Below are 72,089 nucleotides of genomic sequence, written 5' to 3'. Positions count from 1 at the left end.
TTAACATGTAAACTTGCCTGATGAAGGGGGTCTCCCTGCTTTGAAAAACTGAAAACATGATTAAATATAATTTTCTGGTTAATAACATAATCATTTCTCTATTTCTTTGCTTTTTTTACACAAAAAATGTTTAGCATTACATAACATATTACTATAAATAATAAGTACAGTATGTACGGACATTTTCAACATGCTCATTAGGTTTTCAGTTACAATTTCTCTAAATACTAGAGTGCACATCTTTAGTTCAGAAGTAGCGTGGTAACCAAAATAAGACTGATTTCGGAGAACAAGATCTTCACTTTTATTTTTGAGACATTGCTTTTTCCAATAGTGCAGACAATTACAGTACATTCTGAGTTTCTAGAAAATTACAGATAATAACAACAGAAAAAAGAGTCCTGAGTCACTGAAGATGAACTTGGGCACTTACAAAATGATTGGTAGAGATTAAAAGACCAACAAAAAGCTATCATTAAATTCGTGCAGTACAGAAGAACCAAAGATGAGTAAATTGAAGCAATGGAAAACTAATAACCGTAATATAGAGTGAAACCTCTCCAAAATACCACTCCCTTACACAATCCAGATTTTCTGGCATAGATTTCAGTTTCACCATATATTTTAGATACTGACAATCTCCTTTGAAAAGACCACCCCCTAGAGAAGACAACCTTACACTGCATTTTTGAGTCAAAAAGAAGTTTCGTTGTATTTTAATATATTTTTGTCTCAATGGATTATTGGCTGTAGTAGTGCTAAATGTGCAGTATTGCAAATAATGGAATTGCATTCCAACTCAAGGAAAAAGCAAATCTTCATTAGGAGTTTCACTCTTTGCTCAGTTTGGATACAATCCTGCTTTAGAATGGAATACAATCATCATTCACAGAAATATATTTGAATTTTTCAGATGTATTCTGCTTGTTTTTGCATATATATTGCTGCATTATTCATTACTTTGAATTCAGCACCAAATGGGCTTTGTGCTGTTAATGGATCCTATTTTGACTTTATTCTGATTCTAATTATGACTTAAAGGGGTGGTCTGAAAACAAATTAATTTTCCCTCTAAATCTCTTTCTATTTACGTAATTCCATAATCTAAACTATTTTCTTATATATTTTAATTAAAAATCTGTTTCTCGCTAACTACACTTTTTAACTGTTTTTTTTTTCCTACTACCTTTTTGATGACACTTTGAGAATCAAGTGCATGCTGTGATATTCAAATGAAACAAGGGGGGAGGCAGATGTTGCAGTCATTGCCTCAGCCTCTGCCCCCACCCTGAATCTAAGTGTTATCAGTGACCTTCTTTCAATGGCTGGGCTAGTCCCTGTGTGATGTTCACTGTGCGATGTGCAAAATGACAGTATACTCTCTTGTGGCTCAGATCAGAAGTAATAAGTTGGCAACTGATTATGGAGCACCCCGCAGGGCCTTAGGTTACTCGGTACCGGGCCGGTCAGGCTTTCAAAAGGGGATGTCACGGTGGCAGTGACCCAGTCCGTGGCCCTGGGCGTCCAGTAATTAGAGGATAGATATGTGGTGTTTAATTGTGATGCCTCCCGTGGTGTTCGGCAATGGGTGGCCGACGCTGCGGTTTTTGTCCTCTGAGGCTGATGGTGACGCAGCAAAGATGGTTCTCCCCACGGGTAGAGCGGGGCCCCAGGGCAAATATATTTGATTGTTCAGATGGTGGTGAACGTTGGGGTGCAGAGAATAAGTGAAGGACAGAGAGGTGCGGTTTTCTTTACCTTTTATTTGAAAGTAGTTGCAATCTGGGGTACCACATACAGATGAGGGATTGAGTCCGGCTCGCCTGGAGGCATTCAGGGGATCCACCCTGCCAGGTGGGGTTGGGGACCTTCCTTCTGCGCTCTGTTTTCAGGTCCATGCTGCTTGTAGCTAAGCTGCGGCCCTCTCTTGCATGATGACATCTAACCAGTATGACTGACAGCGTGAGCCTATATCATGGGTACTGTCCTTTTCACTGTCAGCCCCGGGCTCTTTGTCTGCTGCCGTGCCTTCAGGTATTCAGTGTGTCCAAGGAACTTGTAGTCCCCTGTATTCCAGATTCGGCTGTCAGGGTGTACTGCTCCTGCTCAGCCAAGGACTCTGGCGTCCTTTTTATATCAGCGCTTCGCTCTGGGGTCAGCTACCACTGCAATATTTGTAATGTTTGTAATATCAATACTAGAACTAAAGGAACTTTTCCAGAACAGATTGTCTGTTTACACCAAGTACAGGCGCTGTGCACACCCTTGGCCCACCAAATATTTAAGAGCACTTTAAAACTTACCGTGTATACTCATGTATAAGCTGAGATTTTCAGCCCATTTTTTTGGGCTGAAAGTCCCCTTCTCGGCTTAAACACGAGTCATATACCTGGGGGGTTGGCGCGGGAGGGGTAGCGGGGGTGTCACAGATCATACTTACCCCCCTGGCATGGTCTTTGCAGCCCCCCCGCTTCTCCACGGTCACGTGGTATCGCTCATTAAATTCATGGATATGCGCATAGTCATGAGTGTAATGAGTGGTACCACTTGACCGCTGAAGGCAGGAAGAGAGACCGAGCAGAAGCGGGGCGGCAGAGACCGCGCCAGGAGGGGGTAAGTATAGCGATATTCACCCGTCCGGGGTCCATCGCTGCTCACCGCTGTCTGTTGCATCCTGTCAGTGACGTTTAGCCAGCAGAGGGCGCAGTGACGTGGTTAGTGCGCACCGTGCCCTCTGCTGCCTGAACGTCACTGACAGATGACGTGGCAGACAGCGGTGAGCAGCGATGGACCCCAGACAGGTGAATATCTCAGGTGTCGGGTCCTGAGCAGGAGAGGTGAGTATGGCATTTTTTTTTGCAGCAGCATATAGGGGCATAATATATGGAGCATCTTATGGGAGCAGCATATGGGGGCATATTCTATGGAGCAGCATATGGGGGCATATTCTATGGAGCAGCATATGGGGGCATAATCTATGGAGCAGCATATGGGGGCATATTCTATGGAGCAGCATATGGGGGCATATTCTATGGGGCAACATATGGGGGCATAATCTATGAAGAAGCATATGGGGGCATAATCTATGGAGCAGCATATGGGGCATATTCTATGGGGCAGCATATGGGGGCATATTCTATGGTGCAGCATATGAGGGCAGCATATGTGGGCATATTCTATGGGGTAGCATATGGGGGTATATTCTATGGAGCAGCATATGGGGGCATAGTCTATGGAGCAGCATATGGGGGCATATTCTATGGAGCATCATATGGGGGCAGCATATGGGGGCATATTCTATGGAGCAGCATATGGGGCATATTCTATGGGGCAGCATATGGGGGCATATTCTATGGAGCAGCAAATGGGGTCATATTCTATGGGGCAGCATATGGGGCAAAATCTATGGAGCAGCATATGGGGGCATATTATATGGAGCAGCATATGAGGGCATAATCTATGGAGCATCATATGGGGCATAATCTATGGAGCATTTTATGGTGGCATAATCTATGGAGCGTCTTATTGGGGCATAATCTATGGATCATTTTATGGGGGCATAATCTATGGAGCATCTTATAGGGCATAATGAATTGAGCATCTTATGGGGGAATAATCTATGGAGCATTTTATGATGCCATAACCTTTATGGAGCAATATATGGGGCATATTATTCTATGGAGCATCTTATGGGGGCATTATTAACCTTTGTGCAGCATTATATGGGGTGTATTTTGTATGCAGCATCTTATGGGGCCCATCATGAACAGTATGGAGCATTATATGGGGCTCCTGATTCATTATGGATATTCAAAAACATTTAACCTACTGATGTCCCAATTAATTTTACTTTTATTGGTATCTATTTTTATTTTTGAAATTTACCAGTAGCTGCTGCATTTTCCACCCTAGGCTTATACGCAAGTCAATAAGTTTTCCCAGTTTTTTGTGGCAAAATTAGGGGGGTCGGCTTATACACGGGTCAGCTTATTCACGAGTATATACGGTACTTGTGTTACCCCTATCTTCACCCCCCTCTTCTTCTTTGGATTAATGAAGCAACAGGAGGTCAGCATCGCAAGAAGATGGAAGGCGCCAGACCTGGACCTGCGACACTCATCGGACCGGACCGCCCCTGAATGAGTATAATAAAAGTTATTTATCATATCTTGCAGGTCAGATCCAGGGCTTGTCTACAGCATTATAGAATGCTGTAGATAAAGGGGGTGGCCATATCTTATATTGGCCAAAACTGCTGACAGGTTTGATTTAAATGTTTGGCCACCTAATGGTGCACCAAGCACCAAGCACCAAACACCCCACCTCAAATCAACTCCAGGCCTTTTATCTGCTTAATTGAGAATGACATAATGAAGGGATTGCTCACACCTGTCCATGAAATAGCCTTGGAGTCAATTGTCCAATTACTTTTGGTCCCTTTAAAAACAGGGTGGCACATGTTAAGGAGCTGAAACTCCTAAACCCTTCATCCAATTTTAATGTGGATACCCTCAAATGAAAGCTGAAAGTCTGAACTTCAACTGCATCTGAATTGTTTTGTTTAAAATTCATTGTGGTAATGTCTAGGACCAAAATTAGAAAAATGTTGTCTCTGTCCAAATATATATGGACCTAACTGTACTTCAGGCTGCATCCTCGTTCATCAGGGAATGAAGAGCAACTGGAGGGAATCATTATGTCCCTTCTTAAGGGGGATCCCCAATCCTGGGCCTTCTCCCTGCCGGACGATTCACCATCATTAGAGTCCGTGGACGAGTTTTTTGCGGCTTTGGCGCTAGTGTATGGGGATCCTGATGGCGTCGCCCTGGCGGAATCTCGACTCCATAGGTGTAAACAGGGAGCCCGGGTTGCTGAGGAGTACTGCTCAGAGTTTAGGAGGTGGGCCAATGACACTCAGTGGAATGACCCTGCACTTAGGAGTCAATTTGTGCAGGGTCTGTCTCCAAAGTTGCAGGATACTCTGGTGCAGTACGCCGCCCCCAGGTCATTGGAGGCCGCCATGTCCCTTGCCATCTGGGTGGATAGATGCCTTAGGGAGAGACATACACAAAATGTGCCCCCTGTTGTCCTCGCTAGGGAGGAGGACCCACCAGTGAGGATGGAGGAACCCAGACAGCCTGGTGTTGTTGGTACAAAAAAGGGGGTGTCTGCGGCTGGTTGTGGTGGGGGGGTATGCTTTTCCTGTGGGATGCCGGGCCATTTCATGGGAGCCTGCCCAGTACGTGCCAAGTCTCCAGACGAACCCATGCAAGTAGGAGGAGCTAGTTTGTGTACGGAGCTGCCTACGGTTCGGGGGGTGGTGTCGGCATGTTTTTACTGTGGGCAGACTGGTCATGTCCTGAAGGCTTGCCCAACCCGTGCCAAATTGTTATCTGTGCCATCTGTGAAGCCGCATTCCCCTGGTCGCTTGGAGGGAGGTGACCAGGGAGTGTATATTTCCTCCATTTTGCCCTCCCAAGGTACTATGTCAGCAGAGGTGTTGGCTGGCGGCGTACCGGAGGTGATACCGGTGCTTGTGGACAGCGGAGCAGGACTTAGTCTGGTGGATGCTCGCTTTGTCCAGTCTCATGGCCTGAGGTGTGGGACGCTTGCCCAACCTATAAGCGTCCAGGCCATAAACTCTGTTCCACTGAGCCAGGGGAGCTTGACCCAAGTCGTAGGAAATATCCATCTACATATAGGACATCATTAGGAGTCCTTGTCATGCTACGTCTTGGAAGGAATGCCAGTGCCTATCGTTTTAGGCCTCCCTTGGCTGAAAAAGCACAACCCGGTAATAGATTGGCGGACGAGGGAAGTGGTCAGCTGGGGGCAGTCGTGTGAGGGCTCCTGCCTAGGGACTACTGTCTCTGCCGTCTCTCTTCAACTGACCCCTTTCTTTCCAGTAAGAGCAGCAGATGTGCTGCAGGAGAGCAGGGGCATGTCTCAACCCTCACCATTAGCCAACCCTGGGAGGTGCAGACCTCGTGGTGGAAGGGGTTGGAGGGTGGTGTACCACGTGGGGAGTTGCGGGAGTGTGAGTGTGGTGACACAGGGGGACGCCTCTGTTGTCAATCCCAGAAAGAGTTTACCTAATGGTGACAAACGAATGAGTGGCAATAAACAATCAGGTCCGGACCTCTGTATGAACGAGCATGTATGGGTGGCCACCAAAAAACATCTAGTGGAAGTGTGTTGCGGAGTCTTACCAACTCGAGTTACCCCCAAACATACACATACACAACTCGTTCCCCAGGTCGGCGCTTCGGAGATGTCTGGTGCCTCCAGAACATACATTGCCAATATTAACGGTGTTCGTTTGTCATCAACCTGATGTGCAGGTAGTTGCAGGGGTGAACTCTGGATCTGGGCGTCCCCTCTGTAGGTGGTTCCCTGATAAGGAGCGGTCTTGAGGGTCCAGAGGCCCCTCATTGAGGGAGGGTACTGTCATGATCCAGGTTGGATGATGACAGTTAAAAGCACATGTACCTTTTTTTTTCCTTAAGCTGTGTGCTTAAGTTTGGTTTTGCCCCCGGTGGCCATTAGGATTATTACACAGTGGTGTCTTTTGTTCTAGTTTGCCCCCGGTGGTGGTTAGCGTTATTACACGGGAATCACTAACAGGTGTGATTCCTCTGGCTTAACTATAAAGGTGTGTCATGTGCTCTCACTGGTGTTGGTGATAGTTTTCATTTCCAAACAACCTTGGTGGAGAAAGGAGCTAGAGAGAGTTCTTTGCAGCACAGTCAGAGTCCTGGTGTGGAAGGAGTCAGAGGGGATTTCCTTGCAGCTCTGACAGAGCTTGGTGGCAGCTATTCAGGAGGAAAGCTGCTTTCTGGTGGTGGACTCTGTTGCTGGGAGCAAGAGCAACAGAGCAAAGCTAAGTGGTGTTTCCCTGTTTGTGCTTTTCCTTTATGTGTGTCTCAGTGCAGTGGTGGGATTAATCTCTGCACCGGCCATTTCACTAGAAAGGGGTAGGAGCAGGGCGAGCTAGGGTTTAAAGGTATCCTGATCGGCGTCCGGTGCGGAACCGACCTAGAGATCGGTAGGAGTGTAGAGACACTGACTCAGGGGGAGTGCAGGAGGTCTCCACGTCCCCGTTCCCAATCGCAGGGCCCACCATTGAAATTGTTTCCCTGATGTTTCCCCTTATTATTTAAATTTGCCCTGCTGGAGGCGGTGTATCCGGTTTCACGTGTATTTCTGAAATTCGCCTGCTGGAGGCGGTATATCCGGCTGCACGTCTTATTATTTAAATTCACCCTACTGGAGGCGGTGTATCCAGGGTCGCGAGTGTCATATAAATTCGCCCTGCTGGAGGCGGTGTGTCCAGTCTCACATCAACCGTTACACAGGGCTGCAGCAGTGATATCCTGTTTGCAACAACTGATTGCTGTATCCAATCACTGCCCTTAGTGGTCTTGTGTTGTCTATATCAGCATTATGGCTGTTAAAGCCGGTTTGTGGCTTCAGTGGTACTGTGTTCTAGTTGCGGCATCAGCATCACAGCCCTGTCAATATAGACCATCAATACCATGAGAAAGTGCCTGTGACGACACAGCATTCCTTCTTAATTATGCCAGATGTAAATTCTGTAGACTCAGAGTAATAAACTGTTGTCTGAAGTATGGACTCTTCTTGTAGGAAGAATATTTACCTCTAATATTATCGCCTACAGTTTATTGTTTGTTATCTTTGCAAAACAGTAATGCATGGTCACTGAACAAATTATGTTTGCTGGTATGTTGATTACTCATTGTCCAGGCCAGCTAGTTTGTTGCCAGTGAAAAAAGAAGAGGAAAAACTATGCAAATAGATTACATAATCGAACAATGCAAGTTTACCTCATTCACGTCTCTCTCTGACCTCTGGATGATGGTTGAAGGACATTTGTGAACAATTTAAAGAGACTTTTTCCTCTGGTCCAAGAGACGCTTCAGGATTTCAGTTAGGGGACGATGCTCTCAGCTGGAAGAACACAGGACTTCTTCATTGACCACCACTGAAACCCCAGAAACGGCTTAAAAATCAAGGTTGGGACAATCGGGTCACCTGGCCACATACCTCAATGCTTTTTGTAAGCTTGATGGTACCTCCCCTCTGTGGGGGCCCTGCAGGGAGTCACTGATAGGGGTAGTCAGCACTGGAAGCAGCTCTAATCCTGGCTAATTAGTGGAAGGGTGAGACTCTGTAATCCCTAATTGCTGGGAGTTTTCTATATGCTATTGCGTGTTGGCGGTTAACCCCTTTCTGACATCGGGCATAATAGTAAAGCCCCTGTTACACTAAATTATGTCCCAGCGATCCCACCAACGATACGACATGATGGGATCGCTGGGACATCGTTAGGCTAATTGCTGGTGAGCTGTCATATAGACAGCCCAAGCGATCAGGATCAGCGACTCCTGGTTACCCGACGTTTATCTTGGAAACCAGCGTGTATGCCGGTTTCCAAGGTAAACAGCGGTTATCCAGGAGCCGCGGCTCCTGGATACCCGACGTTTACGTTAGAAACCAGCGTCCAGCGTCACTGATCGCTGGTCTCTCGCTGCCACACGCAGCGATGTGTGCTGGGCAGCGGGAGACCAGCGATCGAAAAACGGCCCAGGCCGCTCGAGCACGATCAGCGATAACCGGCAGGGGGGGCCGGTCGCTGATCCCTGTCACACCGTCACACACAGCGATCTCGCTGGTGAGATTGCTGATGTGTCACCAGATCAGCGATCTCGCAAGCATAAGTCAATGTTGGAATCCCTCCATTTGATGTGGGCTCTGGTGCTGAGCCCATATTTTTCTGGCACATGTCAGCTGTTTTGAACAACTGACATGTGCCTTTAACAGCCGCGGTAGAATCGCGATCCACCCGTGGCTGTTAACTAGTTAAATGCTGCTGTCAATCTCTGACAGCAGCATTTAACTCACGCTTCCAGCAAGCGCACCATAAATCGTCACGTGATCGTGGGTCACTGATGGGTTGGCATGACAACCAGAGGTCTCCAGCAGACCTCTATAGTTGTCACTGCCGGATTGCAATGAGTGCCGCCCAGGGGTCAGCGCTCATAGCAAGTGAGCAAGTCTGCTACATACAGACAATCTGATCATTGCCTGTTTGTAGCAGAGCTGATCGGATTATGGCAAAAAAATTTTTTTTTTAACAAACTTTGGATTTTTTTTTTCACCATTTAAATAGAAAAGAACCTAGACATGTTTGCTGTCTATGAACCCAGAATAACCAGGAGAATCATAATGGCAGGTCAGTTTTAGCATTAACTGTGGGAATGCACTTATTTTTGCAATTTCACAGCACTTGGAATTTTTTCCCTGTTTTCCAGTACATGATATGTTAAAATCAATGGTGTGGTTCAAAAGTACAACTTGTCCCGCAAAAAAACAAGCCCTCATATGGTCATATTGACCTAAAAATAAAAAAGTTATGGCTCTGGGAAGAAGGGGAGCAACGAAAATACCTCCGGGGGTTAGGAGGTTAACTAAATTATTGCCATACTGTTTTACCCTCACCTTGTGTTGTCTGAGTGGTGTTCTGCCCACGGGGAGAGAGCACAGGCATTCAGTGGTATAAGCCCTTGTCCATGCAGTCTTTTTAAGACAGCCAGTCCAGAGAACGAGAGCACCCACTAACCGTGTGTCTTTTACAGCACCCAATATATGAAATGGCTGTGTATATCTGGCCTACTGAAGATAGTTCTTTTTGTGAAACTCTGGACCTGCAAATCAAGTAAACAGCTGTTTTATTATATCACAGGGAGAGTGACAGTCTTACTTTTTGATATGTTACCACAGACCAGCAATGAGCAGGGGAGAGGTATCACTGGAGCAGCAGGAAATTCAGCAGGTAAGTAATGCTTATTTTGACATTATAAAGTATTACTAACATGTGTCCCATTTATTTTAAACACAAAATCTTTTAAAAAATATATTTTTTGGAAATTAAAAAAAAAAAATAGTGTTCAGGGGTTGTTGTTATCCTTCCTCTGTCCAAAGACCTGGCAAGCTACGTTTTGTTGCTAAATTAAATAATATTGCATTGTAAAGTGTCAAAAATTATAAGTATACTTAGACAATAAACAACACTACAGTGTGAATAAATCTGGATTGTATAATTGCAGTGGAAGATACCTCCAAATGTCCATAGTTGATCGTCTGAACCTTTCTAAAGCCCCTGTTACACACTGCGATATCGCTAGCAATATCGCTGTAATGTCACCAATTTTGTGACGTTGCAGCGATATTGCTAGCGATATCGCTGCATGTGATACTTACCTCCGACTGGCTTCCCCGCTGGTTATCGCTGATAGCGCAAGAAGCTGCTGGATCATTTCTCGTCGGTCACTTCCTGCTGGGCTTCCTGTGGCGCCGAAGAGCAACGCGTGGAGCCGGGCGGGAGGACGCAGGATCGCCGCGTCTGACAGGTAAGTAGCGATCCCCGTCCCCAGCGATGTCGCTAGTGAGATCTGCCTATGTGGCAGCTCACTAGCGACCACCTAGCGATGCACCAGCGATCCTGACCGCGTCATATCGCTGGTCGGGATCGCTGGTGCATCACTAGGTGTAACAGTACCCTTACTTGCTATTTTATTATCAATGGTACTTTTCATTCACGCTTACTGTAATGTTGTTAGATGAAGGATAATATTTTATTTTAAAGGGAAGCTATAATCAAATAATGATCTATTGTTTAGATCGGATTTATATGCTACATGTATTTTTTTCCTATCCTCTAACTACAGTGTCTAACAGTTATAGTATTTTTTTTCCAGTTCCTGTGTGATGAGGAGGGGGACAGCAGGGACAGATCTGCCCCTGAAACAGGCGTCACTGATGACGCTTTGTTGCAGGGAGGAGGCTGGCGCTGCTTCAATGACTGTGACAATGCCGCAGCCTCTGCCCCCTGCTCTGGTGGCGCTTTGTTTGAGTATCCCATCAGGAACCGGAATAATCAAAAGAATCATCATCACACAGGAAGTAGAAAAAAATAAAATAGCTGTTGGACAGTATAGCTAAGGAACAGTAGGAAATGTTTAAAGCAAGCATATAAGAAAATAGCTTATATTAAAACATCAAATAGGTAGAGCGTTAGAAACAAAATGACGTTGCCTTCCGACCACCCCTTTAAAGTATAAAAAAGCCCCAGTGGCAAGTGTGATAATTGCAAAATTTTTATTTTTTAATACAGATTGTGACAAGTAAAAAAATATGCAAAAACATTTTCTTTTAATACATTAATCACATAATTTTGATTTAACCCTTTCATGACATATTCCAACACACTTGGAATTTTTTTCCCGTTTTCTGGTACACTATATGGTAAAATGAATTATGTGTCATGATTCAGGTCGGTGTTTGCTTTCTCCTTCCCGACCTGATCAGGCGGGGGTTAACCTTCTCTGCTTGACTTCTGACCTGCCCATCCGTCTTCCGTTCCTGTTTTGGATTGTTCTGTCTGACTCTGATCTTTGGTGTATTTCTGGCTGTGCTTTCATCTTGTCCACTTTTTACCATGTTCCCGACCTACTTTTTGACCTCTAGCTTGCTTCAGACCTTGCTCCTGCCTTCCCCTCTGACACTGCTTTCCTGGCTGTTGCTGTCTTGGCTTGTACGACCTCTCTACTGCCCCCTAGTGGAGTTTCCTCAGGTCTTCGCTTGAGGTGAGCTCCTGTTACCTCCCTTCCTCGCCCTCTGGTGGTTGTCCCTGTATTGCATGACATTATGTAGTTCAAAAGTACAACTCGTGCCACAAAAAACAATCCCACATACGGCCATATTAGCAGAAAAATAAAAAAGTTTGAAAAGTTATGGCTCTTGGAAGAAGGGGAGGGAAAAACAAAAATCAAAATACTGAAAATTGCATGGGGGTTTAAAGGGATTAAACAATAGGTCATCCTCTGAAGATAGCTTCTCTTTAATCAACCAAATGCAAAAGGCTTGAAGCTGCAACATGTAACCTCTTCATTGCCACTTAAACAATAATGACTTACTTTGTAGTGGACAATCCTGCCAGCTATGAAAGAAAACTCAAAGAGTCTGCCTCATTAATTTATCTAATGCCATAGACAAGAAAAGCTGTAAAATTATTGAAGGAAATAAAAAAGTGACCCCTGATTTGCAACCTTGCCAACCTATACACTCTCAAATTCAAAGTAGGAAGAATAAATCTTCTTGACTTACACACTTGAGGTGGAAAACAAAAGTTCACAAAGTTTTATGTGTTCAATGAAATTTTCTGTAACAATTAATTAGGGTTCCAGGAAAAACCCTGGTAACTTATTTCTAAGAATTATATACAGTATATAATAACATGCGTTCATCGCAGATCTAAATTGGATATCTTTGGATGATGATCACAGTACAGCCTCAACTCAGAGCTACGAAATAAGATTGACATTTTGCAAACTACGTCACACTGTAATCGTATGAAATACACATTTTTATCATATATAACCATAGCTAAACTAAATATCACACTAAGTGCTATTCTTCATTATTACTTGAAAAAAATAGCAACATCCATTTTTTCATAAATACCAGGAGTTACAATTCTATATTCTAACTTTTCTCCAAGGCCTAAGCCAAGCCTAGGAAAGGTAAGCATGATAATGTAGGTTTCCTTGTAAAGATGTCATGTTGTCACTTGCAGATGGCTTCAAATAAATAGATCAAACTGTGTGGTAAATGCCTCATTTTTTTATGTAAAAATTCATATACTCTATATTCACATACACCTTGGTACACTCAAAAGTGCAGTTGTATTTGTTTGTATGCCAAAGCAATGCAGACACAGTAGCCTGTGCCTGTATGTTTAATTTATTTTGTCAGTTTCTTTTCTAGAAGTGCACATTTGGGGGCATGTGATTGACTCCATATTCACTGAGCACTCTTTTTAGCTGTCATAGGCTGTTTTTAATAGGTACTGAATTTAATCTTTAAAAGTGTAGGTCAAGACCCAGGAGAGGACACTCTGAAAGTTTAGCATAACAAGGCTCTGTCAGTGGTTGTCCGGCAGCTCTATAAATGTCCACCATGGACAGGCTTAGAGCAAGCCTCTCTATCTGGCCGGGATCACACATTCGAGGAATACGGCCGAGTCTCACATGTTAATACGCGGCACTGCCACCTGCACTCAGGAGCGGAGCATGCAGCTCCATGTATTGCTATGTGGCCGCACGCTCTGACCCGAGTGCCGGTGGCAGTGCCAAGTATTAACATGCGACACTTGGCCGTATTCCTTGCATGTGTGATCCCGGCATTTATCAGAGGTCTTTACCAGCCCTGGTCTTCACACTTTAAGCTTTATACATTCAGCTGGACCCCTGGGGCCATGGAGTCGGCTGCTGACAGTTGTGCAAGGTGACAGGAGTGGTTAATTTAGCCAGGTTAGAACCAGGAGGCCGATCAAAGTACAAAAGCAGAAAACAGGACAATCTTATACTGTATATAAAGCTGAATGTGTCTGTGTGTTTCTGTCACTCCCCGAGACCCACAAACAGACCTGGTGGTGGAGTTGGCATACTCCTGTCCCCACAATGCACTTTCCAGGTCATCCCCCCAGTCCCATCACTCTTATTCCCTTTTTTTGAGGTCCACACCATCAGGCTCTTCCGTCCCCTCTCCCTCAGGGTAGCGGTCATATACCGGCCCCCAGGCTCACCCACCCACTTCCTTGACCACTTTTCAGCCTGGCTGCCACACTTCATGTCCTCAGAACTACCAACCCTCATCCTGGGAGACTTCAACATCCCCATTAACAGCCCTAATTCCACATCTGCATCAAAGCTTCTATCACTAACCACCTCTCTAGGCCTCTCACAGCTTTCAACCTCTGAGACACATAAGGACGGTAACACCCTTGATCTGGTCTTCTGCCAGCTCTGTTCAATCTCCCACCTAAACAACTCACCGCTTCCACTCTCTGACCACAACATTCTCTCCTTCACGCTCACAAATCCTCGCCCACCCCAGCTCATTCCTACCTACCACACAGTCAGAAATCTACAAGCTATTAACCCTCAGACACTTTCAGATTCCCTACACTCATCTCTGTCCCCAATCTCCTCTCTTTCCTGTCCTAATCTGGCTGTTCATCACTACAATGACACTCTTAGAAGCACCCTTGACCAAGTAGCTCCCCTCACCCTCAGAACCTCCAAACACAGAGTAAAACAGCCCTGGCTCACATCGCAAACTCAACTTCTCCAGCGATGCTCCAGGAGTGCTGAACGCCTATGGAGAAAAACCCGCACACCAGAAGACTTCATACACTTCAAATTTATGTTAAGAACCTATAACGCTGCCCTTCACCTTGCCAAACAGACCTACTTCACCACCCTGATCTCCTCACTAGCCAACAACCCCAAGAAACTTTTTGACACTTTTCACTCCCTCCTCAGGCCAAAAGCACAAGCCCCTATCACAGACATTTGTGCTGATGACCTGGCCTCCCACTTTACAGAAAAAATAGATAATATCCGTCAAGAAATCCGCTCCCAACCACCAAGTGCTGTGACTCCCATCCCTTCCTGCATCTCCCCTGGCTCACTCTCCACATTTGATCCCATCACAGAAGAAGAAGTCTCCAGACTCCTCTCTTCTTCTCGTCCGACTACATGCACTACCGACCCCATTCCCTCACATCTCCTCCAGTCTCTCTCTCCAGTCGTCACAACCCACCTAACTACAATCTTTAATCTCTCCCTCTCCTCGGGCATTTTCCCATCCTCCTTCAAACACGCCATCGTTACTCCATTACTAAAGAAACCTGCTCTCGACCCATCCTGCACAAACAACTACAGACCAGTCTCCAATCTCCCCTTCATCTCTAAACTTTTGGAACGCCTAGTTTACTCCCGCCTTACCCGTTACCTCTCCATTCACTCCCTTCTAGACCCTTCACAGTCCGGCTTCCGCCCCCTACATTCGACTGAAACTGCACTTATCAAAGTGACCAATGACCTTCTGACAGCAAAACGTAACGGTGACCACTCTCTGCTCATTCTTCTTGACCTATCTGCAGCTTTCGATACTGTTGACCACCAACTTCTACTCTCTAGGCTCCAGTCACTAGGCATTAAGGACACTGCACTCTCCTGGTTCTCTTCCTATCTCTCTGACCGCTCCTTCAGTGTTTTGTTCTCTGGCTCCACGTCATCTCCTCTTCCTCTTGCTGTCGGGGTACCTCAGGGCTCAGTCCTTGGCCCCCTTCTTTTCTCTCACTACACGGCCCCAATTGGACAGACCATCAGCAGATTTGGCTTTCAGTACCATCTTTATGCTGATGACACACAACTATACACGTCTTCCCCCGACCTTACCCCCGCTGTACTACAGAACGCCAGTGACTGTCTGTCCGCAGTCTCCAATATCATGTCCGCTCACTATCTGAAACTCAACCTCTCCAAAACTGAACTTCTTCTGCTCCCGCCGTCTACTAACCTCCCTAAATCTGACATTTCCCTCTCCGTGGGTGGTACCACAATAACACCCCGGCAGCAGGCGCGCTGTCTGGGTGTTATGTTTGACACCAATCTCTCCTTCACATCCCATATACAATCCCTTGCCCGCTCTTGCCGCTTACACCTAAAGAACATCTCTAGAATCCGCCCTTTTCTCACTATGGAAACAACAAAAACCCTCACTGTTGCATTGATCCACTCTCGCCTGGATTACTGCAACGCTCTATTAATTGGCCTCCCCGTCACTCGACTATCCCCTCTCCAGTCCATACTTAATGCAGCGGCCAGGATCGTCCATCTGGGTAATCGGTACTCGGACGCGTCCGCTCTTCGCCAGTCCTTACATTGGCTGCCCATTCATTATAGGATCCAATTCAAAGTACTTGTTCTCACCCACAAAGCTCTCCACAGTGCGGCACCCCCTTACATCTCTTCTCTCATTTCTGTCTATCGGCCTAGCCGATCGCTGCGCTCTGCAAACGACTTTCGACTAACCTCTGCACTAATCCGTACCTCCCACTCCCGACTCCAAGACTTCTCCCGTGCTGCTCCTATCCTCTGGAATGCTCTACCCCAAGAAATCAGGACTATCCACAATTTGCATAGTTTTAGGCGCTCCCTCAAAACACACCTGTTCAGAGCGGCCTATCACATTCACTAATCAAAGTCATTCTCTGTGTAAGTGTGCGTGTGTAGCCCATTCACTATCTCCATCCATCCTTCACTCCCGCAAGATGGCTGGACCTTCATTGTAAATACACCATTGTAAATACACACCTGTACTCTGTATCTCCCTCACCTCTTTGTAGATTGTAAGCTCTCACGAGCAGGGTCATCTTATTTCATCTTATTTTGATTTAATTATTGTATTGTTAGTGTTGTTACTTATGACTTGTGTTTTGAAACTGTTAAACTGTAAAGTGCTGCGGAATATGTTGGCGCTATATAAATAAAGATTATTATTATTATTATTATTTATGTACTGTATGTATGTGTGTATGTCCGGGATTGGCATCTGCACCGTCGCAGCTACAGCCACAAAATTTTGCACAGTCACACGCCTGGATCCCGAGAGTGTTATAGGCTATGTTGTGAGGCGAAATTTTAACCCTGCACGTTCCAATTCACCAAACAATTTGGCCTATTATTCTTATCATTTCTATGGTGTTATCGTCCTTTTGTAAAGCTGGAATTAACACAATTTATTACCGTGCCAACACAGACCACCCTCTGACACAGACTGCAGGGAGAGCACAGTATCACACAGGAGAGGATTAGACACCTGGCTCAGCAGTCAGTATCACACAGGATAGGATTAGATACACAGCTCAGCAGTCAGTATCACACAGGATAGGAATAGATACACGGCTCAGCAGACAGTATCACACAGGATAGGATTCAATATACAGCTCAGCACACAGTATCACACAGAATAGTATTAGATACATGGCTCAGCAGACAGTATCACACAGAATAGGATTAGATACACGGCTCAGCAGTCAGTATCACACAGGATAGGATTAGATACACAGCTCAGCAGTCAGTATCACACATGATAGGATTAGGTACACGGCTCAGCAGTCAGTATCACACAGGATAGGGTTAGATACACGGCTCAGCAAACGGTATCACACAGGATAGGATTAGATACACTGCTCAGCAGTCAGTATCACACAGGATAAGATTAGATACACGGCTGAGCAGTCAGTAACACACGATAGGATTAGATACACAGCTCAGTAGAAAGTATCACACAGGAGAGAATTAGCTACACAGTTCTGCAGACATTATCACACAAGATAGGGTTTGATACACAGCTCAGGAACAGGATGTGCCAAAGGAGAGGATAGTTTCATTCCAAGAATTCCAATCATTCCATCTGATTTGTTTTTTGATTTTAAACGCCTCCAGTTTCCAGTTCAACTGCTATTTGCAATGTCAATTAATAATGCTCAGGGACAGTCCATGAAAGTAGTAGGGATCGATTTGCAATCTCCATGCTTTTCTCATGGTCAACTTTACATGGTCTGTTCAAGAGTTGGAACTGCCAAAAATCTGTTCATCTTTGCACCGAAAGGAAAAACCAAAAATCTTGAATGAGTTGAAAATAAAATACTATCAATACTTGGGTAATCGTTTAGTTAATTTGTGTTGCATATCTGTAGTGTTGAATATATGATGTGAAATGTTTTTATGTGCAGCATAATCATTATAATTTGTTATAACTAACCACAGTTGGTTACAATGCCCAGGCAACGCCGGGCTCTTCAGCTAGTCTTCCATAAAAATGCAGAGGTCAAAATCAGGAGGGAACACAAGGAATCAAATCAGAAGGCAGAAGAATAGTTGGGAAACAGGCTAATATCAAAATAAAAATATCACCGGCTAATAGGGGCTGGACTGAAGATGTGAACCTTCAACCAGGGTTAGTAAAACTATATTTGGCTGCTCCCAGCATTAAGTGGAGAGTATTACTAGGGTTGGGGCTCTCCAATAAGTCAAGGCAAGAAGCTGATTACTCCATCTAGACAGCACAATTACCCATAGTGCCAGACTTGACAGCCCTACAGGTCCCAGACAGATTAGTCTCAGTGGATGGACAGGGCCTGCACTGCCAGAGTTTCTCCCTGGCTCCTCCACCATGAGTGCTGCTAGCAGAATTAATACAGTAGCACCTTGTGACAGGAGCACACCTGTCAGGAGCAGGGCCCAGAGGAGATGTGATATTTAGGTTCCTATCTAGAGGGTCACTTTGTCGCTGGCAGATGGGTTGACACAATTTGATCAAGCTGTGCGCTAAGTACCTCAATAAAATCCAAACAACAAGCATATGCCAGGCAATTACAAAAAAATGGAATAAATTTTATTAAATCTCAAAGACAATACATTTAAAAATGGTGGCGATACAAAATAGAAAAGCTGCAAGCACAGGGTATTTGCAATATAATCCAAGATTAGTATAGTAGTTCAACTCTATGTAGAAATAAATTATAAAGGAATACAATTTTTTTTTTACATAGGGTGATCAAAAGGGGGGATAAATCAGCAAGCGCCAACATCTAAATGGTTTAAACCCATAGAAAACCCTGAACTAATCTAAAGCCATCCTGTAAAGAAATATACATACACAAGCTGCTCCACACACACAGTATCTCTCAGGGCAGTCTCTCTTCTACTTCTGGAAGCTTCCCTTACAGCTCTAGACAGCCAAAACTAGGCCCCACCCCCAACACACACAAATCCCTGGGCACTCGCAGCACCTGCTCTTAGCTGCATCAGGCAAACACCACAGGGTCCTAGTGCTCTCCTGATGTAATCACAGTTCACTCTCTTACATGCCACTCCACTAGAGATTGGCGTCCCTGACATACTTCCCCACTCGAAGTCATCCTGAGCATATCGCTGGGGCGGTATTCCTGCCATAGATCGGGTAGTTCTCCGGAGGCCTACTCCAACAGGCACAGCCCCAGAGGAATCGGAAGCCTCTTCCGTGGAGTTGCCAGAGGGTGTGAGTGAGGCTGCCTCCTCCTGCGGCATGGCGTCCTATCACACAGCATTAGAACCAAGCAGCTGACCTGATGCTCTCTTCTCAGCAGGATCCACCACATTCTCAACACTCTCATCACATGGGGACAGATTGGTCAAAGGGGGCAAGTAAGCAGGCGCGGGAAAAGGCGCACCATCAAATTCAAGATCACTAAGATTACCCATCCCTTAGGACACGGCCTCTGGCTCCCTGGGAATGGGAGCTGAATCTTCAAACCAGCACAGTTGTAGCATGTTATGGTGCAAATTACTGATTGCCCCCCCTGTCCCCACTGGCTCGACCTCGTACACTGGAATTTCTGGATTCACCTGTTTTTTTTATCAGATACGGAGTCGCCTCACATCGGTCACTCAGCTTTCCTGACCGTTGTTTTGCCCACACCAACTATCTATCTCCCGGAGATAACAGCTCTGCTTGCACGGGTCGCGTGTCCCTATGGGCTACCTGCCGAAGGCGATCACCCACCACCTGATGCACCACCCTCAACTGCCGACGATGTTCTCGTACCCATTCGGATGCATCAACATGTGTGGTGAATAGCTAGTGGTGCTGTGTACTCTATTATTGTAGGCCCACATCAATTCGGGAAGATACTCAGGCCAGCGTGCCTGCTGTTGACCCTCTAATGTCCTCAACTTTTGCAACAGGGTCTGATTAAAACGCTCACATGCCCCGTTACCCTGGGGTGATAAGGCATTGTTCTCGACTGTTTGATACCATGCAGCTGGTGCAGCTCCTTCATCAGCGTCCCCTGGAAGCATGCCCCCTGATCCGAGTGTATTCTCTGCGGACACCAGAACACTTGGAAGAAATGTCGACACACGGCCTCAGCCGCTGACTTTGCCGTCTGGTCTCTTGTCGGCACAGCTACAGCATATTTGGTAAAATGATCTGTCATTACCAGGCAATAGGAGTACCCTGACGTAGAGTATCCTATCAAAACGTAGTCAATCATGAATAGCTCTAGCGGAACGGAAGTCTTAATAGACTGCGTGGGAGCCCGCTGCTCAGGGCTTTTGCTGAGCCAACAGACCCGACACGTGACTGCCACTATCCCCCCCGACTCAGGGCAATAGAGGACTTGCTGCAACCACTGAAGTGTCTTTTCACTTGCATAGTGAGCACCCTTCTCATGCACCTCGCGAGAAACCACCGGACCCGTCCACACAGGGAGTATCAGTTAGTACCAGTGCTGCAGCCCAGATGGTAGGTAAACCTTACGATACAAAAGGCCCTGTTCCACACACAACTTGTCCCATTGTCGCAGTAGTTTCATTCCTTCTGTGGACAGTTGAGCCTTATCCTCTGCACTGGGCCAGACCTCGTTTTGTACCCAACGGCACACAAGTGCAATGTCCGGGCACTCATCCTAGACCTTTGCCCAATCTGAGGGGAGTTTTACCCAGGACACAGGACATCCTGGTGGCCACCCAACTTGAGTGTACCACACTTTGGAAGATAAGTATCTGCCCCTAGGCCGGAGTTTCATTGTCCTCAAGTTGGTCATCAACATCTTCCCCTGAGGACCCAAGGGGTACCCTTGACAATGCATCTGCATTTCTGTTTTCTCGGCCAGAGCTGAATTTAATGTGATAATTGAACTTGGCAAGGCGGGCGACCCACTGCTACTCCAACATTCCCAGTTTTGCATTCTCTAAGTGAGCCAGCGGGTTGTTATCTGTCATGACTAGAACCTCAGCTCCTGTTAGATACTCAGCAAAGCGTTCTGTCATTACCCACACCAGAGCCAGTAATTCCAGCTGGAATGAGCTGTAGTTAGCCGGGTTTCGCTCGGAGTCTCTTAAAGACCTGCTGCCATAGGCAATCACTCGCTCTCAGCCATCCTGCACCTGTGCTAGTACAGCCCCCAATCCATGAAGACTACCGTCTGTGTACAACAGAAAAGGGGTGTCAAACCGGGCATACGCCAACAGCGGGGCACTCGTTAGGGCGCTTTTCACTTCATCAAATGCCTTTTCCTGCTGGGGCCCCCATTGAATGGGGAGGTTTTGAGGACCCAGCGCTGTCCCTCTTAAAAGTTCTTTTAGGGGACCCACCACTTGTGAGAATTTAGGCACAAACCGCCGATAGTACCCTGCTAGGCCCAGGAAAGCCCACACTTCTTGGAGGTCGCGAGGAGGAGGGCACTCTTGTACCGCCTTAACCTTACTGGCCAAATATAGCACCCCGTCCAGGGTCACCAGGTGCCCCAAATACTCAATTTGTCTCCGGAACTGTTGACTTTTTTTGGCTTTATTTTCAAGCCGTAGCTACTGAGTCGCAGCTTTTCAAGATGATCTTGAAATGAGGTCCCGAACACCACAATGTCATCTACATATATCAGGACTGATTCAAAATTCAGATCGCCTAAGCAATGTTCCATCAGACGTTGGAAGGTTCCCGGGGGGGTAGCGAGGCCGAAGGGCATCCGGTCGAACTCATAGAGCTCCATTGGCAAGACAAACGCTGTCTTGGCCTGAACTTTTTCGGCCATTGGGACCTGCCGGTAACCACTTGCCAAATCTAACGTCGAGAAATACTTGGCCCAACCCAATACCGACAGGGATTCTTCAATACAGATATGCGTCCCGGACCTTGTGGGCATTCAATTTTCGATAGTCCACACAAAATCGAAGGGTCCCATCCTTCTTCCGGACTAAGACTACAGGATCTCTTGATTGTACAGCATACTGGCCACCATGCTCTTTACCTCTTGATAGAGTGCCGGAGGGATTTGACGATATCTTTCCCTAATGGGAGGAGTATACCCCGTGGGGATCTCATACTCAATCGTACAGGCACATCCGAAGTCCTCTCCTTGTCGCGAAAAGGTTTCTTGATGCTCCCACAAAACTCTCTCCAACTGTTCCAACTGCACGGAGGTCAGGTTCTCCCTATCCACTCCCATCTGTTCCATGATCACATGACCACTCCATTCTTCGGTAGGGGGTTCAGTCCAGCCTACCTCGACCGCCAATGTCCAGGATGACTATTGGTCTGGACACAGTTCGAATCCTGCATTGTCAGGCACCTTCTCTGCTGGCACAATCAGTTCAGTCAGAATGGTCCAAGCGGGAATTGTAACAGCCTCATCTAAAACATTGATGCATCGGACCAGCACCCATCCATTCTTCACAATCGCCAGAGACCGGGCCACATGTACCTTGGCAAATGAGAACTTCTTTTGGGCTGGCTCGAGTAACACTTCAAGTCCATTCAATCTCTTTGCAGCTCCCACTGGCAGCATTAAGAGTTCCTCTTGTCTGGGTGCCAGCAGGATTGAGGTCCGGGACGGCACTCGGACCAGGCCACGCGGCCCCCTGGGATTGCATTTTTCAGGAAGTCGCACCTCAGCACTAGACGTTGTAACATTCTCTGTGTGGGTCAGTGGCTTGTAGCATTGGTCCAGTATCCGGGTCCCTCACTGGCATACATCTGGTGGTTCAAATCTCACAGCACGTTCACTCCGATCCCTCTTCTTGGGGGGGGGGTGATCCACCAGCACTATCCCTTTCTGTCCCAGCTCTTGACCAAGCATTTTTAGCTGCATCCACACGATCCCCTTAACTGACAGTGGGCCATTATTAGTGATGGTAAGTCGTATCACTCGGTCATCTTCTGGAACCACAAGTTGACTGAAGTATCTCTCATACACTTCTAAAGGCATTATAGTACATTTGGATCCCGTGTCGACTAAGCACCTCATCTTCCGAGCTTCAAACTCTGCTTCCATCACTGGACTGCATGCAAACAAATCTTGCTCATCCCGTTGAGGGCTTTGTGAGGCTGGGGTCTATTGAAGAATAGGGATCGAAGCTGGATCACACGAGCTCTGCCTTCCAAACTCCCCTTTAACAGTTCCAAAATCTTATCTAACGTATCCCTCCCTGATTCTGGGTGCACCATCACCATCCGCCTGGTATCGCCCTCTAGTGCATTTAATGCCAGCTCAGCGCGTAACGCGGGGTCCAGATTACACATACGCAGAACACTCCGGACCCTCTCGGCCCAATCCTGCAACGCCATGTTGCGACCATCATATTTCGGCATGTGCTGCCGTAGAGCTCCTACAGGCACATACCCTCCCGGAGTCGCCGCGGCTGCCAGGGGACCCTCAACCCCTGAGGAGGATGCCGGTGCAGTGGGGTAATTTCTTTCCTCGCCTCCGTCCATGACAAAGACTGGATCCTGCCGACTATGCCAAAAATGTAATGACCGGAGGTCCGAATAAGATCCAGTGGGTCACAAACCGAGACTGAGGCAGAAATCCCAAAAGAGTCTTTACTCAAACAGCAGATAAAGTAGATCATAGTATATGGATGAAACAGATTGAATACCATTATACAGTACACTCACTCATTTCAAATCCCTGAAGAGTGTATGAAACAGGGATTTGAAATAAATTTACCTATAAGAAAGGTCAATTCAGGTACTCAGAGAACAGGTGTAAATCGAATGTAGTGATATCAAGGGACCCAATCAGTATAACCTATACAAACCTACAATAACAATAAATATAAATATAATACAAAGGTCCTTAAGCGCTTCAACTAGGGATACCCAGGTATCTACAGTATGACTATGGTACCTTTAACCTGAGGTAAGTCTCCTCTCAGGCATATAGATTGCATCAACTGCAGCCAGTCCCAAATCTTCGGCACCAATCAGTTGCAGCAACACCAGGTTCCTCATCTTGTCAGCCGGTGCCGAGCCCAAACTCCGAACTTATAGTTCTGAAGCCTCAAGATGCCGTCTATCCTCCTGTAGTCCTCATGAATTTTACTAGAAGCAATATGCCCGTTTCTGTATAAAATGTCTGTCCAATACTGCTTCTCAGCTCATCACAACAGGGACTCCACAGAGCTCCACAGTCACACAGCTCTCAGGAATGCTCAGTCTTTGTTCCACAGCAAGGTCTCAGGATCCCAAGATGAAGGGTTTCAGTACACAGTCTCTTACAGCGTTCAATCTCTTTGCTTCTCACAAGCTGCTCTATAGACACAGTATCTCTCATGGCAGTCTCTCTTCTACTTCTGGAAGCTTCCCTTACAGCTCTAGACAGCCGACACTAGGCCCCACCCCCCAGCACACACAGATCCCTGGGCACTTGCAGCACCTGCTGCAGCAGGCAAATACCACAGGGTCCTAGTGCTCTCCTGGTGTAATCACAGTTCACTCTCTTGCATCCTGAATAATCGGCTGCAAACAGTAACACTGTAGCTACCTTGGTAGTGGCATTATTGTAATAGGCTTGCCTCATGACCTCATCAGATGTATATTATTAAAGAACTTGCACACTGATGCCATTGCACAACTCAGGGACAGGTGTGATTGTAGGAGAGTAGTTGTCAAGGCCTGTGTGTGCACAGTTTCATTAACCAGAGTCCTCTAGTGGTGCTAGTGGTACTGATGCTGAACCATCATTCTAAATATCCTTCCAAGGGCTAATCTTGTTCTTTCTCTGAATCTATGCTGTTAGGCGTCAGGTTTCAGCGTATGCTCTGCAGGAATCCAAAGCATAACATTCTGCGGTCTCCTGCTGTCTATCTACTGCAGAGAAGATTACTTTGCAGCAGACCGCTCCAGAGACTAAGTTCCTCTGTGCTCATACTGGGCATGCTCATGAGACGATCTCCCATTGGAGATCGGGAGTCATGTGCCCAGGTCCTGCTCCAGATCTCATCGGTCCATCTCAGAGATCTGGAAGCTCCCGCACGGCTATAAAAAGCGTGCATGACCGTTCGGCCATGCGCTAGTATAGACTATACTTGCTATGTGTGAATGGTGACGGATGTATGATTCTGGTGACTGACTTATTAAGAAACCCTTTACCTCTGATATTACGCATGTGGATAGGGAATTAGTTCAGCAGTCAGCGCCAGTCAGTGCACACCGCACCTCTGTGCTAGCTTCCGACATTGAGCCTGCTTTGTAGCTGTGTCGTCCTGCAGCAGTGTCCTACGCCGTGCTGCAGTTGCAGCCCTTCTTGGCACTCGCAGTAGCAACGCCGCACACACGGTAGGTCTAGATGGACGCAGCTCCTCTGTCTTAGGTCCTGCTCCTGTGTCCAGATACCGTGTGTGCATTTACCTGAGGCCTATGATACTAACAGGTTCAGTGTTTTTGTATGTTTATGTTGTGGCGCCTCTGTGTGTGAACAGAGCCTGCTTTGCATACTTCGGGTGAAGTCTAACCCGTGTGCATTATACCGCCATATTGCTTGTCTTTCATTACCTAGCAGCGGTGTAACATCTACTGCACGGAGGACCCCGAGTAGCGAACGCACTTTATTATTTATTTTTATTTAGTGCGTTCCGCCGTTCCTAACACGATGCAATACATTCTACATTTAATGTAAGGATAACTGCTGGAGCACATATAAATATTAGTGATGAGTGAGTATGCTCGCTACTTGAGATTTACTAGCATACTCTGGTGTTCTCCGAGTAGTTTGGGCGTGCTCGAAGATTTTGTTTGTGTCGCCGCGGGTGCAATGAATGGAGTGGAGGCACAAATGATGAAGTGCACATTCGTTTATTGAAATTTTTGTGGAACCACGGGACCCCTGCCCCGGGGGCTCCAAAGGGGCATGACTAAACGAGTCCAAAACTTCCATAGTATGACCCCTCAGACAGAGGAAATGGAAAGTGGAGGATAAGCAAAGTGCTACCTCCAGTTAGACCTTGGGTACGTGGAAGCTGACTCAACCGGACTGGTGGGCAGGCAGGTACTGCAAGACGTGGAGAACCAGGCAGGAGATGAGCGGCAGAAGCGGGTAGCGGGCTGCTGCTGGAACGATTTGATGCAGGAGGTGCTGGCGTAGTCCCGAAAGGCGTGGGAAGACACGTAGAACATACTGAGGAGACAAACCAGTATTAGTGAGATGCAGGTACAGGTACAGGAACCTGAAAACTAGCAACAGGAAACACTTGTTGCTCAAGCACCTCCCTAAGGGCAGAGGTGCCTGAAATAGTATGAGACAATCAGCCATTGACTGAAACCTATTTTGAAAAAGGCGCGTGACCTGGAGTGCACGTGTGCGCATCTTCAGTGGCGGGCCTGGAGACCTGCGGTACGTGCGCAAAGCCCAGGAAGCAGCAGGAGCAGGCACTACGGGACATTGGACGGGAGCCCCAGGAGATGGGAGACCCCGCCTGGCACCCGGACACCGTGCTGAGGTGGCGGCCCCGAGGCAACAGGTGAGGGCCGGAGAGCAGACCGGGACAGAGGCACTACATGGGGATTTCCTAACAAACCGGCAATCCCTGCATGTATTCAAGCTGTCTAGCAGCCACAAATCATGCAGCTGTGGTGACACAAACTAAATCTCCGAGCACACCCAAACTACTCGGAGAACACCTGAGCATGCTTGTAAATTTCAAGTAACGAGCATTCTTGCTTATTACTAATAAATATACAATATATATATATATATATATATATATATATATATATATATACACAGTGGGGCAAAAAAGTATTTAGTCAGTCAGCAATAGTGCAAGTTCCACCACTTAAAAAGATGAGAGGCGTCTGTAATTTACATCATAGGTAGACCTCAACTATGGGAGACAAACTGAGAAAAAAAAATCCAGAAAATCACATTGTCTGTTTTTTTTTTCATTTTATTTGCATATTATGGTGGAAAATAAGTATTTGGTCAGAAACAAGCAATCAAGATTTCTGGCTCTCACAGACCTGTAACTTCTTCTTTAAGAGTCTCCTCTTTCCTCCACTCATTACCTGTAGTAATGGCACCTGTTTAAACTTGTTATCAGTATAAAAAGACACCTGTGCACACCCTCAAACAGTCTGACTCCAAACTCCACTATGGTGAAGACCAAAGAGCTGTCAAAGGACACCAGAAACAAAATTGTAGCCCTGCACCAGGCTGGGAAGACTGAATCTGCAATAGCCAACCAGCTTGGAGTGAAGAAATCAACTGTGGGAGCAATAATTAGAAAATGGAAGACATACAAGACCATTGATAATCTCCCTCGATCTGGTGCTCCACGCAAAATCCCACCCCGTGGGGTCAGAATGATCACAAGAACGGTGAGCAAAAATCCCAGAACCACACGGGGGGACCTAGTGAATGAACTGCAGAGAGCTGGGACCAATGTAACAAGGCCTACCATAAGTAACACACTACGCCACCATGGACTCAGATCCTGCAGTGCCAGACGTGTCCCACTGCTTAAGCCTGTACATGTCCGGGCCCGTCTGAAGTTTGCTAGAGAGCATTTGGATGATCCAGAGGAGTTTTGGGAGAATGTCCTATGGTCTGATGAAACCAAACTGGAACTGTTTGGTAGAAACACAACTTGTCGTGTTTGGAGGAAAAAGAATACTGAGTTGCATCCATCAAACACCATACCTACTGTAAAGCATGGTGGTGGAAACATCATGCTTTGGGGCTGTTTCTCTGCAAAGGGGCCAGGACGACTGATCCGGGTACATGAAAGAATGAATGGGGCCATGTATCGTGAGATTTTGAGTGCAAACCTCCTTCCATCAGCAAGGGCATTGATGATGAAACGTGGCTGGGTCTTTCAACATGACAATGATCCAAAGCACACCTCCAGGGCAATGAAGGAGTGGCTTCGTAAGAAGCATTTCAAGGTCCTGGAGTGGCCTAGCCAGTCTCCAGATCTCAACCCTATAGAAAACCTTTGGAGGGAGTTGAAAGTCCGTGTTGCCAAGCGAAAAGCCAAAAACATCACTGCTCTAGAGGAGATCTGCATGGAGGAATGGGCCAACATACCAACAACAGTGTGTGGCAACCTTGTGAAGACTTACAGAAAACGTTTGACCTCTGTCATTGCCAACAAAGGATATATCACAAAGTATTGAGATGAAATTTTGTTTCTGACCAAATACTTATTTTCCACCATAATATGCAAATAAAATGAAAAAAAAACAGACAATGTGATTTTCTGGATTTTTTTTTCTGTTTGTCTCCCATAGTTGAGGTCTACCTATGATGTAAATTACAGACGCCTCTCATCTTTTTAAGTGGTGGAACTTGCACTATTGCTGACTGACTAAATACTTTTTTGCCCCACTGTATATATATACAGCTGCTGCAGGTGACCACATTTTTTCTCTAAATTGACTCTTTTGTCATCCATACAGTTTATCATGCTTTAAGTAAAATTACAGTGGTTAAAAATTTTGAAAAACCGCTTAGCCTGGTACAGTTCAGAAAATATTTTTATTCCAAAAATTGACTATCGTCATCCATACAGTTTTACCTGCTTTGTGTGAAATGACATTGGTTTAAAAGAAAAAAAACCTTGGCCTTCTACAGGTGACAAATTTTGTTGTTCAATAATTGACTACTGTCATCCATACAGTTTCACCTACTTTGTGTGAAATTATGGTGGCTTGAAGTTTAAAAAAAAACAAACAAAAAAACGCTTTGCTGGTGCAGGTGACCAATTTTTTTTCAATGAATCAAGGAAGCTTGATTTCCTGAGACCTAGAAAATGTGTAAGGCGTGCAGTAAGGGAAGGGCAAGTGGAAGTGCTGATGGTGGCACACGCAGATGACATGGGGACGGTGCGACTGCGCCTGTTACTGGAGCACAAGATACGAATTGTCTCTTCAGAGAAGAAGAGGACTAGAACTCTAGTGCCACCTATAGGAATTAGCTATCCTAAAAATAAAATATCAACTCTTTAGCGAGCCTTGTCACATGACCTTTGGATAAAAGCCAAAACTAAAATCTTATTTGAAGAAACTGTGTTTTGGGGTGCTGCCCCTTGTCAGTGCAAAGTGTGAGATCTTGTTTGGCTCGTTGAGAGGTGTCTGACTGGAATCCATGGGGTAACATTTCTACTTGCGGAGCTTCACATCCTCAACCAAGTTTCGGCCATTATCACACACGACATGCCTGGCTGTATATTCAAAGGCAAGTGCCACAGATCTTTCAAGTCTGTTATTCCTTTCAATAACTCTGCTGCTGTGTGTGGTTTGTCTTCTATATAAATTAGCTTCAGCAGACCCTGTTGCCACTTCGCTAAGGTAGCGCTGCAGAGCTTCCAGCTTCTGGCTGATGTGGACGACGTGCTCTGAGATAACACATCGAAGATGGTGGATGAGAAGGAGAAGAAGGGGGCATAGGAACTGGTGTAGTAAGTGGAGGTAACCCTGATGGAAGTGGGATGCCCTCACACCCAGGGCTGTCGGGAACTCGGTACGGGGCCCTGTGAGCTTCAATGGGAGATGTCACGGCAGCTGTGACCCGGCCCGTGGCCCTGAGCGCCCATTGTAAAAGGGGGTTGTTTCAGTGTTTGTGGTAGTGAAAGTTTATAAGTGACCCGTGACGACACCTGTGGTGTTCGGCAATGAAGATGTAAGCCGACGCTGCAGACAGTTCCTCTGGGACAGATGGTGTGGTGCAGCAGTGATGTTATAGCCCTCCACAGGCAGGGCTGTAGTCCCAGGGCAGTGAAGGTGAGGTGACACGCAGATGGTATAGTGTCAGGCGCAGAGGATGCAGCAGTGCTGGGCCGGTTCTTGCAGGAATGAGTGGAGGACACCAGAGCATGTAGTTCCAAAGCTTTACTCACAGTCTGTTGTACAAACAGGTGCCTGCCTCCATGCCGTGTCCTCGGGTCAGGGACTCAGTCAACCTCCAGACCAGATGGAATACTCCTTTCCAACACTCTGCCAACATGTGCCTTGCTGAACGTCTCCTCTTATAGCGCCTTTGAGTGAAGCACTCCTAGTACTGAGTTACACTGGAGTTCCTCCTGTCCGATGTTCCTATGAAATCTACTTGTATGGCAGACAGCTGTAGCCTGCTTCGGGGACTCCTTGCTACTAAGTCCCGGCTCACTATCCACTTGCTGCTGTGCCCCCAAGTCTTGTGTGGGAATAAAGTGGTCTCTACTTCTATTCCTCCGGTGTCTGCTGCAGAACCATTAGTATCCATACAACCTCGGGGACCAGCCCCAGCCTTGTGCTTAGAACTTCTAGGAAGGGTTCTCTTCTAACCCACGTCCCTGTTCTCTCTTACTCCTCACGTTCTGTGCTAATCTTTCCTTCTATGGAGAATCAGGCTTTCAGTCTACGTTGCTCTTTCTCTTCCTCTCCCGTGCCAGCAGACCCAGGTCACTGGGATCCGCTGCAGCACCTCCATCCCTCTCTCCGGGGATCTTCTCCTCTCCAACTCTCTAACCAACTGACCTCTAATCCTAAACTCCTCCCGCTCCTTGTAATGTAAAACTAACTCCACCCACCTCCCAGCATGTTTCGTGTTCCAAGCAGGGAGCCACCAATGGGTGCTTTGCTACACTACTTTGTGGTGTGGGGTGCAGGTGTTGGAGTGTGGTCAGGAGTCTCCACCTTACCTGGATGGTGGGATACTACACCTCAGGAGGCGCCACAGAAGTAGGGCTAGCAATCCACTACATTGGTAGCACATATACTGTTCCAGGGTGGGACTCGGGCCAGACCTCCACAATATTCACCCAGTGTGCCTTCAGGGAAATGTAGCTTCCCTGGCCACAAGCGCTTGTCCACGTGTCGGTACATATAGTCAGCAATATTTGCCCAGGTCCCTAAAGCCAGCACTTCCCAGTCTTCACCATGAGCTTGGCAAGCTCACACACATACCATGCTTGGCCCATGTGCTCAACTTGCTAGTTCAGCGGTTTTTGAAAACCTACCCAGATTTGCTAGTTGCTTCTGGTGAAAGGTACGCCGCATCCACGCCCATTTCCGCAAGTCAGCTATAGTTGCCAAAACTCTGATAGTGCTATGGAAGCGCATGCAAGTGCAAGCTCACCGACCACACACAGGAACTCCACACTGCATATGCTAGCATGGCTTTTTGAACAGCAAAGGCCAGTTGTGGATTACTAGCTCCAACACACCGGTCGGTATTCTGGTCAGCCTGGGCAAATAACAACTGAAGAGTGGCCACGGATGCCAGACATTTGAGAAGTTCTCCAAGATTTTGAGGACTCCACAAGGATGGTAAGCAGCTATGACGCCATCATCAGTGCAACGATCCTGCTTCTGTGCCTACTTACAGTAAACAGTCGTTGCTGACAATTAAACATGAATCTTTGCATGCGGACCAGATGAAGATAGAGGAATACAAGAGATAGTGAGATACTTCCCAGCCTCATATCATCTGCTCAGTGTGGATTAGATAACAATGAGGTGGAGTCTGAGGAGGAGGAATGGTAGCTGGTTGCTAGTGCACACACCCACTATACTAACTGTATTGCTCACAGCCATCTCTGTATCTAACTACTCTGCATGGATTTACTGTATGAAATCCATGTCTTCTATCCTACAGAAACGATGATTCACTGTATCAATACAAAAAGGGTGGGGGAACAAGAGGCGCAATAGTGCCCTATCACTAGTGACACTACGATGTGAGTGGTGTAATGCAGTTCCACTCACCTATTCCAGTTGTGTGACCCACAACTGGCTTGAAGACATAACACAATATCAGCTGCTGCAGGACCTCCACCAACCACTCCAACGTGGAATTCCCTGAGGAAGGTGCCAGGAAGGGCGCCGAAACGCGTAGGAAGGAATAAAGAAGTACTTTGTTACAGCATCTTACATCCCAGGTGATTTTGTGGACTCAGCAGCGCGGACTGTGGCACACCTTGCTTCCCATATTTTCTGGCATGTCTTCTATCCTGTCGGCTTCATCATTGATTTTACAGAAGCCGACAAACAAATTAACGCCTATTCTTCTATATATCTTGCTATGCAATATCTAATATGTAAAGCTCAAGTGTGTGTATGTGTGTATGTCCGGCATTGGCATCCGCACCGTCACAGCTACAGCCACAAAATTTGGCACAGTTACACGTCTGGACCCCGAGAGCATCATAGGCTATGTTGTGAGGTGAAATTTTAACCCCGCGCGTTCCAATTCACCAAACAATTTTGCCCCTATCTACATAATGGGGAAAAAGGTGTGTGTGTATCATGCCCCGCCCATCATTATGATGTCATAATGGTTGCCATGGCGACGCTGATGTCATCATAGGTTGCAAGCCCCGCCACTCATTATGATGTCATAATGGTTGACTATGGGATGTAGTATGTGTGATGGGTATATGGGCACTGGACTTTGGGATGGACGATATGTATGACGGGTATATGGGCACGGGGCTATGGGATGGCGGATATGTATGATGGGTATATGGGCATGGGACTATGGGATGGAGGATATGTATGATGGGTATATGGGCATGGGACTATGAGATGAAGGATGTATGATGGGTATATGGGCATGGGACTATGGGATGGTGGATGTGTGATAGGTATATGGGCACTCGACTATGGGATGGAGGATATGTATGATGGGTATATGGGCACGGGCCTATGGGATCATGGATATGTATGATGGGTATATGGGCACGGGATTATGGGATGGAGGATAATTATAATTTGCTATAACTAACCACAGTTAGTTACTATGCCCAGGCAGTGCCGGGCTCTTCAGCTAGTAATGATATATAAATATATGTGTGTCACTGACATATACAGTATATATATATATATAATATATACTTACCTTGTAATGTGTTACGATTGCGGACGCAGCGTGGCTTACTAGCCAATGCTCCCACATCGTCGAACCATAACGACGATGGGGTATGCGTCGCCGGTGATCGTGGAATGTGGACAAACTGGACCACAGAGGGGTACCCGGGCCTAACCGAACTAGGGAAGGGTAGCGACCGGTGTCTGTGGCAGCTGAGCTAGTGGACAAGATGGCCATATGGAGAACTAAAGGACACCGCACAACTTCAGGTATGAAGAAACATAAAATTTACTTAAATAAAGCAAAAAACATCCAGACACCAGGTTCCCGATTACGCACATCAAGAAGGATAAGTATCTCAGGTTGACAGATGAACCAGGAGGTCATCATGGGTTGATGCAGTCCAGGGACATCTGGCACGGGCATCCCACGAGGACCTCTCTCTCGGCCCACAGGAGAGGCACAGGCACAGCAGGAGAACATCAGACACCGACCTCGGGCAGACTTCAGACGATGGCTAGGGTCATCATGGGTTGATGCAGTCCAAGGTTGTCTGGCATGGTCATAATAGGATGGCCTCTCTCCCAGGCCTCAGGTGTAGCACAGGCACAGCAGGAGAACATCAGACACCGACTTCGGACAGTCTTCTGACAATGGCAGGAGCCATCACGGGTAAGACCCCAGGGAACCGGCAGGACATCAGAACATAAGCAAGACACGAATAGCACAAGTCCAGGAACATTGGGACTACAGCACGGGGCATTGGCTGGTCAGGTCCAGGACTCACTGGCAGAACCGTGACCTGGACACAGAGCTGGAAACTCCCGGGAACTACAGAGGAGGAGTCCATCCAGGAACACAAGTGGGTCCAACTCAAGAGCACTGACTGGACCACCAGGACCATGGACTGGACATCTGGACACAGGCTGGAAATCAGAAAATGGACAGGACATCGGAACATGGACGGGACTTCTGGACTCAGGCAGGACATCTGGACACAGGCAGGACATCTGGACATCAGGTCTCAGGTAGGACATCTGGACATCAGGGCACAAGGTAAACATCAACACATCAGAACTCGGATCTCGGATAGAACATCGAAACACTGGCATTGACTCCAGACATCTGGCAGCGATCGACAGGCTCCAGACATGAGGCCGCAGTCATCAGGCTCCGGACATCTGGCAGCGATAGGCAGGCTCTGGGCATCAGGCAGCGAAAGATAGGATCGGGACATCTGGCGGAGGATGTCAGGCACCGGACATCTGGAAGTGGTCGTCAGACACCGGACATCAGGCCATGGTCATCAGGCTCCAGACAAGAGGCCATGGTCGTCAGGCTCCGAACATCTGGCAGCGACCTAAAAAGGAACACAAGCGGTCTGGTGCAAGCGCCACCAGGTAGGACTGGAGCCAGCCGAAGATTGCACCGAATAAAAAGCTGAGTACAGCATAGTAGAAACTCAGCAGGAACACCGAACTCCAACTTCCAAGATGAACCCAGGTTTGTTCACAGAAAGTCAGTTGGCAAAAAGTCACAGACACTGGGTACAGGGTTCAAGACACAGAAGGACTTCAGGAACAACACACAGCAGGAATTAGGACAGGGGCTTTGGTACCAACACATAGACAGGACAAGTCCAGGAACTCAGAGCTGAACACCAAACACACATGGCAAGAATAAGAAACTTAATGCGAAGCTCTAGCAATACCCCACAGTGCAGGGGAACTTTATATAGGAGCTGCCCTGCAGCGATAGGCTGGGGACAACAATTCAAGCACATGCCCATTCCTCATAAAAGCAGGGGAGGTGTGGCTACGCGCACCCTAAGCACAGCCAGAAACAATCAGCATAGCAAAGGACACCTAGCAGTGGCTGTAAGCCTGAACACAGAGGCGTATCCAGGGGGGGCAGCCGAGGCAGTTGCCCCGGGCGCAGGCAGCAGGGGGGCGCAGTCGGGCCACCTAATGCAGCGGTCTGCAGTGTCTCCCCCGGCGTCTGCGTTCTGCCGTTCCCCATCCTGTGAGTCGGCTGTTCTCTGTGTCAGCTGTCAAGCCGACAGCCGGCGCAGAGAAGGAGGCCACGCCAGCCCCCAGGCAGCAATTGTACTGGCGTCTATATCATGTCATGTGATCACCCTGCTGACGTCACTCCCCGGCACCCAGAGCAAACGCTGGTGGTAAGTGTGCCCCTCTGTGGAGCTGAAGAATCACCGAAGATGGGAGATGCGGGGGTGTTAATGAGTGGAGATGGGGGTTAATGTGGGGATGGGGGTTAATGAGTGGGGGGGTTAATATGTGGGGGTTAATGAGTGGAGATGGGGGTTAATGAGTGTGGGGGTAATGAGTGGAGATGGGGGTTAATGTGTAGGGGGTTAATGTATGGGGGGTTAATGAGTGGAGATGGGGGTTAATGAGTGGGTGGTTAATGAGTGAAGATGGGGCTTAATGAGTGGGGATGGGGGTTAATGTGTGGGGATGGGGGTTAATGTAGGGATGGGGGTTAATGGGGGTTAATGTGTGGGGATGGGGGTTAATGTGTGGGGATGGGGGTTAATGAGTGGAGATGGGGGTTAATGAGTGGAGATGGGGGTTAATGTGGGGATGGGGTTAATGTGTGGGGATGGGGGTTAATGTGGGGATGGGGGTTAATGTGGGGATGGGGGTTAATGTGTGGGGATGGGGGTTAATGAGTGTGGGGGTTAATGAGTGGAGATGGGGTTAATGAGTGTGGGGGGTTAATGAGTGGAGATGGGTGGTTAATGTGTAGGGGGGTTAATGTATGGAGGGTTAATGAGTGGAGATGGGGGTTAATGTGTAGGGGGTTAATGTATGGAGGGTTAATGAGTGGAGATGGGGGTTAATGAGTGGTGGTTAATGAGTGGGGATGGGGGTTAATGTGTGGGGGGTTAATGAGTGGGGATGGGGTTTATGTGTGGGGGGTTAATGAGTGGGAATGGGGGTTTATGTGTGGGGGTTAATGAGTGGGAATGGGGGTTTATGTGTGGGGGGTTAATGAGTGGGAATGGGGGTTAATGTGTGGGGGGTTAATGAGTGGAGATGGGGGTTAATGAGTGGGGATGGGGTTAATGAGTGGGGATGGGGTTAATGAGTGGGGATGGGGGTTAATGAGTGGGGATGGAGGTTAATGTGTTGGGGATTTGGAGTGGGGGTACATAATGTGTGGGGGGATTTGAGAGTAGGGAATAGGGGTTATTGAGTGGGGATGGGAGATACTTAATGTGTGGGGGGATTTGGAGTGGGGATGGGGGGTACTTAATGTGTGTGGGGGATTGGGGATGGGGGGATTTGGAGTGGGATGGTATTTAATGTGTGTGGGGAGATTTGAGGACACAAAATGAAGAGTATGTATGTATGAGGGCATGTACAGTGGGGCAAAAAAGTATTTAGTCAGTCAGCAATAGTGCAAGTTCCACCACTTAAAAAGATGAGAGGCGTCTGTAATTTACATCATAGGTAGACCTCAACTATGGGAGACAAACTGAGAAAAAAAAATCCAGAAAATCACATTGTCTGTTTTTTTTTCATTTTATTTGCATATTATGGTGGAAAATAAGTATTTGGTCAGAAACAAGCAATCAAGATTTCTGGCTCTCACAGACCTGTAACTTCTTCTTTAAGAGTCTCATCTTTCCTCCACTCATTACCTGTAGTAATGGCACCTGTTTAAACTTGTTATCAGTATAAAAAGACACCTGTGCACACCCTCAAACAGTCTGACTCCAAACTCCACTATGGTGAAGACCAAAGAGCTGTCAAAGGACACCAGAAACAAAATTGTAGCCCTGCACCAGGCTGGGAAGACTGAATCTGCAATAGCCAACCAGCTTGGAGTGAAGAAATCAACTGTGGGAGCAATAATTAGAAAATGGAAGACATACAAGACCACTGATAATCTCCCTCGATCTGGTGCTCCACGCAAAATCCCACCCCGTGGGGTCAGAATGATCACAAGAACGGTGAGCAAAAATCCCAGAACCACGCGGGGGGACCTAGTGAATGAACTGCAGAGAGCTGGGACCAATGTAACAAGGCCTACCATAAGTAACACACTACGCCACCATGGACTCAGATCCTGCAGTGCCAGACGTGTCCCACTGCTTAAGCCTGTACATGTCCGGGCCCGTCTGAAGTTTGCTAGAGAGCATTTGGATGATCCAGAGGAGTTTTGGGAGAATGTCCTATGGTCTGATGAAACCAAACTGGAACTGTTTGGTAGAAACACAACTTATCGTGTTTGGAGGAAAAAGAATACTGAGTTGCATCCATCAAACACCATACCTACTGTAAAGCATGGTGGTGGAAACATCATGCTTTGGGGCTGTTTCTCTGCAAAGGGGCCAGGACGACTGATCTGGGTACATGAAAGAATGAATGGGGCCATGTATCGTGAGATTTTGAGTGCAAACCTCCTTCCATCAGCAAGGGCATTGAAGATGAAACGTGGCTGGGTCTTTCAACATGACAATGATCCAAAGCACACTGCCAGGGCAACGAAGGAGTGGCTTCGTAAGAAGCATTTCAAGGTCCTGGAGTGGCCTAGCCAGTCTCCAGATCTCAACCCTATAGAAAACCTTTGGAGGGAGTTGAAAGTCCGTGTTGCCAAGCGAAAAGCCAAAAACATCACTGCTCTAGAGGAGATCTGCATGGAGGAATGGGCCAACATACCAACAACAGTGTGTGGCAACCTTGTGAAGACTTACAGAAAACGTTTGACCTCTGTCATTGCCAACAAAGGATATATCACAAAGTATTGAGATGAAATTTTGTTTCTGACCAAATACTTATTTTCCACCATAATATGCAAATAAAATTAAAAAAAAACAGACAATGTGATTTTCTGGATTTTTTTTTCTCAGTTTGTCTCCCATAGTTGAGGTCTACCTATGATGTAAATTACAGACGCCTCTCATCTTTTTAAGTGGTGGAACTTGCACTATTGCTGACTGACTAAATACTTTTTTGCCCCACTGTATGAGGAAACAGTATGGGGGATGGGTGCAGACAGTATGGGGAGCGAACGGGTGAATGTTTGTGGACACAGTATGGGGAGTGAGGGTGATGGCATGTGTGCAGACACAGTATGGGGAGTCAGGGGTATGTGTGAGCAGACAGTATAGAGAGTGAGGGGGTAAATATATGAGGAGACAGTATGGTGAACAGAGGGATGATAGAGGAGACAGTATGAGGAAGGAGGGGAATAGTGTGAGGTGACAGTATATTGCAGATATTTTTATTTAGGAGCATTATAATGACACTTCTATCTTTAAGGGGATCGTGTGGAGATTTGCTGTAGAAGACCGGAGAAGATGGAAGTCTGCAGAGACGGCTGTGGATGAGAAAACTCATCATGGGGTCTGGACAAGAAGAATAAAAGGAGAACGACTCCAGACACGATGTCATCTATAAGGTACCTGGATGTAAATATTATTTGTGATACTGACTAATTCTCATGTTTTTATTTGTTAGGAACATTAAAGGGGTTGTTCAGGTTTGTGCTGAGTCTGCAGACATTCTATGTGACTGCAGACTTCTGAATTCTCACAGTGCTCACTGAATGCTGTCAGGATTCTCTCGTGCTGGTAATTTACATACATGCGGTCACATGCTGACTAGACATGTGTGGCCTCACTCAATGAAAATGAACTGAGCGAGGCCGGGCACGTCTAGTCGGAATGTGGCCAGAAGTATACAAATCACATACTTGTGCTGACATGGCTGTACATCGGCAAGGGAGAATCCTAAATGTGTGCAGTTCATTCATTGTAAGAATTCAGAAGCTGCAATATCAGGATTCAGCTCTGCAGGTTCCAGTAGTCATCACACGGACACTTCACTCATATGCGATTTTCATAGTTGTGGTCTTGTGACAACGAGCTTCTCATCCTGCTTTCAGTTTTTTACTGAACGTTGAGAGCATTAGGGAGAGCGGCTCGTGGGTACATGGCTAAGTGTGCAAGTTGCATATGTACTTGGGGGGGGCGCCGAACCAAATTCTTGCCCCGGGTGCCAGAAAGCGAATTCCGTGCAGGTGCAGTGAATCATTCAGCTGATCCCGGCGGCAGATGCGCAACATGTCTACAGGCAGAGGAAGCCGGTCACATTAAAGGGGTTTTCCCACCAACGAAGGTTTATTTTAAAAATTGTCTGTGTCTGACCGTGTACGGAGCATACATCTCCTGGGCAGGGCAGGAAGCAAAAGACAGTATTGATGTGACACCCCAGAGTCCGGTTGTCACAGTGACATCGCCTCCCTCTAAGAGGTGAAGTCTTGCTTGGAGGCAGAAAGGGGCCCCCATGCCAGGTAATAGATTAAATCACAATTTCCTGCTGCAGGTCAGAAAAGTGAGATGCCTTATAAATTCTGGCCAGCAGAGGGGGTTGGTGAGTCAGCTAGAAATCAGCTGAGGGGTTGTCATGGAAATGAAGCAGCTTTGAGCTGTGAGGAAATGACAGGCAGTTAAAACGTGAGAAGGTAAATAATAATAATAATAATAATAATAATAAATTTTATTTCTATAGCGCCGACATATTCCGCAGCACTTTACATTTCAGAGGGGATTTGTACAGACAATAGACATTACAGCATAACAATAATCACAAAGATTATAACAAATACCAAGAGGAATGAGGGCCCTGCTCGCAAGCTTACAGTCTATGAGGAAAGAAGTAGACACGAAAGGTGGGTGGTAACAGTTGCCCTGATTGTTTGGACCAGCCATAATGTTAAGTGTCTAACAGTACAGACACAGAGGGCTAATGGATGCATAAAGCATGTGGGAACATGATGCGGGGAACCTGGTTATGGTAAAACTTTTGGCTGTGCCACACAGGGATAAATTAGGTTAATGTGTTGAGGCGATAGGCCAGTCTAAATAAATGCGTTTTCAGGACACGCTTAAAATTGTGGGGATTGGGGACTAATCGTATTGACCTGGGAAGTGCATTCCAAAGAATTGGCACAGCACGTGTAAAGTCTTGGAGACGGGAGTGGGAGGTTCTGATTATTGAGGATGCTAACCTCAGGTCATCAGCAGAGCGGAGGGTGCGGGTAGGGTGGTATACTGAAACAAGGGAGGAGATGCAGGGTGGTGCTGAGCCATGGAGGGCTTTTTGGGTGAGGGTAATAAGTTTATACTGAATTCTGAAGTGGATGGGTAGCCAGTGTAATGACTGGCACAAGGTAGAGGCATCGGTGTAACGATTGGTGAGGAATATGATCCTGGCTGCAGCATTCAAGACAGATTGGAGAGGGGAGTGTTTGGTAAGGCCTGTTTCACACATCCGTTTTTTGTGTCCGCCAAACGGATCCGTTTCCGTTTTTTGCCGCAAACGGATGCTACCGGATCAGTTTTTTTGACGGATCCACGGTAGCCGCTAATGCAAGTCTATGGGAAAAAAAATGGATCCGGCAAAAACATGGCGGATCCGTTTTTTAACGGAAAACGACGGATTTAAAAAAACGGAAGTGTGATCTAGGCCTAAGAGGGAGACCGATTAGAAGAGAGTTACAATAGTCGAGACGAGAATGAATAAGAGAAACAGTAAGAGTATTTGCAGAGTCAAAAGTAAGAAAAGGTCGAATTCTAGAGATGTTTTTGAGGTGCAGATGACAAGAGTGAGCCAGTGATCGAATGTGGGGGGCGAAGGAAAGCTCGGAGTCAAGTATGACCCCAAGACAGTGGGCATGTTGCTGGGGAGTAATAGTGGAACCACACACAGAAATGGCAATGTCGGGTATAGAAAAAAAGGAAAAATTCCAGCGCCAGAAATGGAAAATTAAAAATCCATTTTATTGTGCCAATACATATTAAAATTCCAGCAGGTACAGCATATCAGTCGGATGACTGCAGAACAACGCGTTTCGACGCCTCAGGTCTTAATCATGTTATGTGATCACCCTGCTGACGTCATGAGAACATGATTAAGACCTGAGGCGTCGAAACGCGTTGTTCTGCAGTCATCCAACTGATATGCTGTACCTGCTGGAATTTTAATATGTATTGGCACAATAAAATGGATTTTTAATTTTCCATTTCTGGTGCTGGAATTTTTCCTTTTTTTCTTTTCCACTATTGATTGACTGCCTAGTCAAATCCGTGCGCAGGATCTGGATTTTTCCAGCAAGGCTGTACGGTGAGCTGGATTATTTTCTCCCTTTTTTTTTCTCAATGTCGGGTATAGGTACATAAGTAAAGGGAGGAAACATAAGGAGTTCAGTCTTTGACAGGTTCAGTTTCAGATATAGTGAGGACATGATGTTAGACACAGCATTTAGACAATCGCTGGTGTTTTCTAGGAAGGCTGGCATGATGTCAGGAGAAGAAGCGTATAATTGGGTGTCATCAGCATAGAGATGGTACTGGAAACCAAATCTACTGATTGTTTGACCAATAGGGGCAGTGTGCAAGGAGAAGAGGAGGGGACCTAGAACCGATCCTTGAGGAACCCCAACAGTAAGGGGAAGGTGAGAGGAGGAGGAGCCAGCAAAAGATACAGTAAAGGAGCGGTCAGAGAGATAGGAGAACCAGGAGAGAATGGTGTCCTTGAGGCCAATGGAACGAAGCATAGTGAGGAGGAGCTGATGATCCACAGTGTCGAATGCTGCAGAGAGATCCAAGAGAAATAGCATGGAATAATGACCATTTGATTTAGCTGTTAGTAGATCATTTGAGACTTTAGTGAGGGCAGTTTCAGTAGAGTGAAAAGAGCAGAACCCGGATTAGAGAGGGTCGAGAAGAGAGTTATCAGAGAGATAGCGGATTAGACGGGAGTGGACCAGGCGTTCCAGGAGTTTAGAGATGAAGGGAAGATTAGAGACAGGTCTATAGTTAGCGGCGCAGTTTTGGTCGAGGGATGGTTTTTTAAATAGTGGATGTATGATGGCATGCTTAAATGAGGGAAAGATTCCAGAAGAGAGAGAGGTTAAATATTTTAGTTAGGTGAGGGGTGACAGCAGGGGAAAGGGACTGGAGGAGATGTGACGGAAATGGGTCACTGGTACAAGTGATTGGGCGAGAAGATGCAAGGAGCCTGCATACTTCTTCTTCTGTGACTGGTTCAAAACCAGAGAGTGAGCTAGATGCAGTGGGGGAGGGAGGACAGTGCATGGTATGAGGTGATTGGGAGATAATTTCCTGTTGAATCTGGTCAATTTTTCTTTGAAGTAATTGGCCAGATCGCCAGCTCGGAGCTCCGTGGTTGGGGCCTGTACTCTTGGGTTGAGTAGAGAATGAAAAGTGTCAAAGGGACGTTTCGGGTTATTGGACAGTGAGGTGATGAGGGTGTTGAAATAGGTTTGTTTGGAGAGGTGAAAGGCAGTGTTGTATTTTCGAAGCATAAACTTATAATGGATGAAATCTTCGTGTAGATTGGATTTTCTCCACAGACGTTCGGCGCACCTGGAGCACCGCTGCAGGAAACGTGTTTGCAGGGTGTGCCAGGGTTGTCGCCATCTGTGTTGTGGTGTTCTATTTATAGGGGGTGCAAATTCATCCAGTGCACTTTGAAGTGTTTCATTGCAATGCTTCAATGCAGAATCAGGACATGAGAGGGAGGAGATAGGGGCCTGTTATGATTGAGTCACCGTAGGAGGCAAAAACAGAAATGCTAGCTAAGTCCAGAAAACCAGAGAAGTTGGCAACTATCAGATTGCAGACCCCTGAACCTATCAACACAACTAGCAGTAGCCGTGGGGGGTTCCTACGATGACCTAGACCCCTCAATCACAGCCGGAGAGATACATAGGCCTAAAGAAGGAAAGGGGAAATCTAACTGCCCCAGAGCAGACCCCAAAGCAATAGGCAGCCCCCCACATATAATGACGGTGAAGCAAGATGAAAACACTTACACAGACAGAAAGACAGACTGAGCAAAGACGGGGCCCAAAAACTACCTAGATAGGAACGGATAGGAAGGCTGCTGTCTGCAATCTGCCAAAACCCTATCAGAGACAAAAGCCAACAAGCTGATATAAAAATGGCCCTGAAGCAACTAAGCTTCAAAACTAAATCAGCACTCAGGTACTTTCAGAAGACAGAGCTAACGGAATACTGCACACTCCAGCAGGGAGTGGCAGAATCCAAAAACCAAGAAAAACAAAAACAAATATTAAATGCAAAAAGGCAAAACAGAAAACTTAGCTTTAGGAGAGCAGGAATCAGACTGGTGTCCAACAGTCCACAGAGAAATCACCCGCAGGGCAGAAAGGGCGTAGGCTGCCTTATATCCAGTCAGTGACTCCACTCAGCCAATCGTCTTCATTAGTCCCAGGTGCCTGATAATCAGGCTCACTACCTTCCTTCACTAGAATAGGGAGTTCACCAGTCCTCAGTGACGGAGGGGAAAATGAACTCACAACAGGGGCCAATGAAGACTGCAAGTTCTTCATAAGTTTCTGGGTGTTAATGGCCTGTATGTTTCTATAAATATGGACAGTGGGGGTGACCTGAGCAGCCTGGCAGTTCTTGATAGAGAATGAAAGAAGATAGTGGTCAGAGAGCGGGAGAGGGGAGTTTGCAAAATCATCCACTGTACAAAGCCGAGAGAAGACCAAGTCGAGGGAGTTTCCGTCTTCATGCGTTGGAGAATTAGTAAGCTGCGAAAGGCCAAACGAGGAGGTTAGAGATAAAAGGTGAGTAGAAGATGGGGAGAGTGGAAGAGCAATGGGGATGTTGAAATCTCCCATGATGAGGGTAGGGATGTCACAGGAGAGAATGTTGTGAGTTCATTTTTCCCTTCACCATTGAGGTCTGATGAACTCCCTCCTCTGGTGAAGGAAGGTAGTGAGGCTGATTACCAAACACCTGGGCAGCTAGATGATGACTGGGTGGCTGGAATTGAGGACTGGATATAAGGCAGCTGACGCCCTTCTGCCTTGCTGGTGATCCTGCTGGATTCTTGGAGACCAGTCTGATTCCTGCATCTCAAAGCTAAGTTTTTCTGCTCTGCTTTGTACTCTTCAGTTTTGTTTTTGTTTTGCCTTGTTTTTTGGGAGTTCTGCCATCCCCGGCCGGGGGTGAGCTGAATTCCATTTTTGTCTCTGATCTGTTGATCTTTTGCTCTGTCTTCAGAATATACCTGAGTGCTGATATAGTCTTTTGAAGCCTAGCGACTTCAGGGCCTGTTTTTCCTATCAGTCGGTTGGCTCATTTTGGATAAGGTTTTTGCGGATGGCTGACAGCAGCTTTCCTATCCTGTCCTATTTAGTTAGCTTGGGCCCCATCATTTGCTCAACCTATCTTTCTATCTGTGTTAGTGTTTTCATCTTGCTTCACCGTCATTATATGTTGGGGGCTGCCTATTGCTTTGGGGTCTGCTCTGGGGCAGTTTAGTTTTTCCCCTTTCTGTCTTTAGGCTATGTAGTTCTCCGGCTGTGATCGAGGGGTCTAGGGCACTGTAGGAACCCCCCACGGCTACTGCTAGTTGTTGTGGATAGGTTCAGGGGTCTGCAATCCGATAGCTGCCAACCTCTTTGGTTTTTCTGGACTTAGCTAGTATTTTGTTTTCTCCTCCTTCAGTGACTCATCATAACAAGAGAAAATGTGGAAGCCAAGTGGCAAAATGATCCAGGAACTGATGGGAGGGGCCGGGAGGACGATACACCACCACCACTCGCATGGAGAAGGGGGTGTAGAGTCTGATGGCAAGGACCTCAAAAGAAGGGAAGACTAGTGAGGGTAGTTGAGGGATAACCTGAAAGGTATATTTTAGTGATAGAAGCAGACCAACGCCTCCACCTGCTCTATTGTCTGATCTTGGGGGGGAGGTAAAGAGATCTTTCTGGAAGATCCTGTCAGATGAAGACAGGGTGCTGATCTGAGAGGAGCTCGATAGGCAGAGCTGCTCTGTGAAGAGGGAAAGGACAAGAGCAGAGACTAAGAGACTCTAGGGAAGCTAAAATACTGTATATAGCAGACCCCTGAGTGAAGCGCTAATAAAGTGAAAAGGGACATCAGAGTCTTAGACTGACAGGAGCTGTACGCCCTGATAGCCGAATCTGAAAGTACAGGGGATTGTAAATTCCTGTGCACATTGAACACCTGAGGGCACGTCAGCGGATAAGGAGCCCGGGGCTGATGGTGAAAAAGACGGTACCCGTGGAATAGGCTCACGCTGACAGCCGTACAGGTTAGTGAAACCATCACGAATAGAGGGTCGCAGCATAGTTATATACAGCGGAGACCCACCCACATAGCGCAGAAAGGAAGGTCCTAAATCCCCATCAGGCAAGGTGGATCCCCTGAATGCCTCCAGGCGAGCCGGACTCATTTCATCACCTGTATGTGGTACTCCGGATTGCAACCAATTGCCAGTAAAAGGTAAAGAAACTGCACCTCTCTTGTGTTTTTCTCTCATTTCTCTGCACCCCAACGTTCACAGCCATTTTTACTATTTATTTAACATCTTTGCCCTGGGACTACAGCCCTACCTGTGGAGGGCTACAACATCATAGCTGCGCCAACATCCATCCCAGAGAAGCAACACCGCAGCGCTGGTCACCTCTGACTAGAATACCACAGGTGGCGTCACGTATTTCACCATCTAATAACTTTATTTTCATTTTTACCACATAAATACCACACAACTTTCCCCTATTTCATTACTGGACGCCTCTGGGCCACGGACCGGGTCGCTGCCACCGTGACACCGTCCCACATGGAAGTCGACGGGCCCGGTACCGAGTACCCCCAGGCCCCGAGGGGCGCTCCAGTGACATTACAGCAGGAGATCACAGAGGATTCATTTTGTGAGGTAAAATATTTCACTGACCGTTTTTAAACAATATTTTAAATAGTGTTGAATATATGATGTGAAATGTTTTTATGTGCAATATAATCATTATAATTTGTTATAACTAACCACAGTTAGTTACTATGCCCAGGCAACGCCGGGCTCTTAAGCTAGTTCTACATATTTCTTCCTGCATTTGTGTTCCAAAGGTAGTAAAACATTTAAAAAATCTAATATAAATGTGTACTTTGTAATCGTACTGACCCACAGAATAAAACTAATATTTTAAAACACGGTGAATACTGTAAATAAATTAAAAAAAAATCACAAAGATCAATATATTGGAAAAAAAATCAATAACACAATTAAAAAAAAAATATTTTTTTTAAGGCGTTCAGACTGCTGCTGGTCTCAAGTATTGGTAGGACCCGTATCCTTGCCGCTGCAGGTATTCTGCACGGTCAGACCCAGGGAAGCCATGTGGCTGTGCACAAATCTGTCATGGCTCTGAGGGGGGCTGCTAGCCCATAAAACCCAACCTGTTGCCCCCAAACCTACAAAGCCAGCACTTTATCATGCAGTTGATATTGTTTGCCGTCTCCCTTCCTCTACATCAGCCTGACTCCGACACAACCAAACAGCAAGAGTACACGCACATACACAGAGAAGAAACCTGACCAGCGTTTTGGGGGTTAATACGGTATACAACATATATGCACCCTGTGGTCAGCAGTGAGCCCAGTCTGAGCTTGTCTGCCCGGCACCTCTGAAGTGTTGTGAGGCGTCTGCAAACAGAAGTGTAATACTTATATTTACTAGATTTGCTGTAATAATGTCATTTATTATCCAGAGTATACTTTTATATTATTACCCAGATAGACATCTCTCCTTTTCTTCTCCCCCTAGAGATATAACTGTATAAATATATATATATATATATATTAGCCTGTGAAACCAGCACTGCTGGCACAATGCCCACTTCTAAGATGGCGTCCTCGCTTCTTGACGCAGAACCGGAAATTGATGAAAATAAAGTTTTCTGTTAAAAAAAAAAAGTAAACAACATGGCGGCGTCCATGGTCAGGGTGACAGGTAACGGAGGTCTCGGAGAATGGGGCGATAGAGAGGACTATGCGGTGGATAGCGCGCAGTTGTGCAGGCGGCTGCTCCCATAGGAGGCAGGAGGAGAGTGTGAGGCGCCGCAGCACGGCGCTGCCTGTAATATCGCGATACACTGATGACAGCCGAGGCGCGCCTGACTCGCTGCTTCATGGACACTGGTTGCTGTGACTTCCACTCACCAGCGGTCACAGAAGCCATATTACTTCCGATTTCATACTTTGCCTGATTGTGAAGGTCTTCTGACCAGGCTGCTGCTGTGAGGCTGAAGTCACACGCCCTATTATATGGCCTCAGTGCCCATTCTGACTGATGACTCCTGACCTGAAGTAAAATCTTCTTAGTATATGCCTATGTGACTGTTAGTTCAGGTCTGGAGACCAATGGGCAGGCCGGCAATGGTGGCCATGTGGCAGGGATGACACGAGCGTGTTTCACGGTCCCTGTATGGGCCACATTGAACTTACTGTCTCATGGACACGTATGAGGATGTATACCTGAAGAAATATGATAATGTCTGAGGATATGAAGAGATTCAAGCAGCAATAACTAAATAACTATAAGCTTTTATTGAAAAAAATATTTAAAGCCATATATTAAATGACAGATAAATCATCAGCAAGGACACAGTAAATGCCTGTAATGTAATCTGAGGATCCACAAGGAGAAGTAGCCAGTGGGATAGAGATATACAATGTAAGCTGTGATAAAGGGTATAATTATCCCTGCCCATAGTACCTAATGTGAGATCCCCAGGTTCTACAACACCTCACAGTGGTGTAATCATAGGCACTGTGTCACACCATGCCAATGCTGTTTTGCCTTGCCTCCCACCATCCCGAGAAACGGCGGTAAAGTATACAATATGGATACTTCTGGCCTGAACCCATCTAGTGGGCGCCACCTCGCTCAATGCCCTTGTATTGAGCGAGGCAGCAGCTCTTCTGTCTCCTGTTTAGTCGCAAACCAGTCAAGAGTATCCATTCTGACCCCTTCCTTTTGCTGATGGCTTCTTCATTGGGCACGTGAGCATCTGAGCTGGACCATAGGAAGAAGATGGCTTAGTCCACTAATTCACAGTTTAATTCAACCTCCTATTCTGTAAAAAAAAAAAAAAAAAAATGTTTAGAAATGGTCTAAGAAACATATGAAAGATTTGAAGTCATGGCCAGAAGTGTTGGTACCCTTGAAATTGTTCCAGAAAATGAAGTATTTGTCATAGAAAATTATTGCAATTACACAGTTTGTTGCATACATGTTTATTTCCTTTGTGTGCATTTGAGCAACACAAAAATTGATAAAAGGTTGCAATGCGGGATAGTCCGGATGGTGGATAAGCAGCCCCAATCATGTTCCAAAGAAATTCAAGCTGTCATGCAGACTCAGGGTGCATCAGTGTCGGCACAAACTATCCATCAACATTTGAATGAAATGAAGCGCTATTCCAGGAGACCTGGGAGAACCCCACTGTTGACACAGAGACATAAAAAAGCTACACTGCAGTTTGCCAAAATATACGTGAGCCATAATCCTTCTGCCAAAGCATCTTGTGGACAGATGAGTCCAAGATATACATTTTTGTTAAAGCACATCATTCTACTGTTTACCAAAAAAAGGAATAAGTCCTACAAAGGATAGAACACAGTACCTCCAGTAAAATATGGTGGAGGTTCAAGATGTTTTTGGGATGTTTTGCTGCCTCTGGCACTGGGTGTTTTGACTGTGTTCAAGGCATCATGAAATCTGAAGATTACCAAAGGATTTTGGGTCACAATGTAGCGCCCAGTGTCAGAAATCTGTGTTTGCGTCCAAGCTATGGGTCTTCCAGCAGGACCATGACCCCAAACATAGTTAAAGAAGCGAACAGAAATTCATGGAAACAAAGCGCTGAAGTGGCCAGCAATGTGTTCGGATCTAAAACCCATTGCATACCTGTGAAGGGATCTTAACATTGCTGTTGGGAGAAGTCACCCTTCAAATATGAGAGACCTGGAGCAGTTTGCAAAAGAAGAGTGGTCCAAAATTGTTTTTGATTATAGGAAGTAATTGATTGCAGTTATTTATTCCAAATGGTGTGCAACCAGATATTAAGTTGAGGTTGGCAACAATTTTGTCCTGTCCATTTTTTAAGATTTGTGTAAAACTATGTCCAATTTGCTTTTTTTTTTTCCCTCTGCTTTTTTGTATTGTACTAATACACACAAAGGAAATATAACATGTAATTGCAATAATTTTCTGGGAGAAATACTTCATTTTCTGGAAGCATTTCAAGGGGTACCAACACTATCTGCTGCTAATGTGTAACTGCAGATGCCAAAGAGTTTGCCGACAGTGTGAACCTACACCACCTTCAGCAGGTGGAGATAATGTTATGACTGATCTTCTGTATGTAAAATCAAAATCATAGATTTGGGTCAAAATAAACCATTAGGGCTTGTTCACATTAAACAACCGGTGGCATTAAGCATTGGACGATCTGAAGTCGTTTAATAGCCTGATTAGACAGGCCACCTGCACTTATGATAAACATGGATTGATTCCTAATAGACTCATTGTTTTTGGCAGTGCATGCAGGATTATGCTCGGAAAATGATTTTTTTAAAGGGAATCTGTCACCCTTTTTTTGGACTATGAGCTGCCGGCATCGAAATCAGGGGCTTATCTACAGCATTCTGTAATGCTGCAGATAAGCCCCTGATGTAACCTGAAAGATAAGAAAAAAGAGTTAGATTATACTCACCCCGGCGTCCGGTCCGATGGGTGTCGCGGTCCGGTCTGACGCCTCCCATCTTCTTCCCCTCCTGTCGTGGCTCCAGTGCAGGCGCACTGCTATGCCCTGTTGAGGGCAGAGCAGAGTCCTGCGGTGCGCAGGTGCCGGGAGAGATACAGCGCCTGCACACTGCTGTATTCTGCTCTGCCCTCAACAGGGCAGAGCACTGCGCCTGCGCCGGAGCCACGTCAGGAAGGGAAGAAGAGGACAGCATCGTATAAAGATGGGAGGCGCCAGATCGCAACACCCATCGGACCAAGAACGGACAGCCCCCCCGGTGAGTATAATATAACTCATTTTTCTTCTCTTTCAGGTTACATCGGTGGCTTATCTACAGCATTACAGAATGCTGTAGATAAGCCCCTGATGTCGATGCTGGCAGCTGATAGTCCAAAAAAGGGTGACAGATTCCCTTTAAGGAAACTTATAAATCATTTAATCCAACAAACCAACGTTTTGCTTGTTCTTCCCGTGATCGAGAGCCAATATTTACACTGCACGAAACGAATGTTCCTAAGCATGCTTGTCCCTCATAATAAGGAGACCTTCTTCTAGATCGTGTCACACAGGCATGTGAATGACACTTTAGTGTGAGATGCTTTGAGATTCACTGGATAAAATTTACTACAAGGGTATGTGCACACAACATATTTTCAAGTGGATTCTGCCTGGAAACACGCTGGATAACGGGCTAAAAAATGATCAACCTATGTAGGTATATGTTCCGTCCTTTGTTACTTCTTTAAAGGAATTCTGTTATCAAATTTTTGCTCTGTAATGTGAGAGCATCATAATGTAGGAGCAGAGTCCCTGATTACAGTGATGTGTCACTAAGGCCTGTTTCACACTTCCGTTTTTGTGTCCGCCAAACGGATCCGTTTCCGTTTTTTTGACGGAAACGGATGCCAACGGATCCGTTTTTAAAAAAACGGATCCGTTTTTTTTGACGGATCCGCGGTAACCGTAATGGAAGTCTATGGGACAAAAAAAACGGATCCTGCAAAAAATGGCGGATCCGTTTTTTTACGGAAAACAATGGATTTTGACGGATTTGAAAAAACGGAAGTGTGAAACAGGCCTTACTGGGCGGTGTTCCACTGTTTCAACACAATCCGTGAAATATTAGCAGGCGTTTACTACAGGATTAGCAGTTTTCTGTCACTACACAATATACACAGAAAGTTCTGCTAGAACTGCGGAAGAGAAAACTGTCACTCTATCATAGCTACTTCACCCACTATACTAAGTGACACGTCTCTGGAATATTCTTCCGTCCTCATTGTGCTGTCAAATCGCAAAGCAAAAACCTGAAGACAAATTCCATTTAAAAAACTTCAGGCTTCAAAAGTCATGAAGCAACCTATCTATTATGGCGGCTTCTGATTGGAGGCTGTCACTACTTTTTATATATAGAATGGAAAAAAAAACCATGGCCCGCAAAGCCGCCTCAATAGATGTCCAAAAATGCATCAGAAAAGATCCTTTAGAGAAAATACAGCTGACCTTTTCCTGAAGCATCTCCTGGTTCAAAAATGATGTGGGTAGGCTGACGTCATAAACCTGCTGTGTGCGTATACCCTGAGAATGTAAAATTTCATAGACATTAATCTTTTATTCTGCATTTCCAGGTCTAATCTGCAGAATTCATGGCACTTTGCAAGCAAGGAGGAATTTGTCATTATCACAAACCTTGGCTCAGAAGATTCCTCATGCCTTGTGGAATTTAGGACGCTTGAATCATGTAGCCATTGCTGTACCCGACTTAGAAAAAGCCAAATCATTATATCAAAATGTTTTGGGAGCCAAAGTAAGTGAGACCATTCCCCTTCCTGATCATGGAGTGTATACAATTTTTGTGGAGCTGGGAAACACAAAGCTGGAGCTTCTTCATCCTCTGGGACAGAACAGCCCTATCTCTGGCTTCCTTCAGAATAACAAGGCTGGTGGAATGCATCACATTTGTATTGAGGTATTGATGCTTCACAACAAATCAATTCCTATTTGCTATGTATGCATAATATATAGGAAGAATGCTGGCATGTTAACAAGTCATTGCAGTTTCTTTGTGCACACCTCAAGGGGTATGTGCACAAGCCATTCAATAGACACTGGTGTACTTGCATAGTTTTTGCTGTACGAAGACCCTTCAGGAAAATGCCGGTGCTGGTTTTCCTGAAGTGTTTTTCAGACATTATTTTGGACGTCTTTCTTGGTGGTTTTGCCACACGTGTTTTTTCATTTCATTCTACATATAGTGAAAGCTTTCGGAAGAATGGAATAGTCCCTTTTTTTTAGTTGCTTCACAGCCTGAGGTGGAGTGTACACAGCAAGTCTGTTTGAAATTGCTTTGCATATGATGTTTCCTTTTTTTAGCTCTTTTGCAGGTAGGTTCCAGGAGGGATTCTCTTGAATTAGACATTGTGTGCACATACCCTACAAGAGGTTTCCATAAATCATACTCGCTGTACAAGGACAAATTATGTAACTTTCTAGCATACTTTGTCCCCAAACATCAAACAGTTTTCAGTGAATTAGTGGATGAGTGGTGTACACCTCTGTGCGCACCTCATCCTACTCCTGGTCAAAATTGCAGCAAAATTTTGCGACTTTTTAAAGCTTGTTACTCCAGAATATGAATCGAGCCCAAAGTGTTTAAATTCTTTTGGCTTTTTTGGAATTTCTGCTTGATGTATAGATATATTCTTGTTACTTTAAGGGGATGCACTACAGTATGACACTACTCTTCCGGGCCATGCCGTGTGCCCAAACAGTAGTTTTCTATCACATATAGGCCATCAGCGTACTCGGAAGAAATTGAACAACAGATTGTTCCATCTTCTCCTGTTACCCTTGTGAAAATTACAAATTTTGGGTTAAAACAACTTTTTGGGTAAAAAAAACATCATTTTTAATTTTCACGGTTCAATGTTCTAAAATACCGTAAAGCATCCATGGGTTGAAGATGCTCATCAAATCCCTAGATAAATTCATTAAGGGGTGTAGTTTCCAAAATGGGCTTACTTGTGGGGAGTTTGCACTGTTTAGATACCTTGGAGTCTCTTCAAATGCGACATGGCATTCGCTGTCTATTACGACCAAATCTGTGCTTGAAAAGTCAAATAGCGCTCCTTCCCTTCCACGACCTGCCGTGTGCTGAAACAGTACTTTTTCCCCATTATGGGGAATTGGCGTACTCAGGAGAAATTCCACAACTCATTATATGGTCCGTTTTCTTCTGTTACCATTGTGAAAATTAAGAATTTGTGATTATTCCTGCAAAAGTGTTCTTTTAATCTAATTTGTTATTTTGTCAACGTTATAAAGTTCTGTGAAGCATCTATGGGTTCAAGGTGCTCACTACATATCTATATAAATTCCTTGAGGAGCGTAGTTTCCAAGATGGGGTCAATTGTGAGGCAGTTTCCACTGTTAAGGCACATTAGGTGCTCTATCTTTTCCAGCTAATTTTGTGCTTCAGTCAAACGGCGCTCCTTCCCTTCCAATCCCTGCCATCCGCCCAAACAGTAGTTTTCCCTTACATATGAGGTATCTGCGAACTCAGGAGAAATTGCATAACACTTTTTGGGTCCATTTTCTCCTGTTACCCTTGTGAAAATGCAAAATTTGGGGTTAAAGAAACTTTTTGTGGGAAAACTAAAAATGATAATTTTTTCCTCCCACGTTGCTTTTGTTTCTGTGAAACACCTAAAAGTTCAATAAACTTCTTGAATGTAGTTCTGAGGTTTTCCAGGGGTGCAATTTTTAAAATGGTGTCACTTTTGGGTATTTTCTGTCATATAGGCTCCTCAAAGTCACTTTGAATATGAAGCGGTCCCTTAAAAAATGGTTTTGTAAATTTTGTTGGAAACATGAAAAAAATGCTGACCGACTTTTAACTCTTATAACTTCTTAACAAAGTAATTATGCTTAAAAAATGATGCTAATGTAAAGTAGACGTGGGAAATGTTATTTAATATTTTTTTTAGTGGTATGACCCTCTGTTTTAAGGGCATAAAATTTACTTTTCAAAATGTTCATTAAATTTCCAATTTTTTCATAAATAAACACAAATCATATCGAACTAAATTTTGCAACTATCATGACGTACAATATGTCATGAAAAAACATTCTCACAATCAGTGGGATCCGTTGAAGCATTCCAGAGTTGTTACCTCATAAAGTGACAGTAGTCAGAATTGTAAAATTTGACCTGGTCATGAAGGTGAAAACAGGCTGGGGGGGGTGAAGGGGATAAGAGATCATTCTTATTCAATGTAAGAAAAAAATTATCATTTCTTTCTTCTGTAGGTTAATATCATCTACCTTATTTGTGACAGCAGAGGGCAGCAAATCCCCACTCTCCTTTAAAAACCTGTTTAAAATTATAAAGGACTGCAAATGTTTTTGTTTTTTTGTTTTTTGCGGTGGAATATATATATAATATATATATATATTTTTTTTTTTAAACTGTATTGGAAAGCAGCTTTGACTATGGTTTCTGATGCAAGGGCATTCCGCAAAAAAATAAATACACTGCTCAAAAAAATAAAGGTAACACTTAAACAACAGAATTTAACTCTAAGTAAATCAAACTTCTGTGAAATCAAGCTGTCCACTTAGGAAGCAACACTGATTGACAATCAATTTTACATTCTGTTGTGCAAATGGAATAGACAACATATGGAAATTATTGGCAATTATCAAGACACCCTCAATAAAGGAATGGTTCTGCTGGTGGGGACCACAGACCACATCTCAGTACCAATGCTTTCTGGCTGATGTTTTGGTCACTTTTGAATGTTGGTTGTGTTTTCACACTCGTGGTAGTATGAGACTGTCTCTACCACCCACACAAGTGGCTCAGGTAGTGCAGCTTATCCAGGATGTCACATCAATGCGAGCTGTGGCAAGAAGGTTTGCTGTGTCTGTCAGCTTAGTGTCCAGAGGCAGGAGGCGCTACCAGGAGACGTGGAGGGGGCCGTAGGAGGGCAACAACCCAGCAGCAGGACCGCTACCTCCGCCTTTGTGCACGGAGGAGCACTGCAAGAGCCCTGCAAAATGACCTCCAGCGGGCATCAAATGTGCATGTGTCTGCACAAACTGTTAGAAAACGACTCCTTGAGGATGGTCTGAGGGCCCGATGTCCACAGATGGGGGTTGTGCTCACAGCCCAACATCGTGCAGGGCGCTTAGCATTTGCCACAGAACACCAGGATTGGCAAATTCGCCACTGGTGCACTGTGCTCTTCACAGATGAAAGCAGGTTCACACTGAGCACATGTGACAGACGTGACAGTCTGGCGACGCCGTGGACAGCGATCTGCCTGCAACATCCTTCAGCATGATCGGTTTGGCAGTGGGTCAGTAATGGTGTGGAGTGGCATTTCTTTGAACGGCCGCACAGCCCTCCATGTGCTCGCCAGAGGTAGCCTGACTGCCGTTAGGTACCGAGATGAGATCCTCAGACCCCTTGTGAGACCATATGCTGGTGCGGTTGGCCCTGGGTTCCTCCTAATGCAGGACAATGCCAGACCTCATGTGGCTGGAGTGTCAGCAGTTACTGCAAGATGAAGGCATTGAAGCAAAGGACTGGCCTGCCCATTCCCTAGACCTGAATCCGATTGAGCACATCTGGGACATCATGTCTCGTTCCATCCACCAAGGTCACGTTGCACCACAGACTGTCCAGGAGTTGGTGGATACTTTAGTCCAGGTCTGGGAGGAGATCCCTCAGGAGACCATCCGCCACATCATCATGAGCATGCCCAGGCGTTGTACAGTAGGGAAGTCATACAGGCACGTGGAAGCCACACACAATAGCCTCATTTTGACTTGTTTTAAGGACTTTACATTCCACTTTAATTTTGTGTGTGACTCCAAATCCAGGCCTCCTTGGTTAATAAATTTGATTTCCATTGATGATTTTTGTGTGATTTTGTTGTCGGCACATTCAACTTTATACAGAACAAAGTATTCAATGAAAATATTTCATTCATTCAGATCTAGGATGTGTTATTTGAGAGTTCCCTTTGTTTTTTTTGAGCAGTGTAGATGGGAAATAGAATAATAATATCCCTGGCATAATTTAAGAGTACATTATATAATTGTTAGTGTATGTTTAAACTGTGTTCCAAATTATTATGCAAAAAGAGTTTAGGAGTGATAAGGTTAGAATTTTTTTGGTTTGTCATTTAAACTCATTGATGGTGATGTGTGTCAGGGATCTTTATATCACTGAAAGCAATTGCAAATACCTGTGCAAATTAGTTTGGCAGGTGTGTCCAAATAAAGGCAAGACTACTTAAGAAGGTTGTTCCACATTATTAAACAGCCTACATTTTTTGCCAAAATGGGAAAGGAAAAGGATGTGTTGGCTGCTGAGAAGCAACAAATTGTGGAGTATTTAGGTCAAGGCATGACTACAATCAACATTGCCAAGACACTTCATCGTGATCATCGCACAATCAAGATGTATGTAGCTGATTCCCAGCACACACTGGTGCGTGCTGATAAGGAAAAATTGAGGACTTTTTCCAACAGGCAATTGCGTCAGGTTAAAAGAGCAGCTGCAAAAATGCCTTGTCATAGCAGCAGACAAGTTTTTGAAGCTGCTGGTTCCTCCAACGTCCCCCGAACAACAAGATGCAGGGTCCTTCAGAGGTTTGCAGCTGTGCGTAAGCCATCCTGTCGACCACCTCTATCCACTGCACACAAGCAGAAACGGCTCTAGTGGGCCAAACGATACATGAAGACTGACTTCCAAACTGTTTTGTTCACCGATGAGTGCCGTGCAACGCTCGATGGTCCAGATGGATAAAGTAGAGGATGGCTGGTTGATGGACACCCCATGAAAACACAGCTAAGGCGCCAACAAGGAGGAGGTAAAGTAATGTTTTGGGCTGGAATCATGGGGAGAGAGATTGTCGGCCCCTTTAGGATCCCTGAAGGGGTAAAGATGAACTCCATAATCTATGTGGAGTTTCTAAAACAGCACTTCCTGCCATGGTTCAAGTGGAAGAACCGTGCTTTCCGCAGCAAGATCATTTTCATGCATGATAATGCACCGTCTCATGCTGGAAATAACACATCTGCATCTCTGGCTGCTATGGGAGGACAAACTTATGGTGTGGCCACCATCTTCCCCTGACCACAACCCCATTGACAACCTCTGGAGCATCATCAAAAGAAGTGTCTATGATGGCGGGAGGCAGTTCACATCTAAGCAACAGCTCTGGGAGGGTATTCTGTCCACATGCAAAACAATTGAAGCACAAACCATCCAAAAACTGACATATTCAATGGATGAGAGAGTTCAGAAGCTTCTTTCCAACAAGGGGTCCTATGTGCAAATGTAACATCACCTAGAATAAAGTTTTGACTTGAAAACTGTTTGATTTCATTTTGTAATAAGCTGATAATGCTTATAATTTCACAATTGACCATTTTTTATGTTCAAAATAAAAATAAAAAGGTTGAAAACTCTGCTGTGCATAATAATTTGAAACATGCATTTTGAGTGTTAATTATTTTTAAAAATATACTGTTTTCATAGGCAGTTTGTTCAAAAACATTGCAATTATACTAGAACTAGATTAAGGCCCGATGCTATCGCATCGGGAGGATAGTGACACACCTCTTGCCATGTTAACCCTCAACACACACTCCTCTCACCTTTCACCATCTCCACTCACGTCCCCCCCCTTTCACTCCACATACGACCCTTTCTCTCACTCCGTCTCTCATACTCACGCCGTCATCGCCGCTGCTCCACGATCCCCGACATCATCTTCCACCGGCGCCATCCTGGATCCCGACGTTGTCCACACCGGTGACATGTTTTTGCGGCGACGCCATCTTGAGTATCGCGAAATCTCGCGATACTCAAGATGGCGTCGCCGCAAGAACATGTCGCCGGTGTGGACAACGTCTGGATCCAGGATGGCGCCGGCGGAAGATGTCGGGGATCGTGGAGCAGCGGCGATGACGGCGTGAGTATGAGAGACGGAGTGAGAGAAGGGGTCGTATGTGGAGTGAAAGAGGGGGGGGACGTGAGTGGAGATGGTGAAAGGTGAGAGGAGTGTGTGTTGAGGGTTAACATGGCAAGAGGTGTGCTGTGACGTCACCAGTTACAACTGGACGGAAGTTGTTACAACCCGGAAGCTGCTTAGGGCATTTATTATTATAGATAGCAGATGACTGGAAAATAACAATGAATGCAATTCATATAGGTACTTTAGAGAAAATATGAGGAAATATTTTTTGCATAATAATTTGGAACACAGTGTATTTAACCTACATAAAAAGGGCATATGTGTGTATATGTTACCTTAATGCATAAAATGACATCCCAAGGGCACCTTCATCAGGCCTTGGCTACTATGGTAACTCGGAAGCCAGTGACCACGTGCGTCAACACTGATGCCATTTAAATTGTGTTGTCGAAGATTGACTGCGGCATTTAAGTGGTTAAATGCACTCCAACCTTTGTAGTTAGACAGATGCAAGCCATGTAACACAGCCAGCGCTTGCCTGGTATGAACAGTCTCATCTCCTCACACTGCTTCATATATTCCTTATTGACTTATGAGGAAAATGTGGAAAGAAAAGAACAACTATGTATGAGGTGATACATGTTAGGCGTCGGGTTCCTGCCACTGCACAGCAGAAATCCAGAGCCTTACTTCCAGCGGTCTCCCATTCCTCTCCATCCGCAGAGGAGGTTGCTCAGCAAACTCGTCGGTCCAGGAGCTCTGCCCAGACCAGCTCCGTGGGTTTGCTTGCTGCTGCCACCTCTGGCACAGCTATGTCAATACATGCTGCTCAGCAGCGAGATTCTCCAGGGACTAAGTCCCCATGTCTGGCCACTGAGCATGCCCGTGGAGTGATCTCCCATTGGAGATCGAGGGTCACGTGCTCAGGTCCTGGTCGGGTTCGGATTGGCCCATCCGAGAAGCCAGGAAGGTCCCGGAACGCCCGTGGCTATAAAAGTTTCGCATGGCTGCTCGCCCATGCGCTAGTATAGACTGTATTTACAGACTATGTGGAGTGAGTGATGTATGCACGTATGAATGTCTCTGGTGAATGACTCATTAAGAAACCCCTACCCTTGGTACACATGTGTTGTGCAGCCTATCCTGCTAGCGCCCAGGCTTAGGCGTAGGTAGGACAGAGGTTGAGCCAGGCATCAGTCCTCATCAGGGACTCGGCACGCCTCAGTGCACGTGCTCCATAGCCAGTGTCTAAAGCGTGTTCGCGGCAGCGACGCCGCGCGTTCAGAGGGCCTAGAAGGACTCTAATCCCGTGTCCTTGGGGTAGATTTCTGTGGCTGTACACTGTGCGCTTTTTTGGCCGTGCTCTGTGAGCTTAACAGGCTTCGGCATCTACGTTCAGTGGTTTTGCGGCTCTGTGCTTTAACAGAGTCGCACCTGTTCACATTGGGTGACGTAACCCACGTGTGACTGGTTTCACACCGCTTAAATCTTCCGCCATTACTTAGCAGCAGTGTACCACCTCTGCATGGTGGACCCCGGGCTGCGAACGCACCTACTATTATTTTATAATTTGGTGCGTTCTGCCAGCCCTAACATACCAAATGTTATTTTTTTTCACTTTTATAAAAGACCTGGAGAAAGGGGATGATTTGTACTTTTACACACAGCCTGCATTAGAGCTGTACAGCGGAGGCCCAGTGTCTGAGCCAGCTCCATATATGCAATTTGAACAGGGAGTAAAGGCAGTAAAATAATATTGTTTTTCTTCTTTATCTTTGTACACCTGCTTCTCGATGAGGGTGAAATAGGTGTATGGTGAGGGTGGTTAACAAGGTTTAAAAGTATATCTATTGATTAGTTTTTCTGACTCTTTTTGGCATAAATAGGACATTAAGATGACAGCTAAATGTCTCCAAGAAGAAAATTTACATGAATATCATGCCATAATTTGTTTCTGCTTTTAGGTTGATGACATCAAAAAGGCAATGTCTGATCTGAGACAGAAAAACATTAGGTTATTAAGTGAAGAACCAAAAACTGGCGCACATGGAAAACCAGTTGTATTCTTGCATCCAAAAGACTGTGATGGAGTCCTGGTAGAGCTGGAAGAAGCCTAATGTAAATTACTCAAATATACAGAACAGAGAAAATGTAAAGATAATTGCTGTCCAAGAAGTCAAATCAAATTACGTTACGATTACTATTTTCTACATCACACAGGAATTAGAATCTTACAAAGGAAATAAATATGACTATTTAGAAGTACTCTTCTGCTAAATCTAACATCTGTTTAATTTGTACAGATGTCTGTATCCATATGTGCATTGATTGATTATGAGCTGTGTGTTAACTATAATGCAATGTCTAGAGATAAGTGATGAGCTTCAAAAGAGATGAAAAACTAATATCTGAGGGGCAAGTCTTCCAAACAAAGGCCCTAATGTAGAAGGGTGTCCAACACAGTTGTGAGGTCTAATAATTACGGTAAAGTAACACGGGCGCTACCTATCCAAAAAACTCAGATGCAGCTGGTGAAGAGACAGGACTGTGTCGGCTCCTGTTATAAAGTCTGAGCGAAACGTATATTTGTGTGATTCACCGCGCTATGCTGAGCAGATGTATACAAAAAAAAAAAAAGGGAAATAGTACTTAACAGCAGGTATACATACTTAAAAATGAAGTTGATGTAGAATATTCTGTGTAAGTTAAGATGTCTACGTGGTAAGTAGTTTGCAGGTTATCTGATGGTAGAGATCTCGTTTTTATAGCTGCTGATGCTATTGGAACAATGATATATTAAGGTACCAATAAAACATACAAAAGGTCACACCACTCCTTGCATGTCCACCATACTCACTGGTTGTATCTTAACGTTTATATTCTCTTCGGGGTGTTCCCTTTATGGTGGATCAATTGATACAATACTAAATATGAAGAGAATTTCAAATATTAACAGTGACCACAACCTTGATATTCAGTCCCAGTTCCTGGGGTACATATGCACTTACTTGTGCTAGATTTGTTATGCTACCCAGGTGTAAATCCTGCTAGACTCTCTATAATGGTCTTTGTTGGCTTTATTTAGAGCCAGTGTAGGGACGATATCCACTGTTGAAAAAAATGACAAAGTGCTGGGTAAGGAGGGATCCACTAAACCCACAAATAGTGCTAGCGTTCCAGTAGCCAGTTAGTCCTGGTAGGACTTCTATGCACTTACTTCTGGTAATTGCTCTGTCACAGTCTGGCTGAGGCAGCAGCTTCTGATAGAGTGATAAGCGATGCAGTGTAAGGAGGGATCCACTAAACCCACAAATAGTGCTAGCGTTCCAGTAGCCAGTTAGTCCTGGTAGGACTTCTATGCACTTACTTCTGGTAATTGCTCTGTCACAGTCTGGCTGAGGCAGCAGCTTCTGATAGAGTGATAAGCGATGCAGTGTAAGGAGGGATCCACTAAACCCACAAATAGTGCTAGCGTTCCAGTAGCCAGTTAGTCCTGGTAGGACTTCTATGCACTTACTTCTGGTAATTGCTCTGTCACAGTCTGGCTGAGGCAGCAGCTTCTGATAGAGTGATAAGCGATGCAGTGTAAGGAGGGATCCACTAAACCCACAAATAGTGCTAGCGTTCCAGTAGCCAGTTAGTCCTGGTAGGACTTCTATGCACTTACTTCTGGTAATTGCTCTGTCACAGTCTGGCTGAGGCAGCAGCTGCTGATAGTGATAAGCGATGCAGTGTAAGGAGGGATCCACTAGACACCCTAATTATGCTAGCGTTCGAATAATCAGTTAGTCCTAATAGGACTTCTATGCACTTACTTCTGGTGATTGCTCTGGCGCAATCTGGCTGAGACAGCGGCTCTGGCTGAGGCAGCGGCTGCTGATGGAGCGATAAGCTATGCAGCGTGTAGTAGGGGAGCGGGTAGACGCCAGCACCTCGTGTACTCCGGCCGGAAGTATTGACGAGGACGCGGCGAGAGTGGGGGGGGCGGAGCTACTGTGACATCACAGGCAGGGAGGAGGACAGGTGCACGAGAGGCACAAACCAACCAACATGTTTCGAGGGGGACTTCCCTCTTCGTCAGGGCTATGCTGAATGCCTGTCAGCCCATCCTTATATAATAGCTCACCCAGCTGCAACCCATACCAATCATTAGTCTTGGGCAGAAATGTATGGGTTTTTTTTTTTTTCCCCTTTCTCTGTGTGTATTGTTGCCTCAAGATATGCCTTGCTGCTATAATTGCAATATTATATTGTTGATTTAAGAAAATGGATAGCCCGCTTTGTCTCCTAAATAATAAAAGTATACCTAACTTGTGTGCATAATATACTAAACTAAAACATAACTTTTATTTATACCAATTTTAAGATAATTTCAAATAATTTTACTGGAACTAAATAAATTAAACATGAGTATGGAGGGTTACACGAGCAGATTGACCCTCCGCACGTTAATAAAATAGATACCTACATTTTCTAAAAAGTATATGTGTGTTACCAGCACTTTAGCAAAAAAAAAAAAAAATAATGCCGAAAAAAAGGATAGAAACGGAAGGGGGGGGGGGGGAAGGACTAATTTGACCATATGGTACTCGTCGTGAATCTCTATATAAAGAAAATATGGATAAAGACGAAAACTGACGCACGGATGTAGTATGTACATCCTTAATTGCATGTTTCATAAAATGTAGATAGAAATAACAATAAGTGTATTAAAAATGAATAAAAAATAAATAAATAAAAAAAAATTATAAAAATAAGATTAGGAAGGAACTGGGACTGAATATCAAGGTTGTGGTCACTGTTAATATTTGAAATTCTCTTCATATTTAGTATTGTATCAATTGATCCACCATAAAGGGAACACCCCGAAGAGAATATAAACGTTAAGATACAACCAGTGAGTATGGTGGACATGCAAGGAGTGGTGTGACCTTTTGTATGTTTTATTGGTACCTTAATATATCGTTGTTCCAATAGCATCAGCAGCTATAAAAACGAGATCTCTACCATCAGATAACCTGCAAACTACTTACCACATAGACATCTCAACTTACACAGAATATTCTACATCAACTTCATTTTTAAGTAAGTATGTATAACTGCTGTTAAGTACTATTTCCCTTTTTTTTTTTTTTTTTTGTATACATCTGCTCAGCATAGCGCGGTGAATCACACAAATATACGTTTCGCAATTGTGAGGTCTGTCGATACAAAAGACTGATTTTCAGGGACACAGAGTGGGGGTGTAAAACTTAATGTTGAATAGGTAGAATGTCTCATTATTTCCAATGTAGTGGTATGAAACATTGAGGGGACGCTAGAAATGGTTTAGCAATAATAGGAGATTGGGAGGTAATAATGATAGGCCAATTTCTGGGTGGCTCATAAGTGTGAAAAGGTTTGGATTACGGGTGCATTGCCATCAGTTCTGTAATAAGGAACCCCTAGAAGAGTTAAATCTCCAACATGTATCATCTGACAAACTATACATATGTTTTAATTTGGATGGGATGAGATATGACTTTTCCAGCAGATGTACATAACGAGAAGGTGGATTTTGGAGCTCTTAAGGCTATATGCACACGATGCGTTTTTTCCACGCTGAAATGGTCCAAAAATGTAATGGAATCTTTATGCAATGTAATTTAGTCACAATCCTGAAGTGTTGTGCACATGGTCAGTAAATTTCCGTGCGTATTTGCAGTGTGTTTTTTTTTTTTTGCAGCATGTCAGTTCTTTTTGCGTTTCTGCACCCATTGACTTGAATTGAATCAGTCAAATCAGCAGCAAAAACGCGGGTATAAAAATATTTGCGGATTTGCTGAGTTTTTAATTTCCAGCTTCATATGGTTTGCCCCACACTACCCTGTGTGACAGCGTGGGAAACACCGGCCCTTTAGTTCTTATTAGCGGTAACGCTATCGCCTGTAAAGGGGGTTTTACACAGCAATATCACTAGCAATATCGCTAAAGCATCAACGATTTTGTGACGCAGCAGCGATATTGCTAGCGATATCGCTATGTGTGATATTTACCTCCGACGGGCTCCCCCGCTGTCTGTCGCTGATCCCACAGCTCCATTTCTCGTCGGACGCCTCCTGCTGGGCTTCCTGCTGGCGCCGACGCGTGGACGCAGACGGGAGGACGTCAGGATCGCCTCATCTGAAAGGTAAGTAACGACCGCTGTATCGCTGCTCCATCGCTGTGAGATCTGCCTGTGTGGCAGCTCACTAGCGACCATTTAGCGATGCACCAGAGATCCTGACCGGGTCGTATCGTGGTCGGGATCGCTGGTGCATCGCTAAATGTAAAGGGGCCTTAAGACCGCCGGTCAAAGTGCTGCGGGGTCATGCTGTCAGATGTCAGCGTGACCCCGCAGCTGTGACTGTGACCCACAGGGGTGGGCTGATGAGACTACTGCTCCCATCAGGCTATGTCTGCTGTCACTGATAACAGTGACAGCAGGTGCCGCTGATGGGAGACGTAGTGCTCACAGTCAAGTAAAGTTACGAACACATTCAAATAAAAATAAAAAAACATTATACTCCCCTAACACCAAATCATCGACGCCCTCGTCTCCTAGAAATAATGTAAAATAATAAACCAACATATATTCACCTGTCCGCAGTAGTCCACGTAATCCTGAGTGTCCCACACCGATTTCACATGTAGAACAATCACATCAGGAGATGCAGGAGAAAGCGGTCTGGGAGCTTCTATCGTAATCTGCATAGATACCACACTGGGCTGGGTCCAATACAAAACAGGTGGGTGCACATTTCGCTGGTGAGCACAGCAGAGACAAAAAAAACGAAAAAAAAAACCTGGCACACCAACCCGTATGAAAAAATACAAAAGCTTTATTCGGCTATTTAGCCATGTTTAAAACGTGGAAGCAACCTGATGCGTTTCTGCTACGCTGAAAGCACCCTTAGTCATAGGCATATTAAAATCAAGTGCACATGATTAATATAAGAACACTGGACCAATCAGAATAAGCAAACAATTACAAAAGTGGCAAAAAAAGGGAAAACCAAGTAACACATAACAGAGTTACTAGACATGGTAATTCAATAAATATAATAATATAGATTGTTCCTAAAATTCATACCCCTAAGGAATTTTGTATCTAATTTCAGGATCCAAAACGCCTCACGTATATTCAATAATTTTTGTCTATTTCCACCCCGAAAGTTCTAATGCCATTATTGATGTTAATATCCCGATTTATAACGATCAAACGGCTTCTTTATCTTTCAAGGAACAATTTATGGTTTCAACTTTATCTTCTTTGCAGGATCCTCATGGCAATCCTAAAGCAATCCAGGACAATGATGTTACTTTTATTCCTCAAAATTCATCATATTACCGATACAGTCTAGCGTACCCTGTCTTGACTTATTTCAATCCTTGGTGGAAAGAGATTTGAGAAATTTAGATAAAGATACACATAATTCTGATTATTTTAATAATCTCACTTCCACTCAATCTCATGCCATCAAGGAATTGCAAAGTAATCCTAACATAGTGATCAGACAGTCGGACAAAGGTGGTTGTACTGTTATATTAGATACCGATCTATATGTACAATCTGTGCATAGTATATTAGATGACGCGCACTTATGCTTCTCTCACCTCTGATCCTTCTATTGTTTATAAATGTGAATTATCCAAGTTGGTGCAAGATGGTTTATATTTTGGGTGTTTTGAGTTCTAAAATAGCCAAATGGCTTTTACCTGATCATCCAGTAATCCCTATTTTCTATGGTTTACCCAAAATTCACAAGCATAATTTTCCTCCATCACTTCGCCCTATCATCTCCAGCATAGGTTCTTTAAATGAGAATTTAAGTGTGTGGGTAGATCAGGATATCTCAAAGATTCTTCTTCTGTTATTCATGCATTTGAAAATTTCACCTGGCAAGAAAAATTTTGTTTTTGCAAATTCTTGGTGCCCCAATGGGGGTTACATTTCTCACCTTCGCTTGCCATATTGTATATGGCTTGGTGGGAAGAGCAATTTCTTTTTCATTACCTTAGTCCTTTTTTTAATGATATTTTTTGGTTTGGCAGATATGTGGACGATCTGATTTTTGTTTGGCAGGGAACTGTATCAGATTTGTCACTTTTCCATTCTGATCTGAATTCTAATAATTTGAATTTATTTTTCACCATCTGTCATATAGACACTAAAGTTCCATTTTTGGATATTTCTTTAATTGGTGAGTCTACAGAAGGTAAAGTCCACACTACTATTTTCAGGAAAGAGACTTCAGGGAATTCTTTATTGTTGTCCTCATCATGTCACCCTCAACACACTATAAAATCTATCCCATATGGATAGTTTAACAGCAAAGTGATTATGTTCAAATAAAGGTCTTTTTCTTCAAGAGGGTAAAACTATTACTAAACGTCTACGAGACAGAGGGTATAATCACCATGTTTTAAATGATGCTTTTCATAAAGTTTCTAGCAAACCTAGATTTTCTAACCTTGACAGATCTGCTTCAGCTTCTGATAATTCAGTAGCGACTTTTTCCACCCCTTTAAGTCCCCAATTTAATCAAATCAGGGAAATTGTAAAAAAAATACTTGCCTGTTGTGAACCAGGACGACAAGCTACGACATATTATTCAGACAAGCTGTCGGTATGTTGCCCGCAGAGGCACTAGTCTAGCTAATCGTTTATCACCTAGTCTTTTAAAACAAAGTCCCGGTACAACTTCATGGTTAACAACTACTGTTTGTTTTTAAATGTGCAGGCACTAGGTGCAACGTTTGTGTACATGCTATGGATAAAACAAAATTGATTTTTTCATATAATGGTTTTTCTCAGAATATTCTCTCTTTCATTAATTGTGATACTCTACGTTGTATATTTGCTGCACTGAATGTAAAATACAGTACATTGGCTGCACCATACGCAAAATTAAGAAAAGAATAGCTGAGCATTTAAAAAATATTGAAATAAAAAACGCAGCATATTCTGGAGAAGCAAAACACTTTGTTAAGGTACATCATGGTGATACTAGATTTTTTTTATTTTTATGGTGTTGAGAAGGTTCATGCCCCCATTCAGGGTGGAAATAGACAAAAATTATTGAATATATGTGAGGCGTTTTGGATCCTGAAATTAGATAGAAAGTTCCCTAGGGGTATGAATTTTAGGAACAAACTATATTATATTTATTGACTTGCCATATCTAGTAACCCTGTTGAGTGTTACTTGGTTTTCTCTTTTTTGCCACTTTTGTAATTAATTGTTTGGGTATTCTGATTGGTCCAGTGTTCTTATATTAATCATGTACATTTCATTTTAATATACCTATGACTAAGGGTGCTTTCAGCGCAGCAGAAAGGCGTCAGGTTGTTTCCACATTTTAAACATGGCTAAATAGCCGAATAAAGCTTTTGTTTTTTTTATGCGGGTTGGTGTGCTAGGTTTTTTTCTTTTTTTTGGCACATCACGAGATGTGACCATTCTACCCGGTGATACACTGACAGGAGGTAATCGCTTCCGCAGTGTAACACTGAACTGCCGTGAGAGAGTTCACCGGAGTTCATCAGCTCCGGTACTCCCACTTACAGCACCGCTGTGTGAGAACTTTCCCACGCAGCAGTGATGCCGTAAAGGACATCACCGGAGCTGATCAGCTGATGAAATCCAGTGAACTCTCTCACGGCAGCTCATTGATATGCTGCGGGAGCAATTACCTCCTGTCAGTGTATGGCTGGCTGTCTTTTAAAGCGGACACATCACTTTGATCTGAAACATTTGTGACAATCATTCAAAAGAATAGGAAGCCAGGAAGGGGGAAAACACTTTTTCATACAACTGTGTATGTGTATGTGTATATATATATATATATATATATATATATATATATATATATACCATGTATGTATGATACAGTGAAGAAAAACAAGTATTTATTCAGCGACTAACTGTGCAAGTTCTCCCACTTAAAAAGATGAGAGAGGCCTGTAATTGACATCATAGGTAGACCACAACCATGAGACTCAAAATGAGAAAACAAATCCAGAAAATCACCTTGTCTGATTTGGCAAGATTTATTTTGCAAATTATGGTGGATAATAAGTATTTGGTCTCCTAAAGTCATGCAAGTTTTCTGTGTCTCACAGGCCTGTAACTTCTTCTTTAAGTGGCTCCTCTCTCCTCCACGCATTACCTGTAGTAATGGCATCTTTTTGATCTTATCAGTATAAAAGACACATGTCCACAACCTCAAACAGTCACACTCCAAACTTCACTATGATGAAGACCAAAGATCTGTCGAAGGACACCAGAAAAAAAATTGTAGCCCTGCACCAGGCTGGGAAGACCGAATCTGCAATAGGCAAGCAGCTTGGTGTGATGAAATCAACTGTGGGAGCAATAATAATAAAATGGAAGACATACAAGACCACTGATAGACGTTAGGATCTTCTTTGATAATTATTTTTCTTTTCTTTTTCTGAATCCTATTTCATTGATCTTTGTTTTGAATCTCATCATTAGTCCATACTATACCTAATTAAGTGCTTGCACTTTATTGTTTATATGCACCTTGGGCTGCTTTCACATATCAGTCTTTTGGCGTCAGTCACAGATTGTGAAAAAGTGATGCAAAGGATCCGTTTCTTTGCCGGATCCATCAAAAAAAACGGTTCCGTCGCATCCGTTTTTTCATCCGTTTCTTCTGTTTTTGACGGATCCGGTTTTAAAAAAACTCTCAGACAGATCTATAGATAGATATATCTATGGATATGGATCCGTTTTTTTTCAAAATTCTACGGATTGTGACAAATGTCAAAAAACTTATGTGAAAGGGGCCTTATTGATGATATTTTAGTCTATTTACCACTGGAATATTTTCTCTCTTATATTTTAGGATAACGTTTTGGCTATTTCTGCCTGCATTGTCATGATACTCATCACCTTCGCCCAACTGGCTATAACATTTATACCCTGTCCGCATCTTCTGCTACTCATGTTCTCAACAGGTCTAGGATTTGACTTGTAACATTACTTTGTTATGGTCTAGTTTATTTATAGCATATTTCACTATGCTTTGTAATTGTTTATAATACACTTGTTTGGCTTGTCATTAGTAAAGTATTTTTCTGTTTTATATTTGGTGGTCACTGTCATTGCATATTGCCTTCTCTTCATTTAAATTATGCTTACCACTACAGAATACTATGGGAGCGGCTACAGTGCTACAAGGGTGTGAGAGCAGGGTGCGGGCTCTCCAACCACAAAGAACATCCTGATGCCTGCCAGTGTTCACATTCAAGGCTCCAGACATTTGCATCACAGTTGTGTTAATGCTGCGTATGCGCGCCCCTGGCGCTGTTGTATCTGCAGAATTAAATGGGATGGCTCCCAAGAAACTGGTCTGGCATCCCACCATGCAGTGCCACCCCGTGGCCCACCGAGAAAATTCCTTTTGTGACAGATTAGCTAATCAGGCCTGATGCTTATCTGAATCCATGACATTCAACAAACAGCTCTGTCCTGGGCTACAATATTTTTCTTCAGAGTGTATATGTATATGTAATGATTAAAAAGCTTTGTGTTATCTTGGGCTCATCATAAAATTATTGTAAATAAAAAGCAATTGGTCGAAAAAGTATAATAAGTATTAAAAATATTCTAACTAAAAATTGTCTTTGTCTGTTTATGAATTTTTTAGCAAATGTATTTTTTTTCTCAGTAGATCACGGTGGCTCAGTGGTTAGCACTGCAGCCTTGCAGCGCTGGAGTCCTGGGTTCAAATCCCACCAAGGACAACATCTGCAAGGAGTTTGTATGTTCTCCCCGTGTTTGCGTGGGTTTCTCCTGGGTACTCCAGTTTCCTCCCACACTCCAAAGACATACTGATAGGGATTTTAGATTGTGAGCCTCATTGGTGACAGCGATGATAATGTGTGCAAACTGTAAAGTGCTGCGGAATATGTTAGCACTATATAAAAATAAAGATTATTTTTATTATTAGATCCACTTCAAAGCAATGTTTACTGGACATGTGAACTCAGCCATAGTTGATAATTAACTTGCACATTTTTGTCTCAACAGATTGCCAGTTACATAGTTTTGAAGGCTGAAGGAAGACCTTATGTCCATCTAGTTCAGCCTATTTTTAGTGCAGCTGTTCTGCATTGTTGATCCTGGGGAAGGCAAAAAACCCACAGAGTAGCAGGATTGTGGGCCCAACGGCAATCAGGGTTGCCCTCACAGTCTACAGCTTCTGCATCTCCTCCTTCTCTTCATCCTTCATCTGCAATATGACCACATCAGTCACAAGCTGGAAGCACTGCAGCACTGCCTCAGCCAAGGGGCAACAGACTGTGCTGAAGCTAGTTTGCTTAGGTAACATAGTTTTGAAGGCTGAAGGAAGACCTTAAACCATCTAGTTCAGCCTATTTTAGTGCAGCTGTTCTGCTTTGTTCATCCTGGGGAAGGCAAAAAACCCACAGAGTTGAAGCCAATTTTCTCCATAGGGAAAAAAGTTCCTTCCCCAAAGCTGGGTCAACCAACTACCTATAATATTCTGTTATTCGTAACCTTCTATACTGTTACAAGAAAAGCATCCATTCCTTTCTTAAATTCATTCAGTGAGTTGGCCATCACCACTTCCTCAGGAAGAGAATTCCAGAGTCTCACTGCTCTTACCGTGAAGAACCCTCTTCTATGCTGGTGCAGAAATGGTCTTTCCTCCAAACAAAGAGAATGCCCCCTTGTTCTTGTCACAGTCCTTGGTACAAACAGTTCATTGGATAGATCTCTATATTGCCCTCTGAAATACTTGTACATATATATTAGGTCTCCTCTAAGTCTTCTCTTTTCTAGAGTAAATAGACCTAATTTTGATAACCTTTCTGGGTATTGTAGTGAACCAACTCCATTTATCATTTTAGTAGCCCGCCTTTGAACCCTTTCAAGATCAGTAATGTCTTTCTTGAGCACCGGCGTCCAAAATTGCACACAATACTCCAAGTGTGGTCTGACGAGTGATTTGTACAGAGGGAGAATTATGTTTTCATCTCGTGTCCCCAGACCTCTTCTAATGCATCCCATGACCCTATTTGCTTTGGTGGCAGCTGCCTGACACTGGGCACTCCAATTTAGCTTCTTATTGACTAAGATGCCTAAGTCTTTTCCCATGTCTGATTTCCCCAGCAGTTTCCCATTTAGTAAGTAATTATAGCATCTGTTTCTCCTTCCCATGTGCATAACCTTATCTGTGTTAAACCTCATTTGCCATTTTTCATCCCAATTCTCCAATTTACTCAAATCTGTCTGTAGTTGCAAACTGTCCTCCTTTGTGTTAACTACCTTACATAGTTTTGTATCATCTGCAAATACTGATATTTTACTGTGTAAGCAATCCACTAGATCATTAATAAATATATTAAATAGTAGGGGGCCCAATACAGAACCCTGTGGTACCCCACTAGTAACCCTGGCCCAACCCAGTTGGACTAGGTAATTAGATTATGGCCACTTAAAAGAGTACGTGCCCACGATCAGGAAATAGCAACTCTTTGAATGCAGTGTATTTTCGCTGCGTCCAATCACGCAGTTAATTCCGCATGTGTTCATTGAACCATGTCGATTTACCGCATCCACTACATTCTATTGTGGAATTTTCTGTTGTGGAGACTAGAATCTCCGTAACAGGAATTGACATTCTGCGGATCATCAACCTGTGTCGCAGGTGAGTTTACGCAGCGTCAAATAGCACAGTAGGCATGGGATTTCTATAAATCCCATTCACTCTGTTTGTATCGTAGAACGCAGCAGTTTGAATGTAGCGCAGGTGGGCTGCATCCAAACCACTGCTATTCTAGGTCGTGGGCACATACGCAAAGACTTCTAGATGATTTGTTATTCTTTCCTTGTCTGATGACCAGCCTGTTTATTTTGTAAAAGCAAAGTTTTGTTTTACATGGGTGGATTTAAATGTAAGCAGTGATTAACATAAATGTGGTAATTACTTGTGGTTTCAATTTATAAATTATATAATTCCAATGTTCGCATCCTTTGCTATCGCCCATATATAAAAAAGAGGTATTAGTTGGTATAAGATGTTCAAATGAAACAAATCTCTCCAGAGAATACCCAGGGAAACTCGCTCTGCCTAGAGCTCCTGTCTTCTCTATGTGAGAGCTGTGGCCAGACTTCTCCATCTGCAGTAAATACACTGCACAAAAAATAAAAGGAACACTTAACACAATGTAACTCAAACTCAATCACAGATCTGTGAAATCAACCTTTCAGTTATGAAGCAACACCAATTGTGAATCAATTTCTCCTGCTGTTGTGCAAATGAAACAGGCAACAGGTAGAAATGATAGGCAATTAGCAAGACAACCCCTATAAAGGACTGGTTGTGCAGGGGGTGACCAGAGACCATTTCTCTGTTCTCATCCTTTTTGGCTATTGTTTTGGTCACTTTTGCATTTTGACATCGCTCTCACCCCTAGTGGTACTGTAGCGTAGCATGATGCGGTGTCTACAACCCACAGAAGTGACTCAATCCTTTGTGACCTGCGCCGTACTTGTTGCTTCCCTCCCTTTGATGTGGGCTCCTGCGGTGAGCCCACATCTTTCCCGGGACATGTCAGTTGTTTGGAACAGCTGACATGTGCCCGAATAGCCGCGGGTGGAATCGCGATCCACCCACGGTTATTAACCCGTTAAATGCCGCTGTCAAACTCTGACAGCGGCAATTAATGTACGCTTCCGGCCATCGGGCTGGAAATCCACCCAACGGTGACTCCGTCACGTGATTGTGGGTCACCAGTGGGTTGGCATGACAACCAGAAGTCTCGTGGAGACCTCTATGGTTGTCAGTGCCGGATTGCTGTGAGCGCCACTTCTGCTACATACAGATGATCTGATCATTGCCTCT

The 72,089-nt window shown here is 44.9% G+C and overlaps 1 protein-coding gene across 4 annotated transcripts; it reads left to right on the top strand.

Moving 5' to 3' along the window:
- The first annotated feature begins 46,338 nt into the window (after positions 1–46,338).
- Positions 46,339–68,838, top strand: MCEE (methylmalonyl-CoA epimerase). 4 transcript variants are annotated; one of them, XM_073586909.1, is made up of 4 exons: positions 46,339–46,383; positions 50,809–51,149; positions 59,136–59,289; positions 68,368–68,838. In XM_073586909.1, the coding sequence occupies exons 1-3, from the start codon at positions 46,356–46,358 to the stop codon at positions 59,286–59,288; spliced, it is 522 nt and encodes a 173-aa protein (XP_073443010.1). In that variant the 5' UTR covers positions 46,339–46,355; the 3' UTR covers position 59,289; positions 68,368–68,838. The 4 variants fall into 4 exon arrangements, with proteins under 4 accessions (XP_073443010.1, XP_073443009.1, XP_073443013.1 ...); XM_073586908.1 differs by lacking the exon at positions 68,368–68,838 and adding an exon at positions 68,064–68,305; XM_073586912.1 differs by lacking the exon at positions 59,136–59,289.
- The last annotated feature ends 3,251 nt before the right edge of the window (positions 68,839–72,089 follow it).

This window comes from Dendrobates tinctorius, unplaced genomic scaffold, assembly GCF_039654945.1.
Source record: "Dendrobates tinctorius isolate UK_male_01 unplaced genomic scaffold, ASM3965494v1 ptg000097l, whole genome shotgun sequence".
NCBI classification, from domain to species: Eukaryota; Metazoa; Chordata; class Amphibia; order Anura; family Dendrobatidae; genus Dendrobates; species Dendrobates tinctorius.
This window is presented reverse-complemented; position numbering and strand designations above follow the sequence as displayed.

Coding starts and splice junctions, on each gene's coding strand:
- MCEE (XM_073586909.1), top strand. CDS start 46,356: ATGGCGGCGTCCATGGTCAGGGTGACAG. Junction 46,384..50,808: donor GTCCATGGTCAGGGTGACAG/GTAACGGAGGTC, acceptor CTGCATTTCCAG/GTCTAATCTGCAGAATTCAT. Junction 51,150..59,135: donor TGCATCACATTTGTATTGAG/GTATTGATGCTT, acceptor TTCTGCTTTTAG/GTTGATGACATCAAAAAGGC.